The sequence below is a fragment of the Arachis hypogaea genome, chromosome 8 (assembly GCF_003086295.3).
Source record: "Arachis hypogaea cultivar Tifrunner chromosome 8, arahy.Tifrunner.gnm2.J5K5, whole genome shotgun sequence".
NCBI classification, from domain to species: Eukaryota; Viridiplantae; Streptophyta; class Magnoliopsida; order Fabales; family Fabaceae; genus Arachis; species Arachis hypogaea.
The window spans coordinates 34,009,954-34,082,042 of NC_092043.1; the positions used below are offsets into that span (position 1 = coordinate 34,009,954).

At 33.1% G+C, this 72,089-nt stretch overlaps 2 protein-coding genes and 1 non-coding gene across 3 annotated transcripts; 2 read left to right on the forward strand and 1 right to left on the reverse strand.

Annotated features, from left to right (window-relative positions):
• Positions 1-19,768: 19,768 nt before the first annotated feature.
• Positions 19,769-19,876, forward strand: LOC112708512 (small nucleolar RNA R71). The gene has a single exon (XR_003156367.1). It is a non-coding gene; the product is annotated as a small nucleolar RNA R71 (small nucleolar RNA).
• Positions 19,877-29,925: 10,049 nt separating this feature from the next.
• Positions 29,926-31,912, forward strand: LOC112708406 (proton pump-interactor BIP131-like). Its single transcript, XM_072200098.1, has 7 exons — positions 29,926-30,298; positions 30,379-30,576; positions 30,667-30,792; positions 30,888-31,043; positions 31,138-31,332; positions 31,496-31,594; positions 31,687-31,912. The coding sequence occupies exons 2-7, from the start codon at positions 30,406-30,408 to the stop codon at positions 31,807-31,809; spliced, it is 870 nt and encodes a 289-aa protein (XP_072056199.1). The 5' UTR covers positions 29,926-30,298; positions 30,379-30,405; the 3' UTR covers positions 31,810-31,912.
• A 25,794-nt stretch (positions 31,913-57,706) lies between these two features.
• On the reverse strand, positions 57,707-58,866 carry LOC112707133 (early nodulin-like protein 1). Its single transcript, XM_025758724.3, has 3 exons — positions 58,752-58,866; positions 58,481-58,679; positions 57,707-58,308 (listed from the first exon to the last, which is right to left on the reverse strand). The coding sequence occupies exons 2-3, from the start codon at positions 58,668-58,670 to the stop codon at positions 57,902-57,904; spliced, it is 597 nt and encodes a 198-aa protein (XP_025614509.1). The 5' UTR covers positions 58,671-58,679; positions 58,752-58,866; the 3' UTR covers positions 57,707-57,901.
• Between the last annotated feature and the right edge of the window lie 13,223 nt (positions 58,867-72,089).

Consider the following 72,089-nt stretch of genomic DNA (forward strand, 5'->3'; position numbering starts at 1 on the left):
AGATCAAATTAGATTAATTTAAATTTGAAAAAAAAATGTGTAATTAATGAAATAAATAAAAAAATAGCGAAGAGATCGCTTGTTTCAAAGAATGAGTAAAAAAATCGCTTATTTTTTAGTACTAATTGGTGACATTTATTCCGTTATACGTTTATAATTATTTCATTTATATTATAAATAAAATAAATAATATTAAAATATTTATAAATATATATTAAATTATATATATTAATAAATAAAATATTTAATTTATTTATATAAAAAATTAATCTAAAATTTAGAACATATCCCTCTCATTTTCATGTAAACTTTACAAGTTAAGGGAAAAAAGATGACATATGATAAGAATGAATCAACAATCACAATAATTAAATACCTTTTAGCCTTGTATATTTTAATATCAATTCTATGGTATTTTATATTTAGGTCAAATTTTTACCTAATTTATTTATTTTAATAAATTTTAACTATTTAAGATTTTTTATTTTTATATTATAAATTTAAAATTATTTTTTTATCTTTTTTTAATAGTTAGATAATAAATTTTATTTATGTAAACACCAAATTTTAATATCATCTCCTTAATTTTCTTATTTTGAGGACGACTAGTACACTTTACATGAATGATATTAATATTTTAATTAGTTATACATTTTTTTAATTATTATTTTTTATGGGATTGAAATTATTATTCTCTTTCCTAACTTTTTTTTTTCTTTTAGTAACTTAATTGATCATGTTTTTTGACTTTTTAACTAATGTATTATAAAAATTATACATGTGACGATAAAGAAAATAGAATAAAAAAAAGAATTAAAAAGTGAGCTCCTGATACCATTTATAAAGAGAAGAAAGAGAATCAATAATTAAAAAAAAAAAACGAATTCCTGATATCATATTTGTGTTTATGATATGAAGAGAGGAAAGGAAATTAATATTAAAAGAATGAGCTTCTGATACCATATTAATATTTATAATATGAAGAGAGGAAAGAAAATCAATATTAAAGCTAATGATTATTATTATTATGTCATATAAAAGAGTACTATATATTTATACAAAAGGCTAGTAACAACTACTTACTCTTTATGAAATATTAGTAACAAATTATGTAATTAAGTACTAATAGAGTAATTTAATTTGACTTAATTAACTTGTATTGCTATTAAATTTATACATCGAAATAATTTAAATCTACTGTCAATTATAATAAAATTTTTCTAATCATCTCTTCAATTTTCATCATGTTGAACATGAAATTACATTTAAACTTTTGACAATGATAGAAGAACATAAACCTTTCTTATATATGAATAAAGATTAGTTATTCAATCTTAAAATATCTCGTTTGAGTTATTCTTAAGTTTCCTTATTTTTAAAGATGTATCGTATAGTACAACTCATTAATGATATATTAATATTTTAGGTAGTTGTACGCTTTCTTTTAATTATTATTTTCATTGGCAGTTGGGGGAGTTGGGGGCTGGGACTACTATGTTCTCTCTACCTTTTTTCATTTCTGATTTTTTTTAATTGATCATATTTTTTGAGCTTTTTAATCAATACATTATAAAAAATATACATGTGGTAGTAAAGAAAATAGAATTAAAGAACATATTATGTTTATGATAGGAGGAGAGGATCGAAAAAAAATCTTTTAATTATTATTTTTATTGGCAGCTGAAAGCTGTGGCTACTATGCTCCTCCTACCTTTTTTTTTTGTTTTTTTAATTGATAATGTCTTTTGAGTTCTTTAAGCAATATATTATAAAAATATACATGGGATAATAAAGAAAATAAAATCAAGGAAAAATCAATAAAAAGGCTCCTGATACCATATTAGTGTTTATGATATAAAGAGAGGATAAAAAAAAATCAATATTAAAACTAATAATTATTATTATTGTGTCACATACAAGTCAAAGTAACATATATATATATATATATATATATATATATATATATATATATATATATATATATATATATATATATATATATATATATATATATATATATATATATAAAGTACTAATAATGTTTTAACCTCTAAATAAATATTGAAAAATTATACCATTTGAGTTCTAACTTATTAGCTATTTATTTTTTATGAAATATCAGTAACAAATTATATGACTAATATATTAATAGGGTAAGTTAACTGATTTAACCAACCTTCATCACTATTAGACTTATACATCTAAAGTCTTGAATGATTAAACTTACTATCAATCATAATAAAATTCTCCAATCATCTCTTCAGCCATTATTAGGTCCAACATAAAGTTACATATTTAAGTTTCAGGACTATGATAGAAGAACCTAAATTTTTTATAAAGATTAATTATTCAATAAAATTAAGTGCACATTAAAATTGGGTACTAAAATTATACATTAGTATAAAATATATGTTGAAATATAAAATATACACTGAAAATAAGTTAATATATATACGTGTGCCAACGAATTATAGTTCAAATAACATAATCTCTCCATATTTACTCACAAATTACGGATTCAAATCTCACTCTTAATTTAAAAAAAATAAAAAATAAGTAGCTGTTATTAACACTTATTTAACCTTCTTTGACCGTCTTTGGGCTTTTCATGTTTAGGATTGCCTGATATTTTTCGGGGTTGGCTTCAATACATCGGCATGTTAGCATGAAACCGAGGAATTTTCAGCTCTGCACTCCAAAAGTGCACTTTTCTAGATTGAGCTTCATATTGTACGTTCGAAGTTGTTGGAATATTTTCTTCAGGTCGTTAAAGTGATCTGTTGTATGTGTTGATTTGGCCACCATGTCGTCGACAAAAACCTTTATGTTCCTTCCAATTTGGTTTACAAAAATTTTATCCATAAGTCTTTGGTAAGTAGCACCTGCATTTTTTAGTTCAAATGGCATAACCTTATAACAAAAATTACCATTATCAGTGATAAAAGCAATTTTATCTAGGTCAATTGAATGCATAAGTATTTGATTATAATCGGAATAGCCATCCATGAAACTTAAACATTGAAAACTAGAAGTACTGTCAACTAGTTTATCATTACATGGGAGAGGGTATGCATCCTTCAGACAGGCCTTGTTAAGGTTTGTGTAGTCCACATACATCTTCCATTTACTGTTGTTCTTCTTTACCATCACCACGTTGGCTAACCAAGTGGAATACCTCAGCTCTTTGATAAAACTGGCGTTGAGTAGCTTTTGGGTTTCCTCCAGGGAAGCTGCTCTCTTATCTGCGCTGATGTGTCTTTTCTTCTGAGTTATAGGTCGGATTGATGGATTGATGGCTAGCTTGTGACAGATGACGTTGGGGTCTATCCCTGGCATATCTATTGGGGTCCATGCGAATAGGTCGGCGTTTTGCTTTAATAGCTTGGCTAGTTCCTTGCATTTTCCATTTTTTAGTGCATTGCCGAGGTATGTATGCTTTCCTTCCTCGGCCGTTAGCTGAACCTTCGTAAGGTCGTCTGTTGGCATTAGTCTTTCTTGATAGTTGGTCTGAGGGTCCAAGTCAGCCAGGGGGATAAGTGACCCGAATTGTATACTGCCTGGACACACTGCTGCTCGGGTTGTCTTTGATATTCGATTTTTAGGCTGGCATTATAGCACTGCCTGGCTTCCTTCTGGTCCCTATGAATTGTAATTACTTTGTTATCCTATGAAAAAAACTTAACACATAAATGCACAGTAGAGACAATAGCATTGAATGCATTTAACGAGGGTCTGCCTAAGATTATATTGTAAGGACTTTTGCAATCAACAACAAGGTATTATATATCTATGGTTTGGCTGTTAGGATAATCTCCAAATGTGGTTTGTAACCAAATGTAGCCTCAGATTGAAACTCGCTCACCTGAAAAATCTACTAGTTTTTCGAGTGATGGCTGGAGAGCTTTGTCACTTAGCTTCATCTTTTAAAATGTTGAGTAAAATAGCACATCTGCGCTACTCCCTAGATCCATTAGGATCTTCTTTACTAATGGCTCTCCGACCTGTGCTGTGATGACTACGAGGTCGTCCAAGTTGCGGTCGGTTGGAGGAACGAGATCTTTGGTTTGTCCTTGTTGACAGGTTGGGACGAGGTTGACCCTGCCATGGTCATCATAGCTTGGTATGACCTTTTTCTTACCGAGTTTGTGCATCCTTCACCTGCAAAAACACTGAAAATGCAATTTATTATTCTGTGAGGTGGATTAACATCATTGTCTACCTTTTCCCCTTTATCTCGGGGATCGTCAGTTGTTTTAGATTGCTGGACGAGGTTTTCTGTGTTCCGCTTCCATCCGCGGCTATCGATATATTTGTCCAATAGTTCTTGGCGGGCCAGCTTTTCGAGAACATCCTTTGCTATTACGCAGTCATCTGTGGTATGTCCGTATTTCTGGTGGAAGGCGCAGTATTTAGATTTGTCTACATATCGCTGGTCTTGATATGTACCGGCTCTGTTTGGAGGTTTGATGAGCTTTGAATGCAGGATGTCTTTGATAATGTCTTTCCTTTTGGTATTAAGGGGAGTGTAGCTGTCGAACTTAGGTATCAATCTAAATGACCTTTGGTCTATTCTACTGTTTGAATGCTTGTTTCGTCTTTCGTCCTCTCTATTCGAGGTAGGCTTTTTTGCTCTTCGCAATGCTCGGAGTTCCTCAGTTTTAATCTGGGTTGTCACCTTTTCTCGGAATTTGACCAGAGTCTTCAGTTTTGATATGACTATGGTTTCTTGAAATTTTCCTGGGCGAAGACCGCTCTTTAGAGCGTGAAAATGGACTTCAGAGTTTAGGTTGGGTATTTCATTAGTTGCTTCTGCGAACCGGTCATGTAGTCTTTCAAGCTTTCATTTGGCCCTTGTTTGATGGTGCTCAGGTAATTAAAATTGTGGATATATATTTTGGATGCAGCAAAATGGTTGACGAACTGGTCAGCCAGCTCATCAAAATTGAAAACAGAGCCTTCAGGGAGGTTGTAGAACCAAATCAGGGCGGCTCCATCCAGGAAGGTTGAAAAAGTATGACACGAAATTAGGTCGGATTCTTTGTTCATAAACATTATGGTGTGGAATTTAGTGACGTAGATATTTGAGTCTCTTATACCTTGGTAGGGTTTTAAAATTATTGGTAGAGTGAAGTTTTTAGGCATTTCAAAACTCATGACTTCCTTTGTAAAAGGATTAGTTCTTTTGGTTGTTGTTTTTGAAAGATTAGGTATAGTATGTTTAGTGCTAATTGCTGACATTTATCTCGTTATACGTTTATAATTATTTCATTTATATTATAAATATAATAAATAATATTAAAAATTTTATAAATATATTTTAAATTATATATATAAAATATTTAATTTATTTAAATAAAAAATTAATCTAAAATCTAGAGCATCTTCCTCCTATCTTTGTGTAAACCTTACAAGTTAAGGGAAGAAAGACCGATTTATGATAAGAATGAATCAACAAAGACAATAATTAAATACATTTTAGCTTCATAAATTTTAATATCAATTCGATGATATTTTATATTTAGGTCAAATTTTTGTCTAATTTATTTTTTTTAGTAAATTTTAACTATTTAAAAATTTTTTATTTTTATATTATAAATTTAAAATTATTTTTTTTTACCTTTTTTAATAGTTAGATAATAAATTTTATTTATGTAAATACCAAATTTTAATATCATCTCTTAGTTTTCTTATTTTGAGGACAGTAGTACATTTCATTAATGATATTAATATTTTAATTAGTTATATGGTTCTTTTAATTATTATCTTTTTATGGAGCTGAAATTATTATGCTCTCTCCTAACTTTTTTTTCTCTTATTAGCTTAATTGATCATATCTTTTGACTTTTTAACTCATGTATTATAAAAATTATACAGATGACGATAAAAAATAGAATAAAAAAATTAAAAAGTGAGCTCCTGATACCAATTATAATATAAAAAGAAGAAAGAGAATCAATAATTAAAAAAAATTTCTGATATGATATTAGTGTTTATGATATAAAGAGAGGAAAGAAAATTAATATTAAAAAAATAAACTTCTTTTATAATATGAAGAATGAAAAAAAATCAATATTAAAGCAAATGATTATTATTATTATTAACAAAGGCCTAGTAACAACTACTTGCTCTTTATGAAATATTAGTAACAAATTATATAATTAAGTACTAATAGAGTAAGTTAACTTGATTTAATTAACTTGTATTATTATTAAATTTTTATATATCGGAATGATTTAAACATACTACCAATTATAATAAAATTTTCTAATCATCTCTTCAACTGTCATCATGTCGAACATGAAATTATATCTAAACTTTTGACAATAATAAAAGAACCAAAACCTTTTTTATATATGAATAAGGATTAGTTATTCAATCTAAAAATATCTCATTTTAGTTATTCTTAAGTTCCCTTATTTTAAAGGACGTATCGTATAGTATAACTCATTAATGATATATTAATATTTTAGGTAGCTGTGCGCTTTCTTTTAATTATTATTTTCATTGGCAGTTGGGAGTTAGGGCTATTATGTTTCCTCTACCTTTTTTCATTTCTTGTTTTTTTAATCAATACATTATAAAAAATATACATGTGATAGTAAAAAAAATGAATTAAAGAAGAGTCAATAAACGGGTTCCTGATACCATATTAATGTTTATGATAGGAGGAGATGATGGAAAAAAATCTTTTAATTATTATTTTTATTGACAGTTGGAGGCTGTGACTACTATGCTCCTCCTACCTTCTTTTTTTTCTTATTTTTTTTAATTGATCATGTCTTTTGAGTTCTTTAAGCAATATATTATAAAAAATTATACATGTGATAATAAAAAAAAATAAAATCAAAGAAGAATCAATAAAAAGACTTCTGATACTATATTAGCGTTTATGATATGAAGAGAGGATAAAAAAATCAATATTAAAACTAATAATTATTATTGGAAGCATTTCAAGTATACCCTATTTTTTATTGGAAGTTTGAAATGCCATGATTTAAAATCATTCAGATTTAATATAAAAAAAGTTATCGATTCAAATGTAAAGAAATATGATTTAGAATCATTCAGATTTAATATATAAAAAGTTATTAGTTCAAATGTAAGGGAATATGCATTATCTGGACATGCACAAAAGGAATTACATGAAAGAGTTACAACTGCATCGTGATGTAGTAAATTTTATAGAAGTAAGCATGTCACTAAGATCCTTTGTCTAATAGACTGACATCATGTGAATATGTGATTTTAAAGGGGTGAATCAGCCAATAACATTATCCATTGAGAATGTATTTTATTGGTCCATACAAAAGAAAAAAGAACTGAAAATATTCTTTTTAATTAATTATTTATTTTAATACCAACAAAAAAATATTACTAATAACAGTAGTAAGATCGTGTATGATGGTCATTAGGTATATATTATTAATTATTATATTATAGTAAAAATTTACAAATATAATATAAATAAAATTATTTTACGAACTAAGTTGAGATCAATAAAATATATTATTAGTTTGAGAATATTTTTTTAAAAGACTCGTTCAATTGATTAATTAAAGTTTTTAGTTTATACCCTTTATGTCGAAGTAGATCAAAATTAAAAAAAAAGGCAGTTAAATTATTTTTTGAGAGATAAAAATATTAATATTTAAATATAACATTATTTGTGACGTTGTTGTAATATACAGTAATTAAGAGCAAAAAAAGATATTTATTTTTTATGTATTTCTGTAAGAAATTAGAAAAATAAATATAATAGAATGAATATTAATAATTATAAAAATTAGTGATTCTACTAGCATGAATTTAAAATAGAAATAGTATTTATTGAAAAAAATAAATATTAATTCTAATATCTAAGAGACTTAAGTAGAACAAATTTAGAGTAGTAATAATTTTTTTTAAAAAAATATATTGATTGTAAAAAAAATGTCAAATAATTTTAATTTTAGAAATTAAAAAAAATATAAAATTATTAGAAATAGTAAAGGACATGAAAAAAGAAGTTGAAATTACTAAGTTAGCTGTACTAAAATAATATATTTTATTTATGAATTTAGTTAATACGTGTTATAAAGACACACAATAAATTTATTATTAGTAAAAATTTATAAATATTTTTATTTAATAAATATAAAATAAATATATTAAAAACTTAAATTTTTTATATTTTTAATATAAAAATTTTAATTTTATAATCTTAATTAATATGTGTTTTAAGAACACAAAATAAATAATTTTTTTTAATTATATTTTTTAGATTACAATATTTTATTATGAGTAATATTACACATTTAAGTTTTTTAAGAACAAAATTTAACTAAATTAAACAATAAAATTTAAAATAATATTAATTATAATTAATTTTTGTTATGTTAACTTAACTTAATTAAATTTAGTAGAAATATTTAACTAAAGTCGACTTGCATATACCCGTGTAAAAATAGCTCAACACTGTTACTTTTATATTCTCCCATCTTTCAGCCGTCTTTTACAGTCTATTTCGTACATGACATACTAGTATTCCAATAAAATACATTAAAGTACTTGAAACGTATCCATTATTATTATTGTGTCACATACATAAAGTAACATATATATAAAAAGTATTAATAATACCTCAATTTTTAAATGAATATTGAAAAATTATATCATTTGAGTTCTAATTTATTAGCTATTTATTTTTTATAAAACATCAGTAACAAACTATATGACTAATATACTAATAAAGTAAGTTAACCTATATCACTATATCAGACTTACACATCTAAAATCTTAAATGATTAAACTTACTATCAATCATAATAACATTCTCCAATCATCTCTTCAATCATTATTAAATCCAACATAAAATTATATATATAAGTTTCAGGATCATGATGGAAGAACCTAAATTTTTTATAAAGATTAATTATTTAATAAAATTAAATACACATTAAAATCAACTACTAAAATTATTTATTAGTATAAAATACATGTTAAAATATAAAATACACATTGAAAATAAATTAAACAATACATATATATGCCAACAAATTATAGTTTAAATAATATAATTTCTCTATGCTCACTCAAAAATTACGAATTCAAATCTCACTCTTAATTTAAAAAAATAAAAAACAAATAGCCGTTATTAACAGTTATATATATATATATATATATATATATATATATATATATATATATATATATATATATATATATATATATATTGCTTTAGCTTATATGCGACACAATAATAATAATTATTAGTTTTAATATTGATTTTTTTTATCCTCTTTTCATTTCATAAATACTAATATGATAGGAGCTTATTTATTCATTCTTCTTTGATTTTATTTTTATACAATCATATGTATATTTTACTCTATAAATAACTTTTTTATTAATTATATACGATCTTTATGGTTGCATTAAATTTTTTTATTGGTTTACTATAATTAAAAAGTTTACCGTTAAATTTTTATATTAGATATTTTTTAATAAAAATATCAACTAAAATTGATATTAAAAAAGAATGAATATTGTTAGACTATTAATTTTTATATTCGAAAAGAGATGAATTATAGAATATTCAAAAAATAAATATTAAATATTTTTAATCAAAATTGTTAGTAAGGATTTAATCATTTATTTTTATATAAAACTTCAATATGAACTTTCAAAATTAAAAAGAAAGTAACTAACATATTAATAAAATTATAAAGATTTATGAAATAATTTATATAAAATAGATGGTAAAATACGAAGGAATTTTTGTATTTTAAAATTTCAAATTTTAATATCACCTATTAAATTCTTCTATTTTGATTTTTGACAGAAATATAGTTAAACTCATTAATGATATATCAATATTTTAGTTAGATGTACAATTTCTTTTAATTATTATTTTTGTTGGCAGTTGGAGATTGGGACTACTGTGCTCGTTCCTATTTTTTTTTCTTTTCTTATTTTTTTTCCGCAGCTTAATAGATCATGTCTTTTGAACATTTTAACCAAAATATTATGAAAATTATCACAGCATTACAAGTTAATTATTGATTATTGGTTTTTCTATGTAAATATGGGCGCTCTGAGGTATAGCTCGCCTCGCTGGAGTTCGAACGGCTTTTTTTGGAACACAAAGTGTGGAATATCGTTTACTTGCTACGAAGGCGGCTGCAAAGGACTTCAACATTCAAGTAAGTAAGAATTTGAGATAATTCAGAGTAAAAATGAATGTATATCATACTTGTGACTAAGTTGGTCACTCGTATATATAGGTTAGCTATAGTTTTAGGCGGTTATTCGTATTCTTGCTGCTTGTTCTGCAAAATCCTTTGTTAATACTCCGATATTTAAGATTTTAACAGTTTGATTAGAGAAATTTTCGGGAGTTATCTCGTTTCACAGTTCATCGATTCCAAATTTTGCTAAGTGAGCCTGATTTTAGTGGTAACGAATCAATTGGCATACTAATTACTTCCAATGCTACATTTAACATAGTACTAGTGAATGCACATGTTTTATGCATGGAAATATACAACATTTATGTTTCATTACCATGTTGCATCATGAATAATGATGACAATAACCATTCACAACATAAATAATACATAAATATTTACTTTTCAAACAAAAAAAATATTTTTTTTGTCATATTGTTAATTTTTTTTCTCCCATTTGTTCTTTGCCATGAATACACCAAGACAAATAATGCAAATAAAATTACTTTCTTATTTTTTTAGGTATTTTTATTACTATTTTTTCTTTTGTTGATGATAATTTTTCATTTTTTCTATAATTTTTTTATTATTTATTTTTAATGATAATATTTATTCTGAGAATTATCTGAAATTGAATTATTTTGAGTATGTAAAATCCAAATTTTTTAAAATAGTATCCGACATCAACTGATATTAAAATTGTAGTAACCGAAAAAAAAAAAAGAAAGAGAGAGAAGCACATGGGGACACACATGCCCCCACTTAATCTCCCTTTCTCTTCCTGAAACTCTTTATCCCTCTCTATCTCTCATTTCCTTTTTTCCTTCTTTCATAAAGGAAAACATAAAAAACTAAACCCTCTCTTTTTTTTCATCTCCTCTTCCTTTTCATCTTCTTCATTTTAAAATTTTTATCTAACCACAACACACTAAATTTTATTTTACCATTATATTTTATCTCTATTTTAATACATCATCTATATCCAAAGCAAATTTTATTTTTAACAACTCCAAATCAAAAAATTTATACTAACGAGTAAAAAAACATTCAACTTTTGAGTTTCTGCTATTATTGAGACTTTAAAGTAACTCTTTGACTCAATAATTAGCTATATTTCTAATTTTTGTCATCTCTAAATTTATGGGTATATATAAATCAGAATTAGGGTTAGAAAATTTGGGACTTTTGTCAAAGTGAGTAAGATTATATTAATTGACAACATTAGTGGCTCACAAATATCATTATTGTCATATTTTTAGAGTTGTAGAGTTATTGGACATCATTTGATAGCTCGTTGACACTTCGGAGTTGCGTCTGATTCTTTAGAATTAAGTTGTGAGTGTATATTATGTCTATAATTATTTTTAAGTGTATTATTATCGATATTTATATTGAATCGTTATTTCTAACATTTGAAAATATTCGATTGTTGTGATTTTTGAATTATTGGAATGAATATTGATTTTTGAAAAATTAATAATTTTATAAAAAAATACACACAAGACGATATTTATATATTTTATAAAGTATATATATTTTTTTACTTGACTTTATTAAATTTTGATTAAATTTTAGTATGCATTCTTATATATATTTGATTTATTATGAAATTTAATAATATATTATAAGTATTAGAGATTTGTTATAAGTGTTTTGGTTTGGATTAGTTGGGAGACTCTGACTAGAAAATCGTAATTAACTGTGGTTATGACGTTAACTTAGATGCATCTAACTCAGACCTCAACTAACAGGGGCGTTGCTAGTCCAACATGTAGGCTACACGTTGGATCTGTTATACCATACGGGCACACTAGAGGAGAGGGCTACCCTTAGAGGTGAAGCCGCGTTTGATGATTAGATTTTTGATGGTTTAGAATTTCACAAATGAATTCTCGTTGCAAGTATAGTTCCTAAACCAAACAATAATCTTTTCATACAAAAAGTTGTTTGTCACTAAAACAAACCCCTAAATTTATAAACCGAAGTATTGAAACCTCGGGTCGTTCTCCCTAGGAATTACAATAGAGTGTCTTGTTATTGGTTGTGAGTTATTTTGGGGTTTTGATATGAAGCATGAAAGATAAATGGCAAGAAAGTAAACTAAGGCCTAAAAAGGTCTTGGCAAGGGTTGGTGGTCAAGGATCTCTATCCTAATCACTAACCACAATATGAGAATTGGCAAGGATTAATCTCATTAAATCATCCTCTAACTAGTAGTAAAGGAAAGTCAAATGAGCTATATAAATCATAGTCCATAAGTCCTAACTCTCCACTAATTCAATTAGTGAGAACTAGAGTAAATGGCTCCCAATCATCAATTACTTGGACATTAGTAACTCAAGAGTTCCTAAATTACCTTTCCAAGCCAAGAGTATAAAATTCTACTCTAAAATCCAACCAAGCATTTCATCAAACACTTGGAGGGTACAAAAGAAAAGCATAGTAAATTGATAACAAGAGTAGAATCTAACAACAATTATTGAAAAGAATTAATAACAACAATCAAAAGAAACACATCTTTTATGAATTACCTTGAATTGAATTGGAAGAAAGTAGAAGAAACAAAAGTAGATCTACAACAAAAACACAAGAACAACATAAAATAAATTACAACAAAAGAATAGAAGAAGATGAATGTAGCAATAAAAAGTTGAGAGATAGAAGTAGAAGAAGGTGAATTAAAATCTAGATCTAAGAACTAAGCCTAATCCTAATCCTAATCCTAGAGAGAAGTGAGAGCTTCTCTCTCTAGAAACTACTTCTAGAACTAAACTAAAACTAATTGGTAACTAACATGTGTTTTCCTCTTCACTCCTTGGGTTAAATAGCATCAGAAATGAGTTAGATTGGACCCATAAGGCTTTAGAATTCGCTGGCCACGTTTTGCTTTAAGTGAACCAGGTGGCAGCAACGGCGCGTGTGCGTACTATGCATGTACGCGTCACCATGCGCAGTTTAACCATAGCAAATCTTATATCGTTTCGAAGCCCCGGATGTTAGCTTTCCAACCCAACTAGAACCGCATCATTTGGACCTCTGTAGCTCAAGTTATGGTCGTTTAAGTGCGAAGAGGTCGGCTTGACAGCTTTTCGGTTCTTTCATTTCTTCATGAGTTCTCCAACTTTTCATGCTTTCTTTCTTCATTCCCTTGATCCAATCTTTGCCTCCTAAACCTTAAATCACTTAACAAATATATCAAGGCATCTAATGGAATCAAGGTGAATTAAATTTATTTATTTTAAGACCTAAAAAGCATGTTTTCACTCTTAAGCACAATTAAAGGAGAATATATGATAGCGCGAAATTGTGATCAATACTTTTCACAAATCAAATAATCCCCGGTAATGAATCCAAAGACTTGGTGTTCAATACCATGGCATAAACACAACTTCGCACAACTAACCAGCAAGTGTACTGGGTCGTCCAAGTAATAAACCTTACGCGAGTAAGGGTCGATCCCACAGAGATTGTTGGTATGAAGCAAGCTATGGTCACCTTGTAAATCTTAGTCAGGCAAACTCAAATGGGTATGGTGATAAACGCATAAAACATAAAGATAAAGATAGAGATACTTATGTAATTCATTGGTAGGAACTTCAGATAAGCGTATGAAGATGCCTTCCCTTCCGTCTCTCTGCTTTCCTACTGTCTTCATCCAATCCTTCTTACTCCTTTCCATGGCAAGCTTAAGCAAGGGTTTCACCGTTGTCAGTGGCTACCTCCCATCTTCTCAGTGGAAATGTTCAACGCACCCTGTCACGGCACGGCTATCCATCTGTCGGTTCTCGATCAGGCTGGAATAGAATCCAGTGATTCTTTTGCGTCTGTCACTAACGCCCCGCCCTCAGGAGTTTGAAGCACGTCACAGTCATTCAATCATTGAATCCTACTCAGAATACCACAGACAAGGTTAGACCTTCCGGATTCTCTTGAATGCCGCCATCAGTTCTAGCCTATACCACGAAGACTCCGGTTAAAGAATCCAAGAGATATTCACCCAATCGAAGGTAGAACGGAGGTGGTTGTCAGTAACACGTTCATAGGTGAGAATGATGATGAGTGTCACGGATCATCACATTCATCAAGTTGAAGAACAAGTGATATCTTAGAACAAGAACAAGCGGAATTGAATAGAAGAACAATAGTAATTGCATTAATACTCGAGGTACAGCAGAGCTCCACACCTTAATCTATGGTGTGTAGAAACTCCACCGTTGAAAATACATAAGTACAAGGTCTAGGCATGGCCGTGAGGCCAGCCTCCCAATGATCTAAGAACTAGATGTCCAAAGATGATCTAGAGATCTAAAGTGATCAAAAGATGAAAATACAATAGTATAATGTCTTACTTATAGAAAACTAGTAGCCTAGGGTTTACAGAGATGAGTAAATGACATAAAAATCTACCTCCGGGCCCACTTGGTGTGTGCTTGGGCTGAGCAATGAAGCAATTTCGTGTAGAGACTCTTCTTGGAGTTAAACGCCAGCTTTTATGCCAGTTTGGGCGTTTAACTCCCATTTTGGTGCCAGTTCCGGCGTTTAACGCTGGGATTTCTGAGGGTGACTTTGTACGCCAGTTTGGGCCATCAAATCTTGGGCAAAGTATGGACTATCATATATTGCTGGAAAGCCCAGGATGTCTACTTTCCAACGCCGTTGAGAGCGCGCTAATTGGGCTTCTGTAGCTCCAGAAAATCCACTTCGAGTGCAGGGAGGTCAGAATCCAACAGCATCTGCAGTCCTTTTTGGTCTCTGAATTAGATTTTTGCTCAGGTCCCTCAATTTCAGCCAGAAAATACCTGAAATCACAGAAAAACACACAAACTCATAGTAAAGTCCAGAAAAGTGAATTTTAACTAAAAACTAATAAAAATATACTAAAAACTAACTAGATCATACTAAAAACATACTAAAAACAATGCCAAAAAGCGTACAAATTATCCGCTCATCACAACACCAAACTTAAATTGTTGCTTGTCCTCAAGCAACTGAAAATCAAATAAGATAAAAAGAAGAGAATATGCAATGAATTCCAAAAACATCTATGAAGATCAGTATCAATTAGATGAGCGGGGCTTTTAGCTTTTTGCCTCTGAACAGTTTTGGCATCTCACTCTATCCTTTGAAATTCAGAATGGTTGGCTTCTTTGGGAACTTAGAATCCAGATAGTGTTATTGATTCTCCTAGTAAAGTATGATGATTCTTGAACATAGCTACTTATTGAGTCTTGGCCGTGGCCCAAAGCACTCTGTCTTCCAGTATTACCACCGGATACATCCATGCCACAGACACATAATTGGGTGAACCTTTTCAGATTGTGACTCAGCTTTGCTAGAGTCCCCAATTAGAGGTGTCCAGTGTTCTTAAGCACACTCTTTTTGCCTTGGATCACAACTTTATTTCTTTCTTTTTCTTTCTTTTTTTTCGTTTTCTTTTTCTCTCTTTTTTTTCGAAATTTTTCTCTTTTTTTTTCATTGCTTTTTCTTGCTTCAAGAATCATTTTAATGATTTTTCAGATCCTCAGTAACATGTCTCCTTTTTCATCATTCTTTCAAGAGCCAACATTCATGAACCACAAATTCAAAAGACATATGCACTGTTTAAGCATACATTCAGAAAATAGAAATATTGCCACCACATCAAAATAATTAAACTGTTATAAAATTCAAAATTCATGCAATTCTTTTCTTTTTCAATTAAGAACATTTTTCATTTAAGAAAGGTGATGGATTCATAGGACATTCATAACTTTAAGGCATAGATACTAAGACACTAATGATCACAAGACACAAACATAGATAATCATAAGCACTAAATTTTCGAAAAACAGGAAAATAAAGAACAAGGAAGTTAAAGAACGGGTCCACCTTAGTGATGGCGGCTCTTTCTTCCTCTTGAAGATCCTATGGAGTGCTTGAGCTCCTCAATGTCTCTTCCTTGTCTTTGTTGCTCCTCTCTCATGATTCTTTGATCTTCTCTAATTTCATGGAGGATGATGGAGTGTTCTTGATGCTCCACCCTTAGTTGTCCCATGTTGGAACTCAATTCTCCTAGGGAGGTGTTTAGTTGCTCCCAATAGTTTTGTGGAGGAAGGTGCATCCCTTGAGGAATCTCAGGGATCTCATGATGAGTGGGGTCCCTTGTGTGCTCCATCCTCTTCTTAGTGATGGGCTTGTCCTCATCAATAGGGATGTCTCCCTCTATGTCAACTCCAACTGAATAACAGAGGTGACAAATGAGATGAGGAAAGGCTAACCTTGCCAAGGTAGAGGACTTGTCCGCCACCTTATAAAGCTCTTGAGCTATAACCTCATGAACTTCTATTTCTTCTCCAATCATGATGCTATGAATCATGATAGCCCGGTCTATGGTAACTTCGGACCGGTTGCTAGTGGGGATGATTGAGCGTTGGATAAACTCCAACCATCCTCTAGCCACTGGTTTGAGGTCATGCCTTCTTAATTGAACCGGCTTCCCTCTTGAATCTCTCTTCCATTGGGCGCCCTCTTCACATATGACTGTGAGGACTTGGTCCAACCTTTGATCAAAGTTGACCCTTCTAGTGTAAGGGTGTTCATCTCCTTGCATCATGGGCAAATTGAATGCCAACCTTACACTTTCCGGACTAAAATCCAAGTATTTCCCCCGAACCATAGTAAGATAATTCTTTGGATCCGGGTTCACACTTTGATCATGGTTCTTGGTGATCCATGCATTGGCATAGAACTCTTGAACCATCAAGATTCCGACTTGTTGAATGGGGTTGGTAAGAACTTCCCAACCTCTTCTTCGGATCTCATGTCGGATCTCCAGATATTCACTCTTTTTGAGTGAAAAAGGGACCTCGGGGATCACCTTCTTCAAGGCCATAACTTCATAGAAGTGGTCTTGATGCACCCTTGAGATGAATCTCTCCATCTCCCATGACTCGGAGGTGGAAGCTTTTGCCTTCCCTTTCCTCTTTCTAGAGGTTTCTCCGGCCTTGGATGCCATAAATGGTTATGGAAAAACAAAAAGCAATGCTTTTACCACACCAAACTTAAAAGGTTTGCTCGTCCTCGAGCAAAAGAAGAAAGAAGAGAGTAGAAGAAAAAGAAATGAGGGGAAAGGGAATGGCTTTTGTTTTCGGCCAAGAAGGGGAGAAGTGGTGTGTATGTTGTGTGAAAATGAAGGAGTGAAGGAGGGTATATATAGGAGAGGGGGAAGGGAGGGTTCGGTCATGTATGGGTGGGTTTGGGTGGGTAAGTGGTTTGAATTTGAATGGTGGGGTAGGTGGGGTTTTATGAAGGATGGATGTGAGTGGTGAAGAGAAAGATGGGATTTGATATGTGAAGGGTTTTTGGGGAAGAGGTGTTGAGGTGATTGGTGAATAGGTGAAGAAGAAGAGAGAGAGTGGTGGGGTAGGTGGGGATCCTGTGGAGTCCACAGATCCTGAGGTGTCAAGGAAAAGTCATCCCTGCACCAAATGGCAAGCAAAATCTCGTTTTGTGCCAATTCTTGCGTTAAACGCCGGGCTGGTGCCCATTTCTGGCGTTTAACGCCAGCTCCTTGCCCTTTTCTGGCGTTTAACGCCAGTGTGGTGCCCCTTTCTGGCGTTAAACGCACAGAATGGTGCCAGACTGGGCGTTAAACGCCCAACAGCTAGCCTCACTGGCGTTTAAACGCCAGTGGGTTCTTCCTCCAGGGTGTGCTGTTTTTCCTTCTGTTTTTCATTCTGTTTTTGCTTTTTTCATTGATTTTGTGACTTCTTATGATCATCAACCTACAAAAAATATAAAGTAACAAAAGAAAATAGTTAATTATAAAACATTGGGTTGCCTCCCAACAAGCGCTTCTTTAATGTCATTAGCTTGACAGAGGACTCTCATGGAGCCTCAGAAATGCTCAGAGCTATGTTGGGACTCCCAACACCAAACATAGAGTTTGAATGTGGGGGTTCAACACCAAACTTAGAGTTTGGTTGTGGCCTCCCAACACCAAACTTAGAGTTTGACTGTGGGGGCTCTATTTGGCTCTGTTTTGAGAGAAGCTCTTCATGCTTCCTCTCCATGATGATAGAGGGATATCCTTGAGCCTTAAACATCAAGGATTCTTCACTCACTTGAATGATCAACTCTCCTCTATCAACATCAATCACAGCCCTTGCTGTGGCTAGGAAGGGTCTGCCAAGGATGATGGATTCATCCATGCACTTCCCAGTCTCTAGGACTATGAAATCAGTAGGGATGTAATGATTTTCAACTTTAACCAGAACATCCTCTACAAGTCCATGGGCTTGTTTTCTTGAATTGTCTGCCATCTCTAGTGAGATTTTTGCAGCTTGCACCTCAGAGATCCCTAACTTCTCCATTACAGAGAGAGGCATGAGGTTTACACTTGACCCTAAGTCACGCAAGGCCTTCTTGAAGGTCATGATGCCTATGGTACAAGGTATTGAAAACTTCCCAGGATCCTGTCTCTTTTGAGGCAGTTTCTGCCTAGACAAGTCATCCAGTTCTTTGGTGAGCAAAGGGGGTTCATCCTCCCAAGTCTCATTTCCAAATAACTTGTCATTTAGCTTCATGATTGCTCCAAGGTATTTAGCAACTTGCTCTTCAGTGACATACTCATCCTCTTCAGAGGAAGAATACTCATCAGAGCTCATGAATGGCAGAAGTAAGTCCAATGGAATCTCTATGGTCTCATTTTGAGCCCCAGATTCCCATGGTTCCTCATTGGGGAACTCATTGGAGGCCAATGGACGTCCATTGAGGTCTTCCTCAGTGGCGTTCACTGCCTCTCCTTCCTCCCAAAATTCGGCCATGTTGATGGCCTTGCACTCTCCTTTTGGATTTTCTTCTGTATTGCTTGGAAGAGTACTAGGAGGGATTTCAGTAATTTTCTTGCTCAGCTGACCCACTTGTGCCTCCAAGTTTCTAATGGAGGATCTTGTTTCAGTCATGAAACTTTGAGTGGTTTTGATCAGATCAGAGACCATGGTTGCTAAGTCAGAGTTATTCTGCTTAGAACTCTCTGTCTGTTGCTGAGAAGATGATGGAAAAGGCTTGCTATTGCTAAACCTGTTTCTTCCACCATTATTATTGTTGAAACCTTGTTGGGGTCTCTGTTGATCCTTCCATGAAAAATTTGGATGATTTCTCCATGAAGGATTATAGGTGTTTCCATAGGGTTCTCCCATGTAATTCACCTCTTCCATTGAAGGGTTCTCAGGATTATAGGCTTCTTCCTCAGATGAAGCCTCCTTAGTACTGCTTGGTGCATTTTGCATTCCAGACAGACTTTGAGAAATCATGTTGACTTGTTGAGTCAATATTTTATTCTGAGCCAATATGGCATTCAGAGTGTCAATCTCAAGAACTCCTTTCTTCTGACTAGTCCCATTGTTCACAGGATTTCTTTCAGAAGTGTACATGAATTGGTTATTTGCAACCATTTCAATCAGTTCTTGAGCTTCAGTAGGCGTCTTCTCCAGATGAAGAGATCCTCCTGCAGAGCTATCCAAAGACATCTTGGATAGTTCAGAGAGACCATCATAGAAAATACCTATGATGCTCCATTCAGAAAGCATATCAGAAGGACACTTTCTGATTAATTGTTTGTATCTTTCCCAGGCTTCATAGAGGGATTCTCCTTCCTTCTGTCTGAAGGTTTGGACTTCCACTCTAAGCTTACTCAATTTTTGAGGTGGAAAGAACTTTGCCAAGAAGGCATTGACTAGCTTTTCCCAAGAGTCCAGGCTTTCCTTAGGTTGTGAGTCCAACCATGTCCTAGCTCTGTCTCTTACAGCAAAAGGGAATAGCATAAGTCTGTAGACCTCAGGGTCAACCCCATTAGTCTTGACAGTGTCACAGATTTGCAAGAACTCAGCCAAAAACTGATGAGGATCTTCCAGTGGAAGTCCATGGAACTTGCAATTCTGTTGCATTAGAGAAACTAATTGAGGCTTAAGCTCAAAGTTGTTTGCTCCAATGGCAGGGATAGAGATGCTTCTCCCATAGAAATCGGGAGTAGGTGCAGTGAAGTCACCCAGCACCTTCCTTGCATTGTTGGCATTGTTGTTGTTTTCGGCTGCCATAGGTTCTTCTTCTTTGAAGATTTCGGTTAGGTCCTCTATAGAGAGTTGTGCTTTGGCTTCTCTTAGCTTTCTCTTCAAGGTCCTTTCAGGTTTAGGATCAGCCTCAACAAGAATGCCTTTGTCTTTGCTCCTGCTCATATGAGAGAGAAGAGAACAAGAAAATATGGAATTCTCTATGTCACAGTATAGAGATTCTTTGATGTGTCAGAGGAAAAGAAAAATGGAAGGCAGAAGTGGAAAATTCGAACTTATCAAAGAAGATGGAGTTCGAATTTTGCATTAAGGAATAGTGTTAGTCCATAAATAGAAGGATGTGAGAAGAAGGGAAGTGGTTTTCGAAAATTAAGTAAGAAATTTTGAAAACATTTTGAAGAACACTAATTTAATTTTCGAAAACCAAGAGTGGGAAAGAGATCAAGTGATTTTTGAAAAAGATTTTGAAATTAGAAATCAGAAAGATTTGATTGAAAATTATTTTGAAAAAGATGTGGTTAAGAAAATATGATTAGTTTTAAAAAGATGTGATCGAGAAGATATGATTTGAAAAACATTTTAAAAAGATTTGATTTTGAAAATTAAAAACTTGGCTAACAAGAAAAGATATGATTCAAACATTAAACCTTTCTCAACAGAAAAGGCATCATACTTGAAATGTTGAATCAAATTGATAGCAAGTATCTTTGAAAAAGGAAAGAAATTGATTTTGAAAACACATGATTGAAAAGATATGATTTGAAAAAGATTTGATTTTGAAAAACTTTGAAAACCTGAAAAAAATTGCATTGAAAAACAGAATCTTCCCTCTTGTGCCATCCTGGTGTTAAACGCCCAGAATGGTGCACATTCTGGCGTTTAACGCCCAAAACTATACCTTTTTGGGCGTTAAACGCCCAGCCAGGTACCCTGGCTGGCGTTTAAACGCCAGTCTGTCCTTCTTCACTGGGCGTTTTGAACGCCCAGCTTTTTCTGTGCAATTCCTCTGCTGTATGTTCTGAATCTTCAATTCTCTGTATTATTGACTTGAGAAGACACAAATAAAAAATATTTTTGGATTTTTTTAATAATCAAAATGCAACTAAAATCAAATAACAATGCATGCAAGACACCAAACTTAGCAGTTTGTATGCATATGAGACACATAAATACTCAAGTCAAGACAATTCAAAGATCAGAGTAAGAAATCATCAAGAATTATTTGAAGATCCTTAAGACACATGAATGAATGCATGCAATTGACACCAAACTTAAAATGAAACACTAGACTCAAAAATATTTTTGGATTTTATGATTTTCTAAATTTTTTTTTTGGATTTTCGAAAATTAAGTGGAAAAAAAATATCAAAATTCTTAATGAGAATTCCAGGAATCATGCAATGTTTAGTCTAAGACTCCGGTCCAGGAATTAGACATGGCTTCACAGCCAGCCAAATTTTCAAAGAAAGCTTCGGTCCAAAACACTAGACATGGCCAATGGCCAGCCAAGCCTTAGCAGATCACTGCTCCAAAAGCAAGATTGATAGAAATCAACAAGCTCTTGTGATGATAAGTTGAAACCTCGGTCCAATGGAATTAGACATGGCTTCACAGCCAGCCAGATTTCAACAAATCATCATGAAACTCTAGAATTCATCTTCAAGAATTTCGAAAAAAAATACCTAATCTAAGCAACAAGATGAACCGTCAGTTGTCCAAACTCAACAATCCCCGGCAACGGCGCCAAAAACTTAATAGCGCGAAATTGTGATCAATACTTTTCACAAATCAAATAATCCCCGGTAATGAATCCAAAGACTTGGTGTTCAATACCATGGCATAAACACAACTTCGCACAACTAACCAGCAAGTGTACTGGGTCGTCCAAGTAATAAACCTTACGCGAGTAAGGGTCGATCCCACAGAGATTGTTGGTATGAAGCAAGCTATGGTCACCTTGTAAATCTTAGTCAGGCAAACTCAAATGGGTATGGTGATAAACGCATAAAACATAAAGATAAAGATAGAGATACTTATGTAATTCATTGGTAGGAACTTCAGATAAGCGTATGAAGATGCCTTCCCTTCCGTCTCTCTGCTTTCCTACTGTCTTCATCCAATCCTTCTTACTCCTTTCCATGGCAAGCTTAAGCAAGGGTTTCACCGTTGTCAGTGGCTACCTCCCATCCTCTCAGTGGAAATGTTCAACGCACCCTGTCACGGCACGGCTATCCATCTGTCGGTTCTCGATCAGGCTGGAATAGAATCCAGTGATTCTTTTGCGTCTGTCACTAACGCCCCGCCCTCAGGAGTTTGAAGCACGTCACAGTCATTCAATCATTGAATCCTACTCAGAATACCACAGACAAGGTTAGACCTTCCGGATTCTCTTGAATGCCGCCATCAGTTCTAGCCTATACCACGAAGACTCCGGTTAAAGAATCCGAGAGATATTCACCCAATCGAAGGTAGAACGGAGGTGGTTGTCAGTAACACGTTCATAGGTGAGAATGATGATGAGTGTCACGGATCATCACATTCATCAAGTTGAAGAACAAGTGATATCTTAGAACAAGAACAAGCGGAATTGAATAGAAGAACAATAGTAATTGCATTAATACTCGAGGTACAGCAGAGCTCCACACCTTAATCTATGGTGTGTAGAAACTCCACCGTTGAAAATACATAAGTACAAGGTCTAGGCATGGCCGTGAGGCCAGCCTCCCAATGATCTAAGAACTAGATGTCCAAAGATGATCTAGAGATCTAAAGTGATCAAAAGATGAAAATACAATAGTATAATGTCTTACTTATAGAAAACTAGTAGCCTAGGGTTTACAGAGATGAGTAAATGACATAAAAATCCACCTCCGGGCCCACTTGGTGTGTGCTTGGGCTGAGCAATGAAGCAATTTCGTGTAGAGACTCTTCTTGGAGTTAAACGCCAGCTTTTAGGCCAGTTTGGGCGTTTAACTCCCATTTTGGTGCCAGTTCCGGCGTTTAACGTTGGGATTTCTGAGGGTGACTTTGTACGCCGGTTTGGGCCATCAAATCTTGGGCAAAGTATGGACTATCATATATTCTGGAAAGCCCAGGATGTCTACTTTCCAACGCCGTTAAGAGCGTGCTAATTGGGCTTCTGTAGCTCCAGAAAATCCACTTCGAGTGCAGGGAGGTCAGAATCCAACAGCATCTGCAGTCCTTTTTGGTCTCTGAATTAGATTTTTGCTCAGGTCCCTCAATTTCAGCCAGAAAATACCTGAAATCACAGAAAAACACACAAACTCATAGTAAAGTCCAGAAAAGTGAATTTTAACTAAAAACTAATAAAAATATACTAAAAACTAACTAGATCATACTAAAAACATACTAAAAACAATGCAAAAAAGCGTACAAATTATCCGCTCATCAATATACAAAACCATGCTATTTCATTGAATAAATGTGGATAAAAGGTGATAAAATTCCCTAAAATCAATACAAGATAAACCCTACAAATTGGTTTTATCAGCCTTAAGTGTGTAATATTTGATTTGATTTGACTTCTAAAATGAAAACTTCCATTTCAGTTCATTCCGCTTAATTATTTATCTATTTATTTACATAATTAATTAATATGAATTTCTCATTTTTGGAAAGAAATATAATTTTCATGGTAAAACTTGTATTGTCTCGTGTGGGTTATAGATGTAATGTTTGCTCACGGAGTTGCAAAACTCACCCTATTATATTCCCATATTTTTTAAATACAGGAGTCATTTCAGGTTCCATTCCACCTGCCCTCAGTAGATCTTAGTCATTTCGGTGAGCGCTTCTTCTTTCCAAGGGTTAAGTAATTATGTAATAAAATCTTTGCTCAAAATCTAAATTATTTCAATGCTCCATATGCCACAGACAGATTCTCGTGTGGGTTATGTTATTTTGAATATCGAACTGTTTAGATAGTAATTATAATTGGGTTATCTTATGGATTTAACTATATACTGTAGTTATCAACTTAATATATATTATGCATATTTTGGACATGTTTGGTTGTGGATATGATTGGAATATTTTGTTGTTGTTGTCTTTGGAAATAGATGTTTATTATTGATACAGGAAGATAATATTTATGTTGGTAAGGCCCTAGGAACAGAGGAGATTCTGTCCGTTTTTCTAAAATTTTAGTCGTTTGGCTTGTTGAGGGACTTGACCCTTGAGCGCTAGCTAGTCATGACTTGGTTCGGATCATGACAAAGATGTCGCCGATTGAGTTTCTCGTGAGAAGGTATGGGGTGATACTTGTAAGGGACTTCGATGCTTAAGTTAGCAAGGGTTTTAACAGCTTTTTTGTAGATTGGGTTTGAAGTATACCTGAAGGTGTTAGTGTATTTATAATAGTAGAGGTAGAGTCAATAACCACTTTTTAGGGTAGTTCCACTTTTAGTGGTGGGTAGTCATTTCCTTCTTATTAGGGAGATTGTTAAGATCTCCTTTCTAGAAGAATAGGAGACATAGTAGGGATTGATTACTTATTTAGATAAGTTGGACGGAACTCATCTCTATAAGGTCAAGTAGATCCAATTGGATCACATCTCTTAATTGGGCTTTATGCATTTTGGGTCTGGCCGTATTTTTTTGCTAAGGTATGAACAATGTCTCTTCTTGAGACCAAGCTTCATTAGGTTGGACTCAAGCATTCGTAGGTAGGACTAATCTCTTGTAGTGTTGGTGCATCACGTTAGGCACACCGCCTTTCAAAGGATTAGGTCGGACAGTCGATGTTTTTTTATGAACCTAAAGCGTTGCGTCTTTTCATAATCATTTGCACGTTTTTTTTAGATTATTTTGGTATCCATGCACGTCATAAATGAGGGGTGAAGTTACTATTCTATCACGTTGGTCTTATAAATGTAACACCCTACCACACAATGCCTTACGCTTAAGTCATAAAGTAAAGATGGCGAGATATTACGACTTCTAAAAGAAAAGTCTTATATAAATATAATTGAAAGAATTCATATCTAGGAGCCTTGAAGAAGAAGTTAAGCAAAAGCAAAAACAGAAAACCGTTTCACACTCACATGGATAATCGTACAACAGATAGGTAAGATCAAAAGAAGGCTAAAGACATAATATACAGATCAGAGTTCCAAAACACACAGATATCAAACTCCAGACTCAACCTGCGAAACTAAGGCCGGTCAGAATATATAACTATATATATTTATACAACCCAAAATATAACTCAAACTATAGAATAAACATCTGTTTTCCCAAGTCAACCTCTAGGAGGGACAAACATAAAATATATATAGAGGAAAATCTATTTACATATATAAATAGCATAAATACAAAATACAACATCCCAAAATAACCACACTTTGCTTGCATAGGAAACTCCAGACGCTCTGTGAGGTGTCTCTCGACCTGCATATGAAAAACAACAGATATATGTATGGAATGAGAATTGGAGGTTCTCAGCATGATAAAGGTGCCCACATGCATTATTAATATAAAAGGTCTCGGAAAAGTTAGAGGAATTCCTAGAACTTCGACACTCAGATTTCAACTTAATTAAAGACCTAATTAAACCAGAAATTAGGTAAGTTATCTAAGGTATTCAAGTTCTAAATTTAACTTTAACTTAACACTTCACTTTCTGTCTCTTCCAACTTTTCGAATCACCGGTGGAATAACCCTCCCCTTCACATCTTTGTCAAGAGAGATTTCTCAAAAAATATATACATACAATTCAAACAAAAAAAATACAGACAAATATGTAATTATAACAAATAAAACAAATAACAGATAAACAGAATTAAGTAATTAAACAAGTCAAAACAATGCATGATGTTGTATGTTATATTTTGACGGCATTGCAGCAATTTGGAGCGGCAAGAGTGAGTAAGAAATTGAAGAGGTTTGTGAATGGATCAACCAGTGATGTGGAAATAGATCCAGGGTTTTGGGATGATTTTGAAATTGATACTAACATTTGGGAGCTTCCAGATCTTTTCATCAGTCGTAAGCAAGGGTTTTTCAAATCGTTTGTAAAATAATAAACAGTTTTATTTTTTTTAAATTAGAAGTGAGATTTGAATTTACGATTTTTAGATGAGTATAAAGAGATTATGTCATTTAAGTTATAATTTATTGACAAAATAATATACCGTTATTGCAGTAAAGTAAATATATAAGAGCAATGCTAGGGGGTCAGCAGTTTTATTGAATTTTGGCCAGCATGTAACCAGCAGAGGAAGGTGAGCCATTAGATGAAATCTCACACCAATCTCACACCATCAAATCATCATTGATGGCTAGTTGATGGCTAACAATCACAAAAATTGCTGCCCCTAAACTTTTCCAATATATAATAATATCTGCAGCTCGTTACATAATTTGAAAAATATATAGTCATGAGATCCTTGATGATTTGCAACAACAAAGTAAACTGAGCCATACATACATACATATATACATACATATATATATATATATATATATATCCATTTTGGTTCTCAAAGAATTTCAGACTGAACATTTTAGTTCCCAACTAAAATTAATTACTCGATTGATCCCTAACAATTAATTCCATCAGTCACTTAGGTCCTTTACTCCGTTAACTCTAACGGAGGACAAAATAGTCCCTGACAACTCTAATAGGGGACAAAATAGTCCCTGATATCCTCTGTTTGGAAATGACACTGTTCTCTCCCAATTTTCATCATATCTCGCATAACATTAGTAGTCTAACACTGTAACTTCAAACTACATCATGCACACTCTATAAATTTAATGTTCACAAGAAAAAAATCTTCAACTTATTCTCAACCAATTCATACTCGGAAAACTAATGTCTATGTCTCTCAACTAGTTATCGTCTTGACGTCTTCGACGGATCCTATGAATCTAGATAGCAAGTCTGATTTGTTAAGACCCGTCGTCGTCGTTGTCATCTCCTGCTGCCCTATCATCTCCATGACCACATTGTCTACCACTCCGATCGCTTCCTTTAACTTTTTCTCCAAACCAATGTTCAGTAATCGCTTCAGTTTCCATATGAGCGGCAACGGCGACATTGCTCGTTATACTGATAGCTTGGATGCGAGGTCGAAACTATCTACCAACTTGGACTCTGGAAAAGAAGGACTGAAGCACTCGGTATCTATTTTAAATAAGAATTTGCAGATGATATCGAAGGAGAATCTTCTCATGATGTCCTAATATCCAACAATTTATATTGCTTGCCGGAGAGTGGAGAAAGGCATGTCCTTGGAGTAGTTGTGGAACTTGGTCTTGAGGATGTCGTGGACGTGTCGGGGTTGGAGGTGATGTTATCGAAGACGTGGAAGTGGATGCTTTTGGTGGGTGAAGTGTAGAGGAGGTGGATGTACCAGTCACAAGGATTTAGGAAGTGTGTGGTCCATGACATGTTGAGGTAGGTGCGACACGTGTGACAATTACACCATGGTTTAATCTTGGAGCTAAAGAGGATGAAGGAAAAGATGGAAAAGAAGACTGTGAAGGTGAAGAAGGAGAGTATGAATGTTAGGGTTATGCGAGATATGATAAAAATTGAGGAAGAACAATATCGTTTTCGAATAAAGGGGTCAGAGATTATTTTGTCCCTTATTAGAATTGTCAGTGACCATTTTATCCCCTGTTAGAGTTGTCAGGGACTATTTTGTCCTCCGTTAAGTTAACGGAATAAAGGATCTAAGTGACTGACGGAATTAATTGTTAGGGACCAATCGAGTAATTAATTTTAGTTGGAAATTAAAGTGTCCAATCTAAAATTTTTTGAGGACCAAAATGGATATATACTCATATATATATATATATATATATATATATATATATATATATATATATATATATATATATATATATATATATGATTCAAAAAATATGATGGAGCCTAGCAATTATCTATCTTGATATTCAGATGAAATTAATTAAGAAAAATGTTAGGTAACATTAGTCAACATTATTCGACTTTCTAATATCTGTTATCTCTTCTGGTTTAGTTAGGATTTAGGAGTAACTTGATATTAATCATTGCTAATTAATTAACCAAACTAAAATACCAACCAACAGAAATTCAAATTAATTAATGTAAATAATCTAATTTGATAATTAGTACAATGGGTTTTGGATGAATAATAATGCATGTGATACGATCCATGGGGATATACATGTATTAGGGTGCAGAAAATACAGATCCAGGTTTTTCTATTTGTTTATTTGGAAGGCTAGCTTAACTTCAAATTTCAGCGTTATAGAGACAATTAATTAAACTACTATTTTCAATACACAGCAGCTTCTGCTTCTGTTTTTCATGAATAATATTGTTTCGGGCGGGATCCCTAAGAGATTCTGCTGCTACTTTCAGAGGCCACATTCAATTCGGATCTAGATACATTCAATTCGGTTCTGGATTCATACAACCACATTGATTTATCAATAGTCCTAGATAGTTAGTATATTTTGTGATTTATAATTATTAATTAGTTATTTTTAATATTTTTAATAATATAAAATTATATTTAATAATATGAAATTATATATTTTTTTATGGTTAAATATTAACTAAATTTTAATAAAAGTGTTAATTCCTAAAATTTTCTCTTGGTCTATTGCTATTTTTTCTTACCTAACTAGCTACCTAGCTATATTAATTTACTAATCAACAATTCATAATTTAGTAATAGTTCACTCATCTACTTAAACAAGTATTAAAAATTTAAATTTTATTTTATATATGTAATAATTTATTGATACATGTAATATAAATTTTTAAATAAAATTTAGGTATGTAAAAAAGTAATCACTAATTTATTAGGTTAAAAACCAATAAATTATAATTCAAATAACATAATTTTTTATACTTATTTATATATGTATTTTTATTATTTTTTTCTTACTAAAGTTTAAACAATTTGAAAGATGTTTCTATATATTGGCAATGTCATAGAAGAGTAAAAATGGAATAAAAAAACTCGGAATGAACAAATCTCCGCTTTGTATTTTTAATATGGGGTGATAGTGGTATTTTTTAATAAGGTGAAAAATTAGTGTATTTTTAAATTATATGGATATCACAAATTTAAGGGTTAAATTTGTCGTGTTTAATTTTTTGTTTTTTGTTGATACCACAAATGTGAAGGTTAGATTTGTAACTTTAAAAAAAAATTTAAATACCTAAATGTGAGAGTTAGATTTGAGTTTTTTTATTTTAAACTTTTTTAAATATGCAAATTTGATTCTCATATTTATATTTTAATATTAAAAAAAATTTAAATGTTCAAATCGGATTCTTCAATTTATTTTACTGTAGAAAAAAAATTATTTCAACACAAATAGGATCCTCTAATTTGTGCACTATGAAATTTGACCCTCACACCAATTAACTACAATGATAAATTACACACAATCTTCTTCCATATAAAAAAAATTAACCACAAATCTCTTGTTTTTTATTTATTATTTTCATCAACAAATATATATTTAGTTCAATTCACATGATCATCTTCAATATATAACTCTAGCTGACTGAGTACTATTAAAGAATGGAGATTAGCCGTTGACTTTCTTGGCGTGGGGTGCAAGAACTTGACCACATCATATGAGCTACTTAATTAATTAGCAATTGAATTACCGTTACTACCCTTCAGCTTTTCCATAATTATTGTATCCATAAAAATCAGAACTATATGCCTCTCAGTTAATTTTCGAATCACCTTAATTATTAGAGTGAGTATTTCCCATAAAATTGTTCTGCATATTGTTCTGTTTAAATTTTTCTTAGCATATACTATGTAAGAATCAATTTTTAAGATTTTGGGGGCAAGGAATTGAAGCAAACCATGTCATCATCATCAAATCCATCATCAGAGCACAAGAGGATGATGAAGTCCCAAAACTAGTTCATCAGTTCTATTTTGTGAAGCTTTGGCCATCATCAGAGCCTGATTCAATATCTCAAATCAAGAAACAAGAGCTCACAGTGGAGAAAATGAACCGAGACATTTGTGAAATCACTGATAAAATCAAAGAGAAAATGTAAGCATTGATTTCAGCCTTCAATTTTGATATAGAAGACACAGAATAATATAATGATGTTATGCTGTTTTTGTTAACAGTCAGAAAAGGACTATGTTGCGTCTGGGATGAGAAGCTCATACTACTGGAAAATGGAATGGAGACGCCGTGTGGCGCGAAAAGGGAAGATACTAAGTAACTTGTATGTGACTCTTGATGAATTGTGTTTCATGAATAATGCACCTAGGAGAAGATCTAAGAAGAAGAAATGCTTCAAGGAAGAAGAGCTTGATAACCATGTAAGAGCTTAGAACTTTAGTAGTGTATATATTGTGCTGTGATTAATCTCTGTCTACATCTTACACTTGATAACAATGTATATTGTATAGAATCTGAATGCATTGATGCGACACGGAAGCATGAGTCTCGCAGAAGAAAAGCGAATTCTGAGGAACATGAACACTCATCAGAGAGATGCTGATAAATTTCAGTCACTAGAAGTGCTTAGGAATACTGTAATTTAAGGACTTATAAGTTATGATCATTGATTTGATTAAAAATTTATACAAAGGTAAGCATTGAAGTTTGGAGTGTTGAAAATTTTAAACAGATCAAATGGGGTTACTATGAGAATCATTGCCATAAGCTACTGAGAGAAATTGAACAATTCCAAGACCAAAGGAAAAGAGCTGCTGCCAATGCTTCTGCGAAGGGGAAGATTCCAGGCTATGTATCCATGAAAAACTCCGTAAAGGACCAAATCATGGTGAGTTATGGCATTGACATCAAAGCATCACATTCAATTATTCATGTCATAAGATGCTACTTGTAACAGATTTTTTTTTCTTAACTTGTTATAGGTGTTCTGTGATGAATCTTCGGAGAACAGAAAAAAAGAGATGGCAGAATGTACCAAAATTAGAAATGCAGAGAAAAAACAAGAGGTCATAAACCAAGAATTACATTCTTTGAAAACAAAGTTGGGAGAAAAGCAGAAGAAAAAGGGTGAAGCATATGAATCCATTACTAAACTGAAGCAGTTATATGATGCAGAGGTATGAATATGATTTGCTATCATTTCTCGATTTCATTTGTAAAAATACGATTTACTATTAACTTGATGAATCAAAACCTTGCTTGCTTGAGTTCTTAATATGGATAAACTTGTTTGCTGAAAATTTATTTAGTTCACTTAATATGTTATCTCAAAAATTTCAGGTTACCAACTATTACAAGTATTGTTCACTCATGAACAAAGTGCAACACCTGGCTGAAGAGAAAGATATAGTAGCGCTTGATAAATTGTCGCGTTACGAGGTTGGTAGTTTATAAAAAGAGTTGATTCTCATTGAAACAAGGTTCATTTTGATGATTAGAGGTTTTTTTTTTTATATACTTTGATGTGTTAGGTTGACAGATTTATGTTGGAATGGAATTCTAACAAAGCTTTCAGAGAAGCTTATGCGAAAAAAGATTATGCAATCACAACAAACACAGAAGATAAACAGAGATTGGAGTTAGGGAACAACTGAATAGTCGATGCAGTTGTTGTGTTGTTATGCTACAAGAATATTGATAAAATAAAAAATAAAAACAGGAAGCATAAGGTATATACAATGTTCTGATAAATGGAACGGTTATCGAACCGTTTTAGTTATTGGTTTATTAATTTATTAGTTTAATCGGTTTAATTGTGGTTTAACTAAAAAAACTATTTTAAAATAAGATAATAAATAAATTATAAATAAATATCTTAAAATATAATTATAATCTAATATAAATCTTAAAATATTTTACAAATTTAGAACACTACATGAAATGTCATCAAATAAAACTATATTATCTTATCAAAATACAAACTCAAAAGTTAAATAATAAAAAAAATATTAAAATATTAAATGTCAATATAAAAATTTATCATCAATCATCAAAATTCGAAAAAACTTGTTAAGTATTTAACATTAGAAGCTAAGTTTCAACTTTAATAGAATACAAGTTCATGAACAATTAGGGTAACTCCTGGTCTGGGGATGCAGGGCACATTTTTCGCTTTAATAAATTGTTTATCAACGATGACTTTCCAACATTAGAGTATCCAACTATTCCAGCTGAAACTTTTATAAAGTGACATGAATAATTCACTTCAACTTAGTTATATTCATTTGAAACAAATACTAAAGAGTGAAAACTAGTGTAAAACTTAAAAAGAAAAATAAATTTATTTTTATAAAATGAAAAACATAAGAAATAGCCTTAAAGATTATATACAGCAATCAGATAGATTATTTTGCCAAATAAATTTATAAAAATGCTACAACAGAGAAAGAAGTACAAAATTATTACCCATACGGTTTAAATTATGTTTTTCATGTATGGATATTAAATTAAGAAAGGAATTCTTTAGGAATAAGAGAAATTTTTTTGCCAAATAATTATTAAAAGAATGACACAACTAAAATTGACACTTAATTGTTACATAACCCACTGAATCAGGAAGGAGTCCTAGAATTTTTTTTTTATCTAATAGTTTTTCTGCTTTAAAATTAAGCTAATATATTGTGTCCTCTAAAAATAATAAATTCATAGTCTACATACACAAATGAGAATAATGTCGTACTTATTCAAAAGTCAGTTATGTCTTTTATTTTTTTTAAAAGTAAAAGTTTAACACAATAAAATAGAGCATGTAGAGTTAGACAAACACCACAATTCTATTTAAATAAATAATCCCAACAAAACAACTAAAGTCCCCATGTCATTTCCAGCATAGCCATCAACAACAAAAGAGATCGACACGTGTTCACTTATTAACGCTAGTCACGGTCATGTTGATGATCTCTTCAACACCTTTGCTTTTATAGTTTTATTCTTAAAAATTCTCATGTTCCTTTTCAACCAAATGTTCCAAATAATTACACAAAAACTTTTCAGCCGTTGCTTTCGATCCTCTTTACTCCTCGTTTTTCTTTTCAGCTTAAAAAATGCTCTTTTATTGAACTCCTATAAGATCAGTGACGGCCAAATACTAATATTCAAGCACTCCATATCTGTCAAATAAATGTACCGTCTAAAAACAAGTGATATACATATTACAAATCGTTATTGCATAAAATACAGATAATATCTTCTGGACTGAACATCCAAACCCAGCTCTTCTTCACTTCGGCTCTATTATATATGACTCCAACATATTGATGTATCTATCACTATTTCAAAGTATTTTAATAATTAACATTATGTCTAAGAGTATGCAAGTATATGTGAAGCTTTCATTGTTTTATCTAAACCAAATAATTTGTCTAATTATCATCGTTTCAAACCATTCAACACTAGCTACCATACACCAAGCTTCTAATAGAAGATTTTTTTATCTTGTATATAAGCTCTAATCCCATGTTCAGTATTCATGATGATATTGACTTGGTCAGACAATGGCTAAATAATTTACTAACACTAAAATTGTATATCACAAATTTAGAAAATAAAGTTATCTTCTTCCTCTTGTCAATTTCAATTTGGTGAAAGTTCTTATATTAACTTCAGTTGTATTATTGACAAGCATAAAACAAAAACAACTTTAAATTAAAAAAAAAACACTAATAAAAGTTAGAAGGAGATAATCTTCATCTGATATTAGTCATATCATTTGTGCATTGTTTAGTGAAATTTAGGAGAAACTAAAAACAGCAGAATATTCAGCGTACTCAGAATAAGAACAAAAAGAGAATACAATAATTAATAAGTCTAAAAGCATATTGTTTAAAATAAGGAATGACTTTAATAAAAAATTATTTTAATTTTTAAATTCACATTAATTAATACATTGAAATTAAATATAACTAAGATAGATGAAGATATTCCTACAACGATCATAAAATTTGAACTAAAATATATGTATTTTGACATAAAAAAAAAAGTAATTATATTTTTAAATTTAGATGAAATTTTCATCTATTCCAACAAATATCAATTATTTTTTTGTTGTCAATACTTGCACAGCAAAAATGAAATAAGCAAAAAAAATGATAATCATGCTTATTAAAATTAAGATTATTTTTATAATGCAATTATTGATTGTATCCCTTCTACTTTAGTACCTTTCGTTGGGTCATCATATATCTTATTATTAATAATAATAAAAAATAATTATTTGGCCTATAATAAATTAAATTATAGTTAATTTTTTTTATATTTTTTCTATTCGTTCTTCTAAAATTCTCTTCAATTAAAAAATTCTTACTAAATTAATTAAATATTACTAAATCACCGCATGCATCTCATCTTATTTATGTGAAATAAAGCTAATATTGCATACCAAATTTATTCATAACAAATAAAAAAATCATTAGCAATTAAAAAGAAAATAATGTGCAAGAATTTAATTATTTAAGAAATAATAAAGTTTATAGTTATTCAAAAATCATTTAGAATAATTTTTTTTGGAATTAATGCATACTACTATAAATTTAGGAAGCATAAATAGAAACAAAGTGATGTTTGAGTTATTTTATATTTTAATATGGTAAAAATATAATTTTCTTTGATGTTTTTTAATTGTTGGAATTAATTAATTGCTAACTTGTATGTTTATTTTTTTCTTTCTATATGGTTATTTTTTATATTTTTTTACACAATAGTTAATGGTTAAAAGATCAATTTGTTTGCTCAGTCTGGAATTTATTATTGTTACCATCACGACCCCAAATTTAGCTAAACTAGATATAATTAGTTTCACTGTTTGATTGAACATGATGTACCAATATATTTGTTTTGTTTTTTTTTTTTTTTAAAATGGACCGATTTGTCCGTTTTTAGTATGTATATATATTCAAATTTAAGTTTTAAATAGAATGAAAGTTTGCCACAATTAAAACTTGATCATTTATAGGTATTCTTCATGGATACAGGTTTATTTGACGAGGAAAGAATAAATAAAAATAAATAAATAAATTGTATTCTATAATGGATAATTTATGGATAAATAAATATTTTAAAGTTGTTATGGAACATGTTATATAGCTTAAAAATCCATTGAAAATTGGAACTTTTTAGCCAAATATATCCGTCAATTACTAAGTAAAATTCGTCAATAATAGAATAAAATTATCGGTAATATACTATTTTTTACAGTGATCTACTAAAAGCATTGACTCACAATATTTTTTAAAAAAAATAAACTAAGACCAGCATGAGAGTATTATAAATTTTTCATAAGAGATAGAATCTAAGATCTAAAGTGAAAAAATATGAATAGGTGATGGAGAGAGATTTATCTGTGAGATATATTTTTAAGGTGAACTCTACCATACCCTCTCTAAAATAAAGGTAAATTACTCTTTGTAGCATATACAGTGATTATTGATAAATTATCTTTCTATCAGAGTTTCAAAGTTCGAATAAGATCGTCAAATATAATTGCTATCTCTAATACGATGCTAGAGAATCCTAAAAAGGAGAGAGCTAAAAAGCTAATAAAATTTTGTGATATATTAGTTAAAAATAATGGTAATTGGTGCGTCAAAGAAGACACCGAGGTATTTTTTTATTTTTTCTCTTTAATTGCTCTTAAATTATTTTTCAATCATTATTCAGATAATAAAAATCTTTAAATGATAATTATTGACTCATTGTTTTTATGACTAACTAATATTTTGATTTGTGTTTGTTATATAGTTATACAAGGCTATGAGGATTGGTTATCTGAAGAGGAGTATCATTGTTGATTCGACTAAATTTTAAGAAAAATACTAGGAAAAAAATCTTAAAAAAGAGAGAGCTGAAAAATTAATAGACGTGCTCGTTGAAATGGGAGATTGAAAGCATATGAATAAGTTCAAAATCCTAACCTAATTGATTGGAAATGGTGATTGGATTTGAGAGGAATTATGGTTTTAAAATTGGAGAAGAAGAGGTGTATTTGGTGGGAATTATAAAAATGACACTACTATCAAGTTTCAAGAGAAACATCCCGTCAATTGAAAAGAAAAGAGAAGATAACGTAAATCTTGGAGCTCTGGTAAAAGAATAATTTATGAATAATCACTGTATATGTCACAAGGGATAATTTACCCTTTATTTTAGAAAGGGTAGAGTAGAATTAACCTATTTTTAAATATATAAAGAGTTAGATTTGAAATGTTATATTTTTATAGTTATAATTTATTGAATAGTTATATTTTTTATTAACAAATGAAGAAAAATAAACTAAAAGACAACCGTTCTTAAAAATAAAATGCTAATAGAATCAGCATAAAAACGAAAAGAGCTACAAGAAGGTAAATTAAAGAATATATGCCAGCTAAAAGGTAAACTATAACTATAATTAGCCTTCTCGAAACTGATATTGTATTCTCCAGTTGATTAGTCTGCTGCACTTCTCCCTAATTACTAAAATAAGAACTCAAAAAGAATACAAATCAATATCATCACTGCACCAACTGAGTCCACCTCTATAATCACATAATTATACCCAAAGTTTACAGCAAAGTCTACACCTATTAAAATTTTCAGAGCTTTACTAAAGTAACCGAGGTAAAAACTAAGTTTGCACTAAAATCAATTAGAAACCTTCCATCTATGTCTCTAATAATCCCTCCACAAGATACTTTTTTATTATGTAAAACCAAATTATTTGTGTTTAGCTTAACAAAAGGAGGTTATGGGGTGTGTCATTTAATCTGTCTCTCAACATAATGGCTAACTGCCTTTCTAATTCGACCCACTTCAGGCTGAACATGCTAAAAACCCTTTGCTAGATAAACAACAAGAGAAGCAATATTCTCCTCCTCAATAACATCATCAACATAAAAACAAATTTACTCCATCGATATCATAAGGCATTCATCGTAGTAATAAAAAGAAGGGACCAAGATTGTCTTTAATAGAAAAATTTAGTAGATAAATTTTCTAACAACCAAGCCAAGAGAAGAGAATTAAAGAAGTTACCTGAAATTAAACTATTATCAATGCTCATCCACGTGCCTATCGCAGTCACGAATCACATGGAGCAAAGATTCGGGGGATACATCACAAATGGCACAATTATTTTTCTCTGCCAAATGTCTTTTGGTACATTCGCATTCTGCATTAGTAAAAAAGGTCTGATAGATTACGAGCCAACAGAAAGACCACAATCGTTATAGCCTCTAACTTCCATATTTTTTAGAATAAAAAAGCTTTTGAGTCATCCACATGCCCCCAAAAGATAGCACAAACTGACTTTATCAAGAAGACACCACTCAATACCGAAAGCCAAGTCAAGCTATCAACTGCTAACTCAAGCTCGGGATGTTTAATAGAAGAAAAAATGGAATATCAATTCTCTCCCAACACAAATCCAGTCATAATTCCAATAACTGTTACTCTCAAATTTTCTTTTCTAGCATTTCTTCGATAACTTTTGACTAAACAAAGTTCACGAGTTTATGAATACTTAGAATCTATTCTTCGGTCTAGAAATTAATTTTAGCACCGAATTCTGCCCTCCATATGAGATTATTCTAAAAATTCTTCCAAACCCTTTGGATGCCTTTAGCGAGCAAGAAGTCGGCAATGAATGAGTTCGTGGTTCTGAGAGATTCTACAACGTATAACGTCATTCTCGGAAGGATTACTATCAACTAATTGCCGGCCATCATTTGCACGAAGCTCCTTATAATAAAATTCATGGTGGATGATGGTTCTGTAGGGTTGATCTAGGGAGATTTGGAAACGGTGTTTACTTGTGACAACGCCAGCTTAACACTGAGAAAGAAATCAAAGGAGACAACCAGAGTGTTCTTGGCGGACCTAGATGTCAGGGTTGACTAGAAACCGAGGTCTGAACCACAAGGAGACCTGGAGAAATTTCAAGTAGGGGACACGGAGGATAAGTTTACATTCGTAAACCGAAACCTCCCCCATGAATTGAAGGAACTCTAATGGAAGTTATCAGCGCAAACGGAGATCTCTTCGCCAGGACTCCAGCCGACATGTTGGGGATAGACTCTAACTTCATGTCACACCGCCTGGCCATAAAACTGGAGGCCCATCTGGTCGCGCAGCAAAAAAGGAAAATGTTGTCAAAAAGAGCTGACGAGGTAGGCAGGTAGATGACTAGCTTGTTGGAAGCCAGCTTTATTAGGGAGCTCGACTATTCCACATGGCTCTCAAATGTGGTGCTTGTGAAAAAGGTGAATAGGAAGTGGATGATGTGTGTTGATTACTCAAATCTCAATAAGGTGTGTCCCAAGGACTCTTTTTCCCTCCCTAACATTGATCCATGGTAGATGCGGCGGTCGGATACAAATCTTTGAGCTTTATGGATGCATATTTGGGATACAATCAAATCCCAATGCACCAACCTGACGAAGACAAAACGACATTTATAACGCTAGCATGGACCTACTGTTACAAGGTCATGTCATTTGGGCTGAAGAACGTGGGGGCGACCTACCAAAGGTTGATGAACAAAGTCTTTAGGGACCACATCGGTAAGTCGGTAGAGGTTTACGTGGATGAGATACTTGTGAAGACAGCTGAGTCGGGTAGCCTAGTAGCCGACCTGAATGTCAACTTCGACTCACTCCGGAAGCACAATATGGGGATGAACCCCCTAAAATGCGTGTTCGCAATGGAAGCGGGGAAATTCCTTAGATTCATGATCACGCAAAAAGGGGTAGAAGCCAACCCGGATAAATATGAAGCTGTTCTATGCATGACAAGCCCGGGAAGTGTGAAGGACGTACAAAGACCGACGAAAAGACTCATAACCATATCACGCTTTCGCGGTGCATTGGTAGCAAAGGCGCTGCCTTTCTTCAACTTGATGAAGAAAGGGATGGCCTTCGAGTGGACCCCGGCATGCGAAGAAGCTTTTAATCACTTCAAAAAAATCTTTCAAAGCCACTGGTCCTTGGGGACCAAAAGAAGGGGAGACCTTATACCTATACCTCGCGGTGATGAAAGAGGCTATTGGTTCGGGAGGAAGACAAGATGCAACAGCCTATGTACTTCATAAGCAATGTTCTCCAAGGAGCGGAGCTGAGATACACTAGGCTAGAGAAATTAGCCTACGCCTTGTTAATCTCCTCTCGAAGGTTAAGGCAATACTTTCAAGGACACCCGATCACACTGAGAACCGACCAGGCGATTCGACAAATTCTACAAAAGCCTAACCTGGAAGAGCGAATGATGACTTGGGCAATAATAGGGGTGTGCATGGCCCGGCCCGAAGACCCGGCCTGGCTCTGAGCACTTTAGGGGTTAATTTTGTGTGATTTCATCGGGTCTAGGGCTGGGTAAGTGTCTTAAAAATAGACCCGATCATTATTTCGGGTCGGGTCTGGGCCATGGCTCGGGTCGCCCGAAGTTGGCCCGGTGGCCCAGTCATCATACACAATTAATATTTTGTGTTATTAGTGATGGATAATGGCTATTCTTATGTGGAATTTAAGTATTGTAAACCTTAATATTTTGTGCTATTAGTTATTATAAGACTATAAGTTAATATTTTATGTTTAAAATGCATAATATTGTGTTATTTGTATTGATTTAAATATTTGGTGTTATTATACAATATTAGTATTGATTATGGTTATGATTTAATTTTAGAGAAGAGTTAGTTCTTGTTATATTTTTGTAAGTGGATTTTTGTCAAATAATAGTTGGAGTCTTGGAAATTTGGATATTTTCACATGCTAACTTATAAGAAGGTATCAAGGTAATGTAATGTTAACGGCTCGATTTTCACCCGATTTTTATCCGGTATAATCGTAGCCCGAAAGTGTATAGGTTTCATCGGGTTTAGGGTCGGGTTCGTGTTTAATAAATAGGCCCGGTATATATTTCGGGTCGAGTTTGGATCACATCAAACCCGATTTCACTCGACCCATGCACACCCTTAGGCAATAGAACTGTCTCAGTTCGATATTTAGTATGAACCCCAGCATGCGATCAAAGCACAAGTGTTATAACCGAGAAAAAAAAAGAGAAGTGGAAGCACGTGGGGGGCACATGCCCCCACTTAAATTCTCTTTTTCCCTTCCCCCCTCCTTCGGTGACCCCTTCCCCTCCTTCTTTCTTTCATTTTCTTTCTATTTCTTCCCAACAACTTGAAACCCTCTCTTCCTCTTCCCTTCTCATTCAACTATTTCATCTTCTCATCTCTTCTTGCAATTACACACTATTATCAAACTCATCTTCATCATCTTACCTTCCTTTCTTTTTCTACTCTATCTCTATTTATTCAAAATTTCATTTTCTCAAAACCCCAAACCATGAAATGTCAACTTAATGAGTGAAAGAAGCATTTAACTTTGAGTTCTAATTATTATTGAGGCTTCAAGGTAACTCTTTGACTCAATAATTAGCCATATCCCCATTTTTTGTCATCTCTATATTTATGGGTATGTATAAATCCGAGTTAGGGTTATTAGGGTTGGAAAATTTGGAGCTTTTGTCAAGGTGAGTAAGATTATGTTAATTGACAATATTAGTAGCTCACAAATATCATTATTGTCATATTTCTAGAGTTGTAGAATTATTGGACATCATTTGGTAGCTCGTTGACGCGCTCAGAGTTGCTTCTGGTTCTTTGGAATCAAGTTGTGAGTAGATATTATGTCTATAATTATTTTTAAATATATTATTATCAATATTTATGTTGAATCATTATTTTTGTAGTTTGAAAATATTTTATTATTGTGATTTTTGAATTTCTGAAAATAAATATTAATTTGTGAAACTTATAATTTTATAAAAATACACACGAGGCGATATTTATATATTTTGTAAAGCATACCTGTTTTCTTATTTGACTTTATTGAATTTTAAATAATTGAATTTTAGTATGCAATCTTATATATATATATATATATATATATATATATATATATATATATATATATATATATATATATTGGATTTGCTATGGAATTTAGTAATATGTTATATGTATTAGAGATTTTTATAAGTGATTTGGTTTGGATTAGTTTGGGAGACTCTGACTAGAAAACCGTAGTTAACGGCGGTTATGACGTTAACCTAGATGCATCTGGCTCAGACCTCAGCTAGCAGGGGCGTTGCTAGCCTAACGCCACACGTTGGATCTGTTATACCGTACGGGCACACTAGAGGAAAGGGCTACCCTTAGAGGTGGAGCCGCCCTAGGTGTGTAATATTTGATTTGATTGACTTCTGGAATGAGAACTCCCATTTCAGTTCATCCGCTTAATTATTTATCTAGTTATTTGTATATCTAATTAATATGAATTCTCCATCTTTAGAAAGAAATATAATTTTCAAGGTAAACTTTGTATTGTCTCGTGTGGGTTATAGATGTAATGTTTGCTCACTGAGTTGCAAAACTCACCCTATTATATTCCATATTTTTCAGATACAAGAGTCATTCCAGGTTCCATTCCACTTGTCCCTCAGTAGATCTTAGTCGTTTTGGTGAGCCCTTCTTCTTCCCAAGGGCTAAGTAATTATGTAATGGAACCTTTGCTCAAAATTTAGATTATGTCAATGCTCTATATGTCACAGGCAGGATCCTCGTGTGGGTTATGTTATTTTAAATCTTGAACTGTTTAGGTAGTAATTATGATTTGGTTATGTAAGACTTATGGATCTAATCATATACTCTAGTTATCAACTTGATATATATATGATGCGTATTTTGGATACATTTGTTTGTGGATATAATTTGGAGTACGTTGTTGTTGTTGTCTTTGAAAATGGAGGTTTATTATTAATACAGGGAGTTAATATTTATGTTGGTAAGGTCCTAGAAACAGAGGAGATTCTGTCCATTTTTCTGAAAATTTGGTCGTTTGGCTTGCTGAGGGACTTGTCCCTTGAGCGCCAGTCATGGCTTGGTTCGGGTCATGACAAAGTGGTATCAGAGCCTTAGGTTTTCCTGTGTAATATGGAGCAAGTGTTCTTTAGTAAGATCACAATTGTGCAAATGGAAGCCGGCCCATTTTCACAAAGTGTGATGTTACTAGAGGCCTATAGGAAGTTGTCCTCAATCTTTTGGTCTCATAATTCTTTCTGTCTGTCCTATTGTCTTTGAACTCCATATACATATGTCGTTGGTGATCCAATCATTTTATTTACTCAATAGGTGGAAGATGCCACCTAAGAAAGGACGTGGTGGAGCTGTTAATGCTCCTGATACTGCTGAATCTAATAGGGCAATTTCTCCGCCACTTGGAGCGCTTCAACAAAGGCCAAGGAGCCAAAGAATAGCTAATAGGCGCGGAGAAAGGATACCCCGTGAGGGAGTTCAAGAAAATCCTGCAGTAGGAGTGGCTCAAGCAGACTTGACAGTTGAGTTGAGGGGAATGAATCAAACCCTTAATGCGGTATTACAGGTCCTAACAAATCAAAATAGGGGTGGAGCAGGAATTCCTAATATGCCAAATCCTAAGCCTCATAGAGTTCATCAATTGTTTGGGGATCAAGAGCCACCAATCGAAAAGTATTTGAAGTTGAATTCTTCCACTTTCAATGGAGATTCATTGGATGAAGATCCACAACAATATCTAGAGGATGCAAAGAAAGCTATTCGAGCTCTCAAGTGCACCAAGGAATGGGCTGTTGAGTTAGTATCCTACAACTTACGTGGTTCAGCAAGATATTGGTATGAGTCTCTTCTTGAGAGCAAAGAAGCAGTTGGACTTCCTCCTCCTTCTTGGAAAGAGTTTACTGAAGAGTTTCTTGCTCGATTTTATCCAGCTAACAAGCAAGCAGAAGATGCCATTGCCTTTGAAAGACTAAGGCAAGAGAATATGACAGTGACTGAGTATGCTAAGGAGTTTACTAGACTTTCTAAGAGTGCTCCGTACTTGGTGAATTCAGAAGAGATGAAAGTTCGTCGTTTCGTTCGTGGATTGGCAGAACCTATGTTCACTACTCTTATGCCTGAAGTCGGACGCATGTCTTTTAAGGATGTCCTAAACTCTGCCTATGGAATTGAAGCTGGGATAGCGGAGAGAAATACTTTTAAGGATGTTGGTAAGAAGCCCAAGATGAAAGGACAATTTTCTGGTGGATCTAGTTCAGGAGGATTTCAATCTCATCATGGTCAGACTAATCAGCAAGGTTATTTAGGTTATCGAGCTCGTCCTCAAGCATCTTTTGGTGGGGTTGCTTCTTCTGGATCTGCTCCCTTAAGTGTTTCGAATCCCAAACCTTTTGTTAAGAGCACCTCTCAATCTAGTACACAGGGTTCAAATCAGACAAGGCCAGCTCAGCCCTATTGTCTTCAGTGTGGGAGTTACCATTCCGGTATATGTTTTAAGGCTACTGGTGCATGTTTTGGTTGTGGTCAGTCTGGTCATCTTAGGAGGGATTGTCCAAATCCTAGAAGAGGCTTTGCTCCAGGTATTGCACGTCCTACAACACCAATGCCATCATCTTTAGCTATGTCTATTGGAAATTCTTCTGGTCCTAGTGGCAGAGGAGCAGGTAGAAGGGGTCAGACTTATAACAGAGGAAGGAGCCAAAGAGGAAGAGGTCAGGCACGTGTGTATGCTTTAACACGTCAAGATGCTCAAGCTTCTAATGCTGTGGTGGCAGGTACTTTACAAGTTTGTTCTTTAGATGCTCGAGTGTTATTTGATACAGGTTCTCATTATTCATATGTATCTCCACATCTTGCATCTCGTTTCGATAAACAACCTGAACTGTTTTTCCACCCATTTCATGTTGGCACTCCAATTGGAGTCTCCACGGTGGTTCGAGTCATGTTTCGGTCTTGTGTTGTTAGAATTAATACGGTTGAAACCTTAGCTGATTTGATCCTTTTAGAACCAATGGAAGATATTGATGTCATCTTAGGCATGGATTGGTTAGCAGCTTGTCATGCTGATGTGGGCTGTTACTCTAAAACTGTGAAGTTTGACATACCGGGTATCTCACCTTTTATTTTTAAGGGTGATGATTGTCCCACTTTAGCTAGCATCATCTCATCTATGAGTGCGATGCAATTGATGGATAAGGGAAACCAAGGATTTCTGGCAGTTGTTAGAGATATTGATCCCGAAGTGCCTAGCCTTGATCAGGTTCCTATTGTTAGAGAATTCCTTGACGTGTTCCCTGATGAGCTACCGGGGATGCCGCATGACCGTGAAGTTGAGTTTTCCATAGAATTGGCTCCGGGAGTCCAACATGTGTCCATTCCTCCCTATCGTATGGCTCCAACTGAATTACAAGAATTAAAAGTTCAATTAGAAGATATGCTAGAGAAAGGATTCATTCGTCCTAACACTTCTCCGTGGGGAGCTCCTGTTCTATTCGTAAAGAAGAAGGATGGAACGATGCGACTATGTGTAGATTATCGTCAGCTCAATAAGATAACTATTCGCAACAAGTATCCATTGCCAAGGATTGATGATTTGTTTGATCAACTTCAAGGAGCTACCTGTTTCTCAAAAATTGACTTGCGTTCAGGGTACCATCAATTGAAGATAAAAGAGGAAGACATTCCAAAAACTGCTTTTCGTACTCGCTATGGGCACTATGAGTTCTTAGTAATGTCCTTTGGTCTGACGAATGCGCCTGCAGCTTTCATGGACTTAATGAATCGAGTCTTCAAACATTTCTTAGATCGTTTTGTTATCGTCTTCATCGATGATATCTTGGTGTATTCGAAAAGTGCTACGGAGCATGAGTATCATTTGAGGATTGTGTTACAAACCTTAAGGGATCACAAACTCTATGCTAAGTTTTCTAAATGTGAGTTTTGGCTGGATCAAGTGACATTCTTTTGGCATGTGGTATCAAAAGATGGAATCATGGTGGATCCAATCAAGGTTGAAGCTGTTCAGAAGTGGCCAAGGTCTACTACAGTGACAGAAATTCGTAGCTTTCTAGGGTTGGCCGGCTACTATCGGCAATTCATCAAGGACTTCTCGAGAATTTTGGCACCATTAACTAAGTTAACTCAGAAGAATGTGAAGTTTCAATGGTCAGAAGCTTGTGAGGAAAGTTTCCAGACACTTAAGGCTTGTCTAACCTCAGCACCAGTTCTTGTTTTACCTTCTGGGTTAAGGGGATTCTCAGCCTTTTGTGATGCATCTCGGATAGGATTGGGTTGTGTATTGATGCAGCATGGCCATGTCGTTGCCTATGCCTCACGACAACTCAAGAAGCATGAGCAGAATTATCTAACCCATGACCTGGAAATGGCAGCATTCGTTTTTGCTTTGAAGATTTGGAGACACTATCTTTATGGGGAGACCTGTGAGATCTATACGGATCACAAGAGTTTGAAGTATATATTTCAACAGAAGGATTTAAATTTGAGGCAACGAAGATGGATGGAGTTGCTAAAAGATTACGATTGTACCATTTTGTATCATCCTGGAAAGGCAAATGTTGTAGCGGATGCCCTCAGTAGAAAATCTATGGGTAGCTTGGCCCATATCACTCTTGGAAAGAGACCAATTGTTGAAGAAGTCTATCAATTGGAGGCCGGTGGAATTCAATTTGACCTTGGAGAATCAGGAGTTCTCTTAGCACATGTTCGAGCCCAATCTTCCCTAATAGAACAGATCAAGGTTGCACAAAGTGATGATCCGAAACTAAGAAAGCTTATGGAAGATGTTTGCAATAGGAGGAACTCAGACTTTTCTCTTGATCAAGATGTATTGCGTTGTGGTCAACGCTTATGTGTGCCAGATAACCCCGACTTGAAGAAAGCTATTTTGGAGGAGGCTCACAATTCTAAGTACACAGTTCATCCTGGCTCCAATAAGATATATCAAGATTTGAAACAATTGTTTTGGTGGGAAGGCATGAAGAAAGACATAGGAGTTTTTGTTTCTCATTGCTTAATTTGCCAACAGGTTAAAGCTGAATATCAAAGACCTGCTGGGTTATTGCAACAGATTGAGATACCTAAATGGAAGTGGGAAAGGATTACGATGGATTTTGTAACATGTTTACCTCATAGTTTTAAAGGTTTTGATTTAATTTGGGTAATTGTGGATAGAATGACGAAGTCAGCTCACTTTCTTCCGGTGAAAACAACTTTCAGTGCATCTCGGTATGCTCAAATTTATGTTGATGAGATAGTTAAAGTACATGGAATTTCAGTGTCCATTATTTCAGATCGCGGACCTCAGTTCACCTCTCATTTTTGGAAATCTTTTCAAAAAGCGTTAGGAACTCGTCTAGATCTTAGCACAGCTTTTCACCCTCAAACCATGGGCAATCAGAGAGGACAATCCAGATATTGGAAGACATGTTAAGGTGTTGTGTTCTAGATTTTGGTGGGAATTGGGACAGCTATCTACCTTTGATCGAGTTCTCTTATAATAATAGTTATCAAGCCAGCATTCAAATGGCACCATTTGAGACTCTTTATGGGAGAAGATGCAGGTCACCTATTGGGTGGTTTGAGGTTGGTGAGGTTAAGCTTTTGGGGCCAAATTTGGTACAAGATGCGGTTGAGAAGGTTCGCATAATAAGAGAACGTTTATTAGCAGCTCAAAGTAGGCAGAAGGCTTATGTTGATAACAGAAGGCGTAACTTAGAGTTTTCAGTGGGTGATCAGGTATTTCTGAGAGTGTCGCCTATGAAAGGAGTGATGAGGTTTGGAAAAAGAGGCAAGCTTAGTCCTCGATACATTGGTCCATTTGAGATACTGGACAGAATAGGTGCAGTTGCTTACCGCTTGGCATTGCCGTCTGAGTTGTCTATGATTCATCCAGTCTTTCATGTATCAATGTTACGCAAATACCTTCCCGACCCATCTCATGTGCTTGCACCACAAGCCATAGAGCTAAACGAAGATTTATCATTTGAAGAGGAACCGGTGGCTATAATAGATCGCCAAATAAAGAAACTACGTTCTAAAGAGATAGCATCTGTGAAAGTTGTTTGGAAGAATCATTCAGTAGAGGAAGCAACTAGGGAAGTAGAGGATGCCATGCGCGACAAATATTCGTATTTGTTTGAGTCTGAAGGTAACTATCACATTTATCACCATATATGAATTCAAAATTCGGGGACCGAATTTCTTAAGGGGGAGAGAATGTTATAACCGAAAAAAAAAGAGAAGCGGAAGCACGTGGGGGGCACATGCCCCCACTTAAATTCTCTTTTTCCCTTCCCCCCCTCCTTCGGTGACCCCCTCCCCTCCTTCCTTCTTTCATTTTCTTTCTATTTCTTCCCAACAACTTGAAACCCTCTCTTCCTTTTCCCTTCTCATTCAACTATTTCATCTTCTCGTCTCTTCTTGCAATTACACACTATTATCAAACTCATCTTCATCATCTTACCTTCCTTTCTTTTTCTACTCTATCTCTATTTATTCAAAATTTCATTTTCTCAAAACTCCAAACCATGAAATGTCAACTTAATGAGTGAAAGAAGCATTCAACTTTGAGTTCTAATTATTATTGAGGCTTCAAGGTAACTCTTTGACTCAATAATTAGCCATATCCCTAATTTTTGTTATCTCTATATTTATGGGTATGTATAAATCCGAGTTAGGGTTATTAGGGTTGGAAAATTTGGGGCTTTTGTCAATGTGAGTAAGATTATGTTAATTGACAATATTAGTAGCTCACAAATATCATTATTGTCATATTTCTAGAGTTGTAGAATTATTGGACATCATTTGGTAGCTCGTTGACGTGCTCAGAGTTGCTTCTGGTTCTTTGGAATCAAGTTGTGAGTAGATATTATGTCTATAATTATTTTTAAATATATTATTATCAATATTTATATTGAATCATTATTTTTGTAGTTTGAAAATATTTTATTATTGTGATTTTTGAATTTCTGAAAAAAAATATTGATTTGTGAAACTTATAATTTTATAAAAATACACACGAGGCGATATTTATATATTTTGTAAAGCATACATGTTTTCTTATTTGACTTTATTGAATTTTAAATAATTGAATTTTAGTATGCAATCTTATATATATATATATATATTGGATTTGCTATGGAATTTAGTAATATGTTATATGTATTAGAGATTTTTAAAAGTGATTTGGTTTGGATTGGTTTGGGAGACTCTGACTAGAAAACCGTAGTTAACGGCGGTTATGACGTTAACCTAGATGCATCTGGCTCAGACCTCAGCTAGCAGGGGTGTTGCTAGCCTAACGTGTAGGCCACACGTTGGATCTGTTATACCGTACGGGCACACTAGAGGAAAGGGCTACCCTTAGAGGTGGAGCCGCCCTAGGTGTGTAATATTTGATTTGATTGACTTCTGGAATGAGAACTCCCATTTCAGTTCATCCACTTAATTATTTATCTAATTATTTGTATAACTAATTAATATGAATTCTTCATCTTTAGAAAGAAATATAATTTTCAAGGTAAACTTTGTATTGTCTCGTGTGGGTTATAGATGTAATGTTTGCTCACTGAGTTGCAAAACTCACCCTATTATATTCCATGTTTTTCAGATACAGGAGTCATTCCAGGTTCCATTCCATCTGCCCCTCAGTAGATCTTAGTCGTTTTGGTGAGCCCTTCTTCTTCCCAAGGGCTAAGTAATTATGTAATGGAACCTTTGCTCAAAATTTAGATTATGTCAATGCTCCATATGTCACAGGCAGGATCTTCGTGTGGGTTATGTTATTTTAAATCTTGAACTGTTTAGGTAGTAATTATGATTTGGTTATGTAAGACTTATGGATCTAATCATATACTCTAGTTATCAACTTGATATATATATATATATATATATATATAATGCGTATTTTGGATACATTTGTTTGTGGATATAATTTGGAGTACGTTGTTGTTGTTGTCTTTGAAAATGGAGGTTTATTATTAAAACAAGGAGTTAATATTTATGTTGGTAAGGTCCTAGAAAAACTGTCCATTTTTTCTGAAAATTTGGTCGTTTGGCTTGCTGAGGGACTTGTCCCTTGAGCGCGAGTCATGGCTTGGTTCGGGTCATGACAACAAGCTATGGTTGATTTTTTGGTTGAAGTGACTGGAGATGTTCCCAAGGATCTAAGTACACGGTAGAAACTTCATGTTGACAAGCTTCCAACCAACGTTCGGAGTAGCCGGGATCATTTTAAAAAGCTTAGAAAGAATAACTTACCAGCAATCTATCAAATTTGAATTTTCAGTCTCGAACAACCAAGTTGAATATGAAGCGATGATTGGCAGCTTAATTTTAGCTAAAGAGGTCAGAACAGTAAAGCTTGAAGTGACAGTGACTTTCAGATCGTGACCTCACAGATCAACAGGAAATACTAAGCACGGGACCCATTATTACAAAAATATTTAAGAAAAACTAAATAGTTGTGCAAGGATCTTGAGGAGGTAGTGGTCCAACATGTACTCAAAAATAAATTGTTAGAGCAGAACTTTTTGTCAAAACTGGTGAGCATCAAACCCAAAACGAAAAACTATCTCTCATACAAGGCTTGGTGAAGAAGCCATCGGTAACGCTGCTTGACTCAAGCTCAATATCCTCTTTCTTAGATCAACTCGATCCAACATTTTCTCGGAGAAGGATTGTTGGCAGAAGATGAAGAATAAACTAAAGTAGTAAGAAGAGAAGTTGCTAAGTATACAATGGTACACGGATAACTATACAAGAGAATGCTCAACCAACTCCCTACTAAGCCCGACCAGATGGAGCATGTCCTACGAGTTAGTTACTACTGTCCTCTATGATGTCGGATGCTCATGAGTTTGTTAAGAAGTGCAATAAATGAAAAAAAAATGCAAACATTCACAGAGCTGCAAAAGAAAATGTACTTTTTTTTTATGCTTGCTCTCCTGGAAAGAATTTTTATTAAGAAAAAGAAGAGAAAGAGAAAACTCTAAATATTCACAAACCATCTAGAAGTATTGGATGGATGACAGGCCAACTATTCGAGTGAAGTTGTGAATAAGCAACATCACACCCGATTCAAAAGGGCCATGACGAATATGAAAAAAGAACTCCCATAACTGTGAACATGGGCTTGTATACCCACATCCAATCAGAAACCCATGGAGCCTCAAAATAAATTTGGCAAATTCATGATCGGGGCCCGAAACATAAACACTATAGTTGGCTTCCTCGGGACCTCCCGGCACAACGATCCCAAGTTGCAAAATTCTTGTAACTATTACGCAGTCGTCCTAAAGGATGTACTCGTGATGTCAGAGATATACTATACGTAACAATTCACACGGTTTACAGGAAACTGCTGTGCCATATCTACACTAACGCACCACTTATGTTAAAATCTTGAGAAGTGGGACGGATCAAGGCAAAAGCTAAAACTACATTCTTTGGCATGTTGCATCATTTCAAGCCTAAAAATCACAAGACAAACTTATAGAACCCCTGGTAACTAAAGCCGTCTAAGCATATGTCTACATACTATTTGTCAAGAAACATTCACCCGTAAACTCGCAAACGGATTGGAAGCAAGCAAAGGAAAACATAAAAAAAGAAAAAGGTGGAATGATAATTGAGAAGCAGCAATGGTGGTAGAAAGTGAAAAAGGTGAGAGTGAATGGTAAAAGGATAATAAGGCTGAAAGAGGATAACCTTCGGGCGTGGAAGCATGAAAGGTTAGGAAAAAACATTTTAATTTAATGTTCTAGGTACGGAAACACTCCCCAAGCAACCGTTAGAAGCAGTTCCTACTCATTAAAAACATGAATCCCGTAACAACTCCTCACGGCTTGCCCAGGCCAATAAGGATCGGGAATCATTTCACGGACTTCCGATCCAATGGGTGATCGATCCGTATGAACCAAAATGACCCACACATCATTTTACACCTGAACAACTGTCGGACGGGGCCAAGCAAAAAGACCCATCCGAGTACAAGGTTTAAACAGAGAGGGACTTATCCCTCCTTTAATGTATATTAGCTTTATCTTAATTAGCCATGTCATCCTACGAACACTTATTTTGGATATCGAAATGCCTTTACTCTTCCTGATAAAACTAGCACCCAACTAAATACCAAGCTTTTGAAGCTGTTTTGATTTTTTTTTAACAAGACTGCCTCACCATTTCAAGCTAATTTTATCAAATTTGTATTATTAACAATCCGTGCTGGTATAAAGTCGAGGTGTCTTAGGTGAACAAAGAATTTTTTACTTGAGAAGACAGGTTTTCTAACCAAATAAGCTCTTCCAGACAAAATTGTGACAAATGCTGTCAATTCAATCAAAAGAATAAATTGAAAATTCTCTTTCTTTGACCTACCATGTAATAGAAGTACTCCCAAATACTTACTAGTAATCTCATCAGAAGAATATTTCTAAGAGCACGCTTTCTCTCCAAGTTCATATCCTCTACAAAGAAAATAAAAAACTTTGTAAAATTTGCTAAAATAATTCATAGTTGTCTTAATCGGTTTTCAAAAATTGCAAACGCAAACAAAATAAATTGAAAAAAAATGCTCTCGGACAAATAGATTATAAAAGAGATGAAGAAATATCATTTTAAATATGCTGGCATCATTTTCATAAAAAAATAGCAATAAAAAATTAAATTAATCAAGTTATCCACAATATTTGTCTTAAAAAGTGTATTTAGTTAACTATTTTTTTTCTTTAAATAGTTATATCTTTTTAAATAGATGTTTTTATTTATGAGTACATTGTTAAACATACTCGGTTCCTAATAAATTCAAAAAAGAATAAAGAATATTTCTGTATAGTTGCAATATTATATAAAGCTAATATTTGAAGAAATCACTTCCTATTAACGTTGGAGTCCACTACGATCTGCACCTATTCTCTATACATGAGCTACTCCTAAATAGTGTTTGGGCTCTAATTAAATCCTTAGTCTAAAGATCTAATCCTCTAGTAATACTAATTTTTCACCTCCAATTCCAACCACATACCAACTAATAATGAAACAATTATGATCACACGACTACTCTCACTCTCTCGGCATATAAATGAATATAAAAAGAACAATAATTTAAAAAAAAATCAAAGGAAAACAATGTTAATGTATACTAATAATATCAAGCCATATTGATAATAACAAGAATAAGAACTATTACTAGGTACTACTTACTTTGGTGCAGTGTACATAAACTATAATATATCTCAATCTATAGTTCTAGCACAATGTGTAATGGCACTACATCCACGTCTATAAGGATTGGCCTTCCCTGGTCTTCCACAACCATAGTAAGATCTTCCACGTCTCTTACAAGGTGCTTTATCTTTCTTCAAAGCATCATAACTTATGTACCTTGCTTTTTCACCTATATTCCTTCCTCTTCTCGTTCTTCTGCTTATATCATCGTCTTGGTTATAGTTTTGGTGACACTCTCCCAACAATCCGTTACATATCTCAGGCGCCGTCTCCGTCAAGAGCTCTTCGACACCATTAATAAGCGAAAGGGTGTATGAATCTGATGATGATGACTTACTAGAAATAATGGCCATGGCCAAGAAGAATATCAAAAGGAGATTGCCCATGAAAAAATGGTGAGAGAGGAAGAAGTGTTGAGGTAATAAAGGTTAGTTAGTTAATTTAGTACAAATAATTAAAGATTCTTATGAGATTTAATTACTTAGCTTGTTTTAAGGTCTGGTGTGACATGTGTAAAATGTCCGTTTTTTACTCCTTATTTCTCTTTTATTAATGGAGTGATCATAGCTTGAACATAAAATTGGAGTTTGAAAATTGCTTATTAGGTTCCTAGTACTACAGTCAAACTCTTATGCTGAGGTAAGATCCAGAGCATCATAGAAATAGCAAATCGTTTTATGTTCTGTTACAGACAAAATATCAAACAAAAATGATTAATTTTGGGATTTACAGGGGGCCGCCATAGGCCCAAAATCAGTTTCACAAAAAGTGTATTTGTAATTTTTGTGGTATTGGAGTGGAGTGTGACTTCCATCCACTTTATTTTGTATATGAACTCAACTTTGTTTTCTTAGTTCTCAAATATTTTGTTAAAATTGTTATATCACCAAACAAATTTTCAAGATCAGATTTGAAGCCTTGTCTAAGAAGAAAAAGATATTGCTTCACTTCCACCAAGTAATAACATGATAATAAAATTATAAAAAAATGTTATTTGTATATCAAAATCAGTTACCAATGTATTTATGTATAAATACATGTATGGTTTAATTTATTTTCAATTTGTATTTGTATTTCAGCATGTATTTTATAGGGTTAATTACGATTTTAGTCCTAAGGTAGGAGTCGAAAATTTATTTCGTCCCCAACCTTTTTTTCGCTAGAAAATAGTCCCAAAAGTTTAACTAAGTTTTAAATCGTTTTTTTTTTTTACCAAATTTTTTATTTTTATTCCAAAAATACCCTTAATTAAAAAAATTTTAAAAGAAGAAAAATAAAGAAAGAAAAAAAATACAGGTCAAGGGAAAGGGGAGGGTATCAGCTGCAGGGGGTTGGATTTTGATTTAGGAAGAAGATAGGCAAAGGGAAGGGGAAGGGCCACCGCCACTGCTCTTCCTTGCTGTCTCCGCTCCTCGTTATTCAGTCCTCGCCGCTGGATCTCACCGTGAGGGTGGACGTCGCTGCTCCTCGCCCTCGCCGACGTCATCACCTCGCCCTCGCCATCATCGTCGCCTCACCGTCGCCCTCGTCTCGCCACACCTCTCGCCATCGTATCTCTTCTTTCCCGTTGCGCCTCGTCTCATCGTTTGTTCTGGTAATTATATTTATGGAATTGAAGATGAATTTTGGAATTTTTTTATTATTATAATTGCATATGAGGTTTTTTAATGAAAGAAGAAGAATTTTAGTTTTGAATTTTGTTGAAATTCTGAGTTTTTGATTGTTCTGATTTCGTGAGTTCTGATTTTATGAGTTCTGGGTGGGAGTGGTGGTGGTGGATTTTGAGTTTTGTTGTTCTTCTTATGATTTCATTATCATTGTTATTGTTGTTTTTCTTATATTTCTTCTTATGATTCTATTATTATTCTTCTTCTGATGATAACGATGACCATGATGATAATCGTGGTGGTGGTGAGTTTTGGTTCAACTTGAGTTTCTGTTTTGCTTCTGATTGATTTTGGTTGATTTTGAAGAAGTTCTAATGATGATGATGATGACCATGATAACAATGGTGGTAGTGGCGGTAGGTTATGGTTCAGCTTGGGCTTTTGTTCTGTTTTTGGTTGACGGTCGTTGATTTTGGAAAAGAAGGGGGAAAGGTATTTTCGTCAGAAGGACAATTTTAAAACTTAGTTAAATCTTTGGCTAATTTTTTAGCAAAATTTTTTAGCAAAAAAAAGTTGTGAACAAAATAAATTTTCAATCCTTATCTTAAGAACTAAAATCGTACTTAATCTTATTTTATACTGGTACTTTATTAGTAGCTAATTTTAGTATACATGTGGCATAACCCAAAATGAAATGTCAATAATAATAATAATAATATAATAATATATTATATACTAAAATAGAAAAAAAACTCCAATGATAGTTTGATACTAATTAAATCTTGACTTCAATTGAGTCAATTTTTTAATCATATACGTATATATAATCTTGCTTAAAATATTTGAACAAATGGTTCAGAAAATTAAACTAAACAAAAAAAATAACTAAAGTATTAAAATTGATTATGAAAAATACACACGGATAAAAGTGACTACAAAAAATTTAAAATGTAAGTTGTAATAGTAAAAAATAACTTCTTTTAGATAAATTAAATTTAATCACTTGTTATCACTTGTTATCAATTATACAGTAGCGTCTTTGGAGCTTTAAGTTTGAGGAAAATAGATGAGATAAAAGTTTGAAGCTTTACATTGGATGGTTCTCTAAAACCGATATTACACATTTGACAATGGGTTAGATTTATTTAACAGTCTTTTATTGTTAAAATTTAGTTTTATTGACTATTGGTTAGATATGTTTATCAAGTCTCTTATAGTTAAAATTTAGCTTTATTTCTTTCATGCTCAGATTAGTTATTTTAGTTTTTTTTTTATTTTAAATAATTTTGATTCATAATCTATATATATGTTGATCTATTTAGTTCAATTTTATAAGTATAAACGTACTCCACAATAAATTAGTTATAAAATTGTTTCCTCAGACAAATACTTCAACAATAATACAACAATATATTAAGAAGAATCATATTACAATATTAAAAAAAAGTATGAGAAGTTAATGAAATATTTATACAATGTGTATAATAAAAATTTATGGAGTATTAGAAATATAATTATTAGTATTATTTTTTTCCATAAAAAAAGTATCTTTATCTTCTAGTAACTCTATTAATTAAAAAAAATAAAGTAAAAACTCGAATTCTAAACTTATATTGACTTATGAGCTTCACTCAAAGAAATATAATATACATACCATTCTTTTAAGCTATTTTTGTTTACAGTTCTAGAATATTGATATAAAGATATATAGATATAAAATTATGTTTGATAAATAAGATATAAATAAAGGTATTATGTTCAAAAATATTAAATATATTTATCCTATAAATAAAAATATAAAGATAGAATTTATTTTTTATTTGTTTTTTTATTATTTTTATTGATTTTTTATAATTATATTTTTTATTATTATATTTTTTAATTTTAATTTTTGAATAAAAAAATATAAATAAATTAGACTTTCATAATTTATCTAATTTATTATCAAATAAAATATAAAAATACTAATTTTTATATATTTATTTTTTATGACTTATTTTTAATGTCTTATCTTATTCTATTTTCCAAGTAAAACACATCCTTTTATATATATATATATATATATATATATATATATATATATATATATATATATATATATATATATATATATATATTGTTAATAAACTATTACTACTTGATAAGTATGCAAACTTATTTTGATACTAGATAAACAAGCTTATATAATTTTGATAAATTCTAATTATAAATTTTGATTATTTTTTATAAGAATTTGATTTTGATGTATTGTAAATATAAAATAATTTTACACATGTATTTAATTATGTAATATTCATATAAATAAAGATAATTATTTTTTACATTAATTACGTAATCATCTAAAAAATAAATGTAATTGATATAAAAAAATTATGACAATAATATTATGACCGTTAAAAATTTATTTTTTTCTTACATTGGTACGACATTACATCAAAATTAAACTTCTTTTTATGATTTGACTAACTTTAACCGGTCAAAATTCTATATTTTTTTTTGTAACTTGATCAATTCTTACAAATTCTTTCATAAAACTTTCACATCTTTTTTTCATTGCTTATCATTATCATCCATAAACATCTTAGAAATCACATTATCATTGACAAATATTTTAACATTTTTTAGGAGTTTTAATGCAATTATAATTCTTTAACTTAATTATTAGTAATTAATAAATTTAGTTTAATTTCTAACAAATTTTAAGATATAATATAAAAGACATTTCTTAAAAAGTTTAATTTTAATGTAGTAAAATATTTTACAATTATATGTCTTTTTAAGATAATTATTTATGTTGTTAAAATAAAAATAATTATTTTATTAATATGATATTAATTAATTTTGATTTATAATGTATCAAAATTATTTTTTTTTCTTAAATATAAGTATATTTTTGGTCAATTTTTTTTTTCTTATCATTTTGAAATTAGACAATTAAGTAAAAAAGAGTAACTAAATCAAATTAATGTTGCGTCCATTAAAATTCTTTGAAAAGACGTTTGTACTTTTTAAAAGTATTAATTTTTGATTTTGTATCTTTTAAAAATTAGAGTACTTTTAAAATTATTTAAATTTAATTTGATAAAAATTTTATTTTTCAAAACTAATTTATAAAAATAAGTTTTTAAAAAATAAATTTTTAAAAAATATAGTATTTATATTTAATAAATTAAATTAAAAATAATGTTCAATAAATACAAGTAATAATACTGATAATTGATAAAATAATTTTTAAAATTTAAAAATATTATAAAAAATATAAATTTAAATGTCAAATTTAAAAATTAGTTAATATATAAAATTTTATTAGATTTTTAAATTTTAAAAAGTATAAGCTAATTTTTAAAAATTCCATCTTAGTTGCTTTTAAAATACTCCAATCTTTTAAAAATTATTACCAGCATAAGTATATATCTTTATTTACCATAAAATGAGAAGCTTATGTTTTTAAAAATCAAATGACTCTTCGAAAGTTAGTCAAAATTTAAAAGTAAACTTTATATATTAACTAATTTTTAAATTTAACGCTTAAATTTATATCTCTTATAATATTTTAAAATTTTAAAAACTATTTTACCAAATATAATTATTGTTATTTATATTTATTAAAAATTATTTTTAATTTATTTTACTAAACATAAAATACTACGGTTTTTAAAAAGTCGCTTTTTAAAAGTTTTTTCGATCTAAGCCTAAGCCTTCTTTAATCACTAATCAGTAATCACACAATTTCGATGATAGTAATTTATAGTACCATTTTCAACTAAAAGAGACAATAACTTACCAAAAAAATTTAAGAAAACAAATTATGTATTCTCATTCAAAGTTTTTCAAACAACAAGAATATAAACGGCCATAGTTTAAGGGCATAACCCTGCACTAAAGCATGGTAACAACAACCAAGAAAAAATAACAGAATTTAAAACGTCTATTCAAATTAAATTATCCCACTAATAATGCCCTTTAAACTAATTAAGAGGAAGAAACTTAGATCAATAGTGCCACCACAAAGCTAAATATTCCCAAAGCCACACCAAAAGACCTAGACGAAGCGGCGTTTCCGGCCGGAGCAGGAGCTGGAGCCGGAACCAATCCCGGAGAATGGACAGGAGACGCTATCCATGGGGAAGGTTGAGGCGACTTCGACGGTGTTGATGACGGCGGCTGCGTCGGCGGAAGAACGGAGGCGGAGACTTGAACGACGAACTTCTGGCCTTGCTTGCAGTTTTGTTGGTTACCGCTGACGAAGTAAAAGAGACCAGACCTATTCAAGGGGATCGTAGATCCAGATCTTCCTCCTCTGAATCTGTGCAAGGGCTTTTCTGTGTTGCATGAATCGTAGTCTTCTTTACTCACTATCAGCACCGAATCTTTTCCTCTCTCGAACTTGAAATCTGCATTCTCCAAAATTATGTTCAATTTCTGTATCCATCAATCTATTTCATTTTCTTCTTAACTAATAATTTTTTATTCATAACTACTCACAGAAAATTATTTTCAATATAAATATATAATTCTAAAAAGATGTAGAAGAAACAAGAAGGGTTTGTAAAGTGTTTGACTGACAAAGAAAATCGTTGACTCGGAAGGTATATCTCTGAGACCAGTGATTATAGTCTTCTTGAGGGTTAACAACCCAGCCACTCTTGCCACCAACGTTGAATGTAGTTGCTGATGCTTCAAATGATGATGAACTCACCACAATAACAACAACAAAAAGCCCTACAAGCCCCTTAATTGATGAATGAATTGCCATTGCACACACCTGTTGATCAATATAGTGTATGGTATGTGAGATATATAATAAGATATTAAAATAAAAAGAAAAGGTGTCTACCTGAGTATTAATATTGTAGAGAGAGATGATAAGATTATTGAAGGATATGGGGATATGGGGGATTCGGGATAATGACGTGTATATATATATAGAGGGGTTATGAGTTATGCCGACTTATCATCATCATCAACAGCTATATACTCTCTATGTAGAAAAAGCAATTTTGTTTTGATTCTTTTCTTTTTTTGGATGATTCAAAACGGATCAATTACATTTCAAATTAGTAATTATTGATCATAAATATTAATAATTATTTCTAGTCAAATAGCAAAAGCATTTTTTGGGGTCAAGTTGTACAAGTCAATTAAAAGCTTTTAATAATACGTTTTGAACACAGTAAATTGGGGTATTCTTTAGTCTCTTAAGATTTGAATTTGAATACATTAACAAATAAAAAGTTAAAAGGTAAAACTTACAAACCTATGTATATATTATATATTAAAGCAATATCTTAAATCTTAAATGAGAAATGCAAAATTATATTGATTTGTCTTAGCATAATGATTAATTTAAAGTTATATAATGGATAATTCAATAATAAATTATACATAAAAAATAAGAATAATCCCTCTATCAAACAATATCTGTTTCAACTTTCAAATAAAGAGATTGTACAAAGCAAGAGAGAAAATTATATAACTTGATACAATTGTTTCAAGAAAAAAACAAAATTCAACTTATACATATTCTTGCTTCTTCTTTTGTTTCTTAAAGTTATATTATCATTAATAAAAATATATTATCATTATTAAGAATAAAGATAAAAATAAACAATACTATCTAAATATATATTGCTTAGAAAACACAAACATATATGACACTTATTCTAAAAAAATGGGATAACAAAAAAATTGTATCTAAAATATACAAAGCTTAATTTTTAATATAATTATTCTATATTTATTAAAAAATTAAAATTCTTTACTAATAATAATCTTTACCTTGTGCCCTATTAGTTAAACCCTAACAAAAATGACCGGGTTGAAAAGATTCACAAAAATCAGAGATTATTAGAGTTTGTTTGAAGACGAATTCTATTTCTTTTAAAAAAGGAATTTATTTTTATTTAAAATTCGATTCTATAATTTAAAATAATTATAATATATTAATAAAATATAATAGAATTTAATTTTTTAGTTTAGAATAATTTTTATATGAATTAAGTCTTTTATAATTTTATTATTGACAAAGTTATTTTATTAATTATTAATAAGAATATTTTTTATATTTGGCATACTAAGTTTAAAAACGGTGAGAATTAATATAAAAATCAGATTCTTTTTAGTCTGACTTATAAATAAAAAAATAAAAATTTTTAAACAAATTTAAATAATTTATTTTTAATTGTTTAAAAATTTTAATTTTTGTGTGAATTCTAATTTTTAGCCTTCTAATCAAATTCCCAGTATTTATTAGCAGTGAAAATGAGGTAGGCGATGCATGTATCTATACCAACTACCAAGTAATTAAGATTTGATTATTTTCCTTCCTTGTATCGCTCTAAACACTGAAAGGTCCGGGCAGCCAGCATGCGCAGTCAAATGTTAATTTAATTTCTAGCTATAACGATATTTTTTAAATTTGTAATCAATAATATGGTTTATTGGTAGTAATAATAATTTGAAATATTTTATGTTAACTCCAAAATTGATTCTACTCAAACTTGGAAAGTAGATATCCTCAATTCAAAAATATACTTAGTTATGTTAAATCTTAAATGTATTCTTTTGTCATTAACTCAGTATTCTCACTACCAGAAACACGGTAGTTTATCACGAAAAAATACTTACGAACAAGAAACAGTGGCAAATCTCCTTGATCGTCGTAATCATTTGCAACGTTTTGCTTTTCCGTGGTTAAATTGTGCGAAAGTTTCTCACGTTCTTGTTTGTCTGTGGCCAATTTGAATTGGATTCTCTCAATTGCCACAAAACCAATGCTCACCGTGGCGAAATCAAACGATGTTTACTTTCAAATTACGCGCTTCTAGTGTTTCTTTTCATTCCTTTCAAAAATTTTATATGCAATTCCTCCTTTTTTCAAATTTAAACCTTAATAATAAATTTTAATTTTTAAGGGTGCAAACTTATCTAGTTTGTCGATAATTTTTTCTCTCTCATTCCCAGCCATTTTCAATTGATAAGATATGCATTAGTTAGAATAATATAAAAAGAATACATACTTATAACTCTAATTAATTGAGAATGAATGATAAAAGTATAAAATTCATGATAAAAAAAGTATATTTTTTATCCCTAATTCACAATATGTATTAATTTTTTAAATTTTATTTTTCTATTTTTTTTATTTTTTTAATTAACTTAATAAAAAAATATCCGACATAAGTTAACGTAGGTTTATTTTTGAAATAGTTACAAAATTTTAATTTTTTTTCTCCGGCAATTTTTTTTATTTTTTTAAATTCGAGTCAAAATTCATAATCCTAATTAGTATATACTGTCTTTGAAATATGATATATAATTATAATTTTATATTTTTTATTATAGTTAACTATTAATTTAAATTAAAAATTTCAATTAAGTGACTGAAATAAATTTAAATGAACGTTTACAATAACACAAGTGAAATTTTGGGCGGAAAAAAAATAACTTTTACTTAGCACTAAAGTAAAGTCCACTCACTAAAAAATCGAAAAAACTCTTTCACATGTTTAGACTATTGTTCAGTTTTTCCGTATCTTTAGTAAATTTAGCATTGAGTAACCGAAGATGCATTAGTTTTTTTTTGTGACCGGAAGATGCATTAGTTGAAATAGCATAAAAAGAGTACATATGTATTGCTTTAATTAATTGAGAATAAATGTTAAAAGTATATATAAAATTCATGATAAAAAAGAGTACTCTTTTTTTGTCTCTACTTCACAATATGCATTAGTTTTCCTAAATTTTATTTTTTATTTTTTTCATTATCTTTTTATCAATTTAGTAAAAAAAATATCCAACATAAATTAACGTAAGTTTATTTTTGAAACAATAAGTAGTATGTACCGTCTTTGAAATATGGTATATATTATAATTTATATTTTTTTATAGTTAACTATTAATTTAAATTAAAAATCTCAATTGCTGAAATAAATTCAAATGAACTTTTACAATAATACAAGTGAAATTTTGGGCGGAAAACTTAAAAGTAATTTTCACTCAGCATCAAAGTAAAGCCCACTCACTAGAAAAATCGGAAGAACTCCCTCACAGGTTCATACTATTGTTCAGTTTCTCTGTATCTTTAGTAAATTCAGCGTTGAGTCACCAAAGAAGTTTCCAAAATAGCGGAAATCAAGATTTTGCAAGCAATCCTGAATTACAAAGAAGAATGGAAGGAACCCTAAGCAGCCCCTTTTTTATGTTTATCTAATATTCTCTCGAATCTTTATTCTTTTTTTATTTAAAAGACTATTTTTTTGACTATTCACTAACTTTTCTCCAATATTCTTGTATAGGAACTAGATCTAGATCTGCGTGTATCAATGCTGCAACTTTGATTCTTGTCCATGCTAGGATCTTCATACAAGTTTGTGTTTTCTTTTAAATTGTTCAAACTCCCGAGTACATAGTATCTAATTATCTATTTATTTGTATTATCAATAGCATTTTTGTTTTAGTGTTTGTTTCAATATTTAAGCTGCTAATGGATAAATATGTTAATAATGGTAACTTAGAGTAATAGATGTATGTTGCCGGGGAACAAGGTACACTTCCCTAGGAGGTCCGCATGAAAGTTTTATTCGATAGTTACCTGGTAAGCTCAACTTTCTACTTTAAAATATTGACCTTGGTAATTTCTAACACATTTTTATTTTTACTTTAAGTTCTTTGTCTCTAAATGGTTTTGATTGCAATTCAATATCTGGTTAATAGTATTCTTTTGTCTCGTTAAATAATACTATAGTTAGGTTTTAATATGAGAAAATATCATTAATATCACTCTCTATTTTACCTTTATTCTTGACAGGCTTGCTTATTTATTTACATGAAGCAATTGAATTGAAAGTTGTTCACCAGGATATTCTAGTAATATATATATTGATTGATGACGAGTTCAATAAGATGTTTTATGTTGTGAAAATGAAAACTCAGCATTATTGGGTATGCATTCCTACTTTTTTATTTAAGTACATTAAAATATTATTTTAAATAATGTCTTGGGACTTTTTTTCATGAATTAAGAGATAACACAATCTTATTTGAATGTTTTTGCAGGTATTCCAATGAAAATGTTAGAGATCTAATAATGATACATTCCGATACTTGATTTTGTAATAGTTTAAACTCATTTAGTTCAGAATATTTGCTTTTTAACATTGTTACTTAAATTTCATATTTTTATTACTAAAAATACTATTTATATGGATATGGCTAATCTTTTTAATTTTGTATGATATAATTTTGTTCTAAGTATTTGTTCATACCCTGGCCCAATGTCAAAGGCCCAGGACCAAATAAAAGGCCTAGTCTGAAGGATTAAGCCTAGCTAAGTACCTACCTTCACGTAAGAAGTCGGTATCAACCACGACTTACTCTAAAGAAGTCGGACATGAGATTAGCTGGCAGATAAACACTCATTCAAATGAGTAACCGCCCCTAAAATCTCTCTAACCGCTTCATAAAGCCATATCTTAACCTCCCCAAGATAATGGAGCGGTTAACACCCTAAAGATATGGCACTACTCCAACGATGGTTATTGGCTCACCACTATAAATACACTGACACCCCTCAGGTATCTCTAAGCCCAATACTCTCTAGATCTGCTAACACCCTTGCTGACTTAGGCATCGGAGTGTCTTTGCAGGTACCACCCCCCATTCACCAACGTGTATAAGTCGGAAGGAGGCTCCAGCGTGCTAACCATCTCGGAGCTCACCATCCGCGGACGATTGGGCCAACTTACATCATCTATTCTATTAATCTCCGGTTACCCACCGTAACATTGGCGCCGTTGCCGGGGAACCGAGAGATCATCCATCGATGGCGGACAGATCCCACGAAGAAGGCCATGTGGAGACAGATTCTGAGCAAGAGAATCTGGACACAGGCAATAACGATGCGGACCTCGCCCTCCACCAGGAAATTGACAATCAGCATAGAGAAGGCACCTCCGGAGTAAAGAACCCGAAGGTAAATTCCTCAGAAGGGCGCGAATCAGAAAAAGGAGGACCACCCCATGTAACTGAACTCATGGGGTTAGTCCACAGCCGCCTGGAACAGTTAGAACAAGAGCGGGAGCGGCAAAAGGAAACTGAAAAGTACCTAAAAGAGGAGATGGAACGGCGAAAAGAGTTAGAAAGAAAACTCTTAAAGCTAGAATCCTCCCTCAAAAATCGCAACTCCCGTGACGAACAGGAAGAGCCACCATTAGGGGGGAGGATCCCTTTAGCGAGGACATAATGAGGGCTAAAGTTCCGAGGAACTTCAAAAGCCCTGATATGGACCTCTACGATGGAACTACGGATCCAAAGCATCATCTGAGCAATTTCAAAAGTCGGATGTATCTAGCTGATGCTTCCGACGCTACGCGATGCAAGGCCTTCCCGACCACTTTATCGAAAGCAGCGATGAAGTGGTTTGATAGCCTCCCCCCGAGGTCGGTTACTAGCTTTGAAGACCTCTCAATGAAGTTTTTGATGAGGTTTTCAATCCAGAAAGACAAGGTGAAACATGCACCGAGCCTCTTGGGAATAAAACAGGAGGTCGGAGAATCTTTACAAACCTATATGGAAAGATTCAACAAAGCATGTTTGGAGATTCAAGACCTGCCTACAGAGGCAGTCATAATGGGGTTAGTCAATGGGCTCAGAGAAGGTCCCTTCTCACAGTCCATATCTAAAAGGCACCCCGTTTCTCTAAGTGATGTACAAGAAAGAGCTGAAAAGTACATCAATATGGAAGAAAATGCCAAGTTAAGAGACCTGAGTTGGTGACCTGGACCCCCTCCCTCAACTAAAGAGAGGGAAAGGGAAGCCAAGAAAAAGGAAGAACTCAGTCTCGAGAGGCCAAGAAAATATCACTCTTATACTCCCCTGAAAGTTTCTATAGTGGATGTATACAGAGAGATCTGCAACACTGAAAGACTGCCACCCCCTAGACCCATTAAAAATAAAAAAGGGGGGAGCCGCAGCGATTATTGCGAGTACCATAAAATATATGGTCATTCCACAAACGACTGCTACGACCTCAAGAATGTGATAGAAAAGTTGGCTAGAGAAGGTCGGCTTGATAGATATCTCATAGAAAGGTCGGACAGTCATGGAAAGAGAAAGCGATATGATATGGATAGAAGAGACCCACTACCGCAGACTCCAGAGAGGCATATCCATATGATCTCAGGAGGATTTGCGGGAGGGTGGCTTACTAAATCCTCTCGCAAAAGACATCTCAAAAGAGTCTACCAAGTCGGGGAAGAGTCACCCGACCTTCCTACCATTTCATTCACAAAAGAAGATGGGCAAGGAACAATCCCTGGACACGATGATCCAGTGGTCATAACTATGATCCTAGCAAATGCCCATCTCCACAGAACCCTAGTAGACCAAGGAAGCTCGGCGGATATTCTTTTCAAGCCGGCTTTCGACAAGTTAGGGTTAGACGAGAAAGAATTAAGAGCCTACCCCGACACCCTATATGGATTAGGGGACACGCCAATAAAACCACTGGAATTTTTGCCCCTCCACACCACTTTTGGAAAAGGGGAAAAATCAAAGACTCTGAGCATAGACTTCATAGTCATAGATGTAGGGTCAGCATACAATGCTTTGATCGGCAGAGCTACCCTTAATCGACTCGGAGCGGTGGTATCCACTCCCCACCTCTGCATGAAATTCCCAACCTCAGCGGGAATAGCAACAGTAAGGGGAGATCAAAAGTTAGCAAGGAAATGCTACAACGAAAGCCTAAATCTGAGAGGAAAGGGCAAAGAAGTCCACACAATAGAGCTCGGCGGCGCAAGGGCCAGAGAAGAGCTGCGACCACAACCGGGAGGAAAGACCGAGGAGATACAGATCGGTAAAGAGGAAGGAAAAAACACTTATATAGGAGCCAACCTAGGGGAAACTCTAAAACAAGGTGATGAGCGGATAATTTATACGCTTTTTGGCATTGTTTTTAGGTAGTTTTTAGTAAGTTTGAGCTACTTTTAGGGATGTTTTCATTAGTTTTTATGTTAAATTCACATTTCTAGACTTTACTATGAGTTTGTGTGTTTTTCTTTGATTTCAGGTAATTTCTGGCTGAAATTGAGGGACTTGAGCAAATCTCTGAAAAAAGGCTGACAAAAGGACTGCTGATGCTGTTGGAATCTGACCTCCCTGCACTCGAAATGGATTTTCTGGAGCTACAGAACTCCAATTGGCGCGCTCTCAACGGCTTTGGAAAGTAGACATTGAGAGCTTTCCATCAATATATAATAGTCCATACTTTGTTCGGGAATTGACGACGTAACTTGGCGTTGAACGCCAAGTACATGCTGCTGTCTGGAGTTAAACGCCAGAAAAACGTCATGATCCGGAGTTGAACGCCCAAAACACGTCATAACTTGGAGTTCAACTCCAAGAAAAGCCTCAGCTCGTGGATAGATCAAGCTCAGCCCAAACATACACCAAGTGGGCCCCGGAAGTGGATTTATGCATCAATCACTTACTCATGTAAACCCTAGGAGCTAGTTTATTATAAATAGGATAAGTTACTATTGTATTAGACATCTTTGGTCTCAGTTTTGTTTTATTCTTCATCTTAGGAGACTATTGATCACATTCAAGGGGGCTGGCCATTCGGCCATGCCTGAACCTTTTACTTATGTATTTTCAACGGTAGAGTTTCTGCACACCATAGATTAAGGGTGTGGAGCTCTACTGTACCTCAAGTATTAATGCAATTCTATTTTCTTTTATTCAAATCTCTCTTATTCTTATTCCAAGATATTCATTCGTACCCAAGAACATGATGAATGTGATGATTATGTGACGCTCATTATCATTCTCACTTATGAACGCACGTGATTGACAACTACTTCCGTTCTACATGCAACAGAGCTTGAATGTGTATCTCTTAGATTTCCCAACAGAATCTTCGTGGTATAAGCTAGATAGATGGCGGCATTTATGAGGATCTGGAAAGTCTCACCTTGTCTGTGGTATTCCGAGTAGGATCCTGGGAATCCGGAAGGTCTAACCTTGTCTGTGGTATTCCGAGTAGGATTCCGGTAATGAATGACTGTGACGTGCTTCAGACTCGCAAGTGCTGGGCGTTAGTGACAGACGCAAAAGAATCAAGGGATTCTATTCCAGTAGGAGCGGGAACCAACCAGTGATTAGCCGTGCTGTGACAGAGCGCGTGAGCGTAGTTTTCACTGCGAGGATGGGATGTAGCCTTCGGCCAGTGTGATGCCTCCAGACGATTAGCCATGCGAGTGACAGCCGCAGAGGACCATTTTCCCGAGAGGATTCAAAGTAGCCATCGTCGAATGGTGAACCCCTATACACAGCTTGCCATGGAAAGGAGTAAGAAGGATTGAGTTGAAGCAGTAGGAAAGTAGGCGTCCGTGAGCCATACAGTATCTCCATATGCTTATCTGAAATTCCCATCAATGAATCTGCATAAGTATCCCTTTTATTATTTCCTTTTATTATTTGATTTTCTAAATTCCATAATTTTATCTGCCTAACTGAGATTTACAAGGTGACCATAGCTTGTTTCATACCAACAATCTCTGTGGGATCGACCCTTACTCGCGTAAGGTTTATTACTTGGACGACCCAGTACACTTGCTGGTTAGTTGAACGGAGTTGTGTCCACTCGTGCCAATTTCAAATTCCATAAAAGTACAACTTAAAGAATAGTGAACACAATTTCGTCCACCAAGTTTTTGGCGCCGTTGCCGGGGATTGTTCGATTATGGACAACTGACGGTTCATCTTGTTGCTCAGATTAGGTAATTTTCTTTTCAAAAATCTTTTTCAAAATTTTTCTTTTCTTTTTCATTTTTCTAAACATGTTTTTCGAAAAAATTAACAAAAAAATACAAAAAAATTAGAAAATCATAAAAATCAAAAATATTTTGTGTTTCTTGTTTGAGTCTTGTGTTAATTTTTAAGTTTGGTGTCAATTGCATGTTTTAAAAATTTATGCACTATTTTCGAAAATCTCATGCATTCATAGTGTTCTTCATGATCTTCAAGTTATTCTTGACAAGTCTTCTTGTTTGATGTTGATGATTTCTTGTTTTTTGTCTTTTGTTGTTTTTCATGTGCATTTTTGCATTCATATTTTTCATGCATTAAAGATTTCTAAGTTTGGTGTCTTGCATGTTTTCTTTGCATTAAAAATTTTTCAAAAATATGTTCTTGATGTTCATCATGATCTTCAAAGTATTCTTGGTGTTCATCTTGACATTCATAGCATTCTTGCATGCATTCATTGTTTTGATCTAAAAATTTCATGCATTGAGTATTTTTGTTGTTTTTCTCTCTCATAATTAAAAAAAATTCAAAAATCAAAAAAATATCTTTTCCTTATTTCCCTCCAAATTTTCAAAATTTTGGGTTGACTTAGTCAAAAATTTTTAAAATTAGTTATTTCTTACAAGTCAAGTCAAAATTTCAATTTTAAAAATCTTATCTTTTCAAAATCTTCTTCAAAAATCATATCTTTTTCATTTTTTTTATTATTTTCGAAAATTTTAAAAATTAATTTTCAAAAATCTTTTTCTTATCTCTTATATCTAATTTTCGAAATTAGCTAACAATTGATGTGATTGGTTCAAAAATTTGAAGTTTGTTACTTTCTTGTTAAGAAAGGTTCAATCTTTAAGTTCTAGAATCTTATCTTGTAGTTTCTTGTTAGTTAAGTCATTTTAAAAATTAAATCTTTTTCAAAATATCTTTTTCTTAAAACTTTTATTTTATCTTTTATCTTATCTTTTTCAAAAATTTTATCTTTTTCAAAATTTGATTTCAAAATATCTTATCTAACTTCTTATCTTCTTATCTTTTTCAAAATTTGATTTCAAATCTTTTTCAATCAACTAACCAACTTTTTGTTTGTTTCTTATCTTTTTCAAAACCACCTAACTACTTTTCCCTCTCTAATTTTCAAAAATATCTCATCCCTTTTTCAAAAACTCTTTTTGTTTTAAATTTTAATTTTAAACTTATCTTATCTTTAATTTTCGAAAATTACTAACCCCTTTTTTCAAAAATTATTTTCGAAATTTCTCTTCTCTTCTCTTATTCTATTTAATTAATTAATTACTAACACTTCTCTTCACCTCTCTTCATCTAAGAATCCGAACTTCTTATATCCCTTGTATTTGGATTCTTCTACCCCTTTCTTCTTCTACTAACATAAAGGAATCTCTATACTGTGACATAGAGGATTCCTCTTTCTCTTCTTGTTTTCTTCTCTTTCATATGAGCAGGAACAGGGAAAAAGGCACTCTTGTTGAAATTGATCCAGAACCTGAAAGGACTCTGAAGAGAAAATTAAGAGAAGCTAAATTACAACAATCCAGAAACAACCTTTCAGAAATTTTCGAACAAGAGAAGGAGATGGCAGCCGAAAATAATAATAATAATGCAAGGAGAATGCTTGGTGACTTCACAAAGCCAATGTCCAAGTTTGATGGAAGAAGCATTTCCATTCCTGCCATTGGAGCCAATAACTTTGAGCTGAAACCTCAGCTAGTTGCATTAATGCAACAAAACTGCAAGTTTTATGGACTTCCATCTGAAGATCCTTATCAGTTTTTAACTGAGTTCTTGCAGATCTGTGAGATTGTAAAGACGAATGGAGTTGATCCTGAAGTCTACAGACTCATGCTTTTCCCTTTTGCTGTAAGAGACAGAGCTAGAATATGGTTGGATTCACAACCTAAGGATAGCCTGGACTCCTGGGATAAGCTGGTCACTGCCTTCTTGGATAAATTCTTTCCTCCTCAAAAGCTGAGCAAGCTGAGAGTGGATGTTCAAACCTTCAAACAAAAAGATGGTGAATCCCTCTATGAAGCTTGGGAAAGATACAAGCAGCTGACCAAAAGATGTCCATCTGACATGTTTTCAGAATGGACCATATTAGATATATTCTATTATGGTCTCTCTGAATTTTCGAAAATGTCACTGGACCATTCTGTAGGTGGATCTATTCACCTGAAGAAAACGCCTGAAGAGGCTCAAGAACTCATTGACATGGTTGCAAACAACCAGTTCATGTACACCTCTGAGAGGAATTCCGTGAATAATGGGATACCTCAGAAGAAAGGAGTTCTTGAAATTGATGCTCTGAATGCCATATTGGCTCAGAACAAAGTGTTGACTTAACAGGTCAACATGATCTCTCAAAATCTGAATGGGCTGCAACATGCATCCAACAGTACTAGAGAGGCAGCTTCTGAAGAAGCTTATGATCCTGAGAACCCTGCCATGGCAGAGGTTAATTACATGGGTGAACCTTATGGAAACACCTATAACCCATCATGGAGAAATCATCCAAATTTCTCCTGGAAGGATCAACAAAAGCCTCAACAAGGCTTTAACAATGGTGGACGCAATAGGCTAAGCAATAGCAAGCCATATCCATCATCTTCTCAGCAATAGACAGAGAATTCTGAACAAAACACTTCTAATTTAGCCAATATTGTCTCTGATCTATCAAAGGCCACTTTCAGTTTCATGAATGAAACAAGATCCTCCATCAGAAATTTGGAGGCACAAGTGGGCCAGCTGAGTAAGAAAGTCATTGAAACTCTTCCCAGTATTCTCCCAAGCAATACAGAAGAAAATCCAAAAGGAGAGTGCAAGGCCATTGATGTGATCAATGTGGCCGAATGCACAAGGGAGGAGGAGGACGAAAATCCTAGTGAGGAAGACCTCCTGGGACGTCCCTCAAGCAAGAAGGAGTTTCCTATTAAGGATCCAAAGGAATCTGAGGCTCATATAGAGACCATAGAGATTCCATTAAATCTCCTTCTGCCATTCATGAGCTCTGAAGACTATTCTTCCTCTGAAGAGGATGAAGATGTAACTGGAGAGCAAGTTGCTCAATACTTAGGAGCTATCATGAAGCTGAATGCCAAGTTGTTTGGTAATGAGACTTGGGAAAGTGAACCTCCCTTGCTCATTAGTAAACTGGATACCTGGGTTCAGCAAATTCTACCTCAAAAGAAGCAAGATCCTGGCAAGTTCTTAATACCTTGTACCATAGGCACCATGACCTTTGAAAAAGCTCTATGTGATCTAGGGTCAGGGATAAACCTTATGCCACTCTCTGTAATGGAGAAGCTGGGGATCATTGAGGTACAACCTGCCTTGTTCTCATTACAATTGGCAGATAAGTCATTGAGACAAGCTTATGGAATAGTAGAGGACGTGCTAGTAAAGGTTGAAGGCCTTTACATCCCTGCTGATTTCATAATCTTAGACACTAGGAAGGAAGAGGATGATTACATCATCCTTGGAAGACCTTTCCTAGCCACAGCAGAAGCTGTGATAGATGTCAACAGAGGTGAGTTAGTCCTTCAATTGAATGGGGACTACCTTGTGTTTAAGGCACATGGCCATCCCTCTGTGACAGAAGAGAGTAAGCATGAAGAGCTTCTCTCAGTTCAGAGTCAAGAAGAACCCACACAGTCAAACTCTAAGTTTGGTGTTGTGAGGCCACAACCAAACTCTAAGTTTGGTGTTAAGACCCCATATCCAAACCCTAAGTTTGGTGTTGGGACTACACTAACATTGACCTGATCACCTTGTGGCTCCATGAGAGCCACTGTCAAGCTATTGACATTAAAGAAGCGCTTGTTGGGAGGCAACCCAATTTTATTTATCTAATTTTTATTATATTGTTATTTTGTGTTTTATTAGGTACATGATCATGAGGAGTCACGAAAAAATCAAAAAAATAAAAACAGAGTCAAAAACAGAAGAAAAAAATTTTTCACCCTGGAGGACGCACAGGCTGGCGTTCAACGCCAGTAAGATGCATCTGGCTGGCGTTCAACGCCAGAACAGAGCACCATTCTGGCGCTGAACGCCAGAAACAAGCAATATTCTGGCGCTGAACGCCAGGAATGTGCCCAGAGAAGAAAAGCTGGCGCTGAACGCCAGCAACAAGCATGAAACTGGCGTTCAACGCCAGAAACATGCTTTACATGGGCGTTGAACGCCCAGAACATGCTTTACATGGGCGTTGAACGCTCAGAACGTGCACCAATGGGCGTTTAAACGCCAGTTTGGTGTGCAAAGGCATTTTACATGACTATTTGGTGCAGGGATGAAATTCCTTGACACCTCAGGATCCTGTGGACCCCACAGGATCACCTCAGGATCTGTGGAC

Coding starts and splice junctions, on each gene's coding strand:
- LOC112707133 (XM_025758724.3), bottom strand. CDS start 58,670: ATGGCAATTCATTCATCAATTAAGGGGCTTGTAGGGCTTTTTGTTGTT. Junction 58,309..58,480: donor CCGAGTCAACGATTTTCTTT/GTCAGTCAAACA, acceptor TGGAGAATGCAG/ATTTCAAGTTCGAGAGAGGA.
- LOC112708406 (XM_072200098.1), top strand. CDS start 30,406: ATGAGAAGCTCATACTACTGGAAAATGGAATGGAGACGCCGTGTGGCG. Junction 30,793..30,887: donor TAGAAGTGCTTAGGAATACT/GTAATTTAAGGA, acceptor AATTTTAAACAG/ATCAAATGGGGTTACTATGA. Junction 31,044..31,137: donor CCGTAAAGGACCAAATCATG/GTGAGTTATGGC, acceptor AACTTGTTATAG/GTGTTCTGTGATGAATCTTC.